This window comes from Thermobia domestica, chromosome 10 (genome assembly GCF_964235325.1).
Source record: "Thermobia domestica chromosome 10, izTheDome1.hap1.1, whole genome shotgun sequence".
Taxonomy (NCBI): Eukaryota; Metazoa; Arthropoda; class Insecta; order Zygentoma; family Lepismatidae; genus Thermobia; species Thermobia domestica.
In genome coordinates, this window is record NC_137463.1 from 247,888,423 (window position 1) to 247,960,511 (window position 72,089).

General features: G+C 35.3%; 1 protein-coding gene across 1 annotated transcript; it reads right to left on the reverse strand.

Moving 5' to 3' along the window:
- Positions 1-7,424: 7,424 nt before the first annotated feature.
- Positions 7,425-41,735, reverse strand: LOC145663150 (uncharacterized). Its single transcript, XM_081729473.1, has 2 exons — positions 41,610-41,735; positions 7,425-14,492 (listed from the first exon to the last, which is right to left on the reverse strand). The coding sequence occupies exon 2, from the start codon at positions 13,903-13,905 to the stop codon at positions 8,899-8,901; it is 5,007 nt and encodes a 1,668-aa protein (XP_081585599.1). The 5' UTR covers positions 13,906-14,492; positions 41,610-41,735; the 3' UTR covers positions 7,425-8,898.
- Between the last annotated feature and the right edge of the window lie 30,354 nt (positions 41,736-72,089).

Here is a 72,089-nt window from a genome sequence, read left to right on the forward strand (position 1 = left end):
TGTCGTCGTTGTTATTGTATCGGATCACATACATTATCGTTAAACATGCAATGTTCAGAATCCTTCTTTACTCATACCAAAATACACAAATGAACAAATTTCAACTGTCGAAATGAACTTTCCGTGTTAAAAATCCTGAATCAAAATTCCCTTTTTCTCAGAAGAGATAAGAACATGTAGTTTTCCATTCTGTTTGCGGTACTCCTTCTTGGTTGTGGTTCAACGGATAATGTAGATGATCTTCTTGCATTTTCGGGCAGGAGGGGGAAGGTTACTTGGCTGAAGCAATTCTTGCCTCAGTTACAAACCGAGGTTGTGATTCAGATCCTATTTTAAACAGCTGGTCCCGTCTTATGTAGCCTCGGTACTGAAAAGAGACGTTAAACTCTACTTAACCATATATATATAAGGGGGATCCTTATTTATCGATTTCTGAGTTTTTGTTTTTGTTTTGTGTGCGTGTGTGTATTTGCGGCACTCCCTAAAATGTCTCCATATCAGACCAAAATAACCCATAAGAAATATTAGCTCAATTGAACAATATTAGGTTGTGTTCCAAACGACCTCAAGTTTTTAACGCTTTTACAGTATACAGTAAGAGGCAAAGGTACTTTCTAAGCTTGAAAATACAATTGCACTTTAATAAACAGATATTATGAAGGCAATAACTAGTAAATGACTAAAAATAAGTTGGAAATAAGATAAGATGCCTGTTTGTGGTGAAAGGCTACCTCGGAATACAAGGTGTGATCATAAAGTATGGTGAATGTAGGTCCACAGTCCCAACTATCGATGTTGAATCCATTTCAATTACTAAGCCCGGAAGCCTGAACCTTTGGTACTGTGAGTCGAATTTGAATGAGTTGTGACGTGTCAGTTGGCTTCCAGAGCCAGAAGAGTGGAGAATGTCTGTTGGCGCGCCAACATTAAGTTTTCTTCTAAGCTGCAGAAAAGTGCCAAAGAAGTTCAGGAAATACCAAAATCAGTGTATGGCGATGAAACGGTGGCATTGAAGACTTTAGAAGTGGTATGATCGATCCAAAATCGGCAAGGAGTCGGTTGAAACGAGCCACGATCGAGGCGTCCTTTGACGTCAAAAACATGAAAACGTGCGAAAAGTGACAAAAATAGTTTGTTCAAATAAACGAAAGACTATTTGAGAGCTTTCCGAAAAAGAACTAAACATCTAGTATGGGTTCGTAAAAAGCATTTTAACCGTCGATTAAATGGGCAAATGTTTTCCTTCTTCAACAAAGAAAACCCGCCATGCCACACCTTGCTTTTGATCCGCGAGATTTTGGCCGAAAAGTATTTCAGTCTGTCCACATTCGCTGTACTCTCCAGATATAGCACCATGCGACTTCTGGTTCTTCCCCCAAATTAAAACCGTGCTTAAAAGAAAAAGTTTTGACACCATTCCTGACATTGAGCGGACCATGACAGAGCAGTTGAATGACTTTCCAAGAGAAGCCTTCCAGAAATGCTTCCAGCCATGGATTCAACGTTGGGATAAATGTATTGCTAGCCAAAGACAGTACTTTGAAGGAGATTAAATCAAATTCCATGTAAGCTTATTACTTTGCTTCTAATAAAATTATTCACCTCGAATGTCTTATGACTACCTTCCTATTAAAAATGTTGAACCTGAAACCAAGATGAACACCATGATGGTGCTACACAGTAACATATGTAATTCTACCTCCATTACTCGTATCCAAGATATGGTGTCACTCCCTCTACTTGTTCCAAACATACAAGGTACCTTTTCCTAATACTGCATACCTAAATGCATTAAAAATTTGAGGTTGCATAGGGTACCATTTAATATTAATTACTAAATTCAGTAAATTTATCTCATGCATTACTTTGGGCTAATACGGATGTGACTAACAAAAAAAAAAAAAAAAAAAAAAACGCAGTCGTAACATAATGACCACTCTAATATACTTTATACCAATAAGCAGAAGAACACTGCCAAAAGTTATCATCCAACAAAAATGAAGGTAAAATTGAAGCGCTTTCGCTACATACTTCATCCAATAACAACAAAAAAGTGAAATTAAGTGCTTCAGTTTAACGTCCTACGATTATGCCTTTAGGTTAAGGAAAACGATGATTGAAGCAAGTGAATGATGATGGAAGAAACGGTGGAATGAGAAAGTGGGAGGAAACGGGAGTACACCCCAAAAAACTCGACACGACGATGTCCACCACAAGCTTACTTGGTCGGGGTCGAACCAGGGACCCCGCGCACCTCAGGTAAGCGCTTTACCATTAAGCCACTATGCTCCCCGAAAGAGAAGGAAGGAAGGAATAATTGAAGAATAAAGCAGTAGCTTGAAGCGTTTAGTTGTTTGCCATCCTATTGGACACGTTACAGATATTTCTTTGATTTTTTTCTTTCTGCTTCTTTCCTCTATCTGATGAAGTGATTCGTGAAAATGTTTGTTTTTTTCCTCATCATCTTCCATTCTTTGTGTTAATGTTTTTTTTACTATTTTTTGATAAGTATTTTCTTCTCAAGTCAACTCACGATTCATTGGTTCCAATGTAATGTGTTGGTTCTATTATGACAACATTACATATAAAACAATACTTTTCTTTTCACACGCTGTTTCACCTTTTACGCAAATTTTGCATAGAAAACAAGCATAACTGAGAAGTTCTATGTAATAAAAGACCATAACTGGAAACTATGTTTTGAAATATTATCTTGTAATAATTTAAAAAATGGATACATTTTTTTTTTTTTTTTTTTTTGTGAATCCTACAATGAGTCATACGTTTATTCGTCTTCTTCAATAAGATAACAATAAACTAAGAACTTATTCCACTGTAACATAGATATGAATGTTTAAAATAAAGCGTACATAGGCCCTTCTTCGGGAGAACAACTTTGTATGATTCTTGCGTACATATATCTCTGTAGTCATATGATATATTTTGTGAAATTGAAGAAAGAAATGTAATACCATGACAGTGAACACAGCACAAAATAAACGAAATAATATGTTTGTAAGAGTAAAGGCGCAAAGTAGTTCAAACTGAATGCTAGTTACACCTACGAATAAGGATCATCCTCTGAAGTCCCGCTGTCTGGTTCTTAGTTTTTGCTTCGAGATTGACAGAACACTTTCTCGTACTGAACAACATCTGGATTAAGAAAACGAAACGAACTCCGTATGTCTCTTTCTTTGGCTGGGTTCCGCTGCAATGGTTGGCATTGAAAACGATGTAGTTTTATGCTTCGTTATAGTTTTGAGTCCATCCTTTCATCGTTTGATAACAGATGCCCAAAGTTTTACCGTAAAGGGGAAGGTTTTTCGACATACTTTCAATACATCCACACATTTGTCACGGGTATGCACATTTTCTTTGCGCAGTTTTAGGAGGCACAAACCAAACCTCCTGTCATATGATTGAAAGAATGACTCCTGACAAGAAATGTATGTTTCACTGTAACACCAAATTTCATGGCAATCCAGAAACAAAATATTGCCATAACAGGGTTCTACTAAAATTCCAAAACGAATTTTCGTGATCTTTTCTTTACCAAATCATGAAATTTCCTAATATTTTCAAGGGCGAATTTGGCCGAATTTTCATCCATGCGATAGAAACGTACTTTGCTTGTGATTTGGTAGCGTCTAAAGCCGACCATAGATATTTTTGGTGGTGAACTTTGACATTTTAAGGAACAAAATTTTCCAATCTGTACTTACATTTGAACAGTTAAAAATAAATTCGTGACCCAAAAGCTAAATTTCGTGACTTTCGTGACCGATAGACACCCTGCATAAGCATGTTTTTGTTTTAGGCTCGGGCAGCGTCAGAAATGACAATAATCTCTTTTATTTACACATCGTCCCTGTTCATTTTATGGGGCCACGGTGACTCAGTGGTAGAGCGCTTATCTTTGGTGCGTCGGGTCCCTGGTTCGACCCCCAGCAAAGTAAATTGTGTGTGTCCGTGGGTTTTCGCAAAGTACTACCGTTTCATCCTACAGTTTTATTCCACTAATTTTTCCATCATCATTCACTTGCCTTAATCACCCGTCTGACCTTAAACTGAAAGGTTTCATTTCATTTTATGTGTAACAAAATCGTGTACAAAAATACGTTACTGGGATCTTTGTTTGATTCAGTCTCTAGGAAACAGTAACAATACTATTGTCACTGTGACAGTGAACAGTAAAGAAATACACACACAGGGGTCATTCAAAAAATTGTGCAGTTTGACGTGTTTTCAGCAATGGCAAATTCTGTGAATAGTCAAACCGAAACATTATATGCAGCTCATAATAATGTCATCTTTGTTTCTTATATTTTACATCTTTACGTTTCTTCGGAATATCATCACCGCACTGTGAACTCTTGCTGCGATATTAGGACACTTCCCAACGCTGTTCTATACAACTACCCTACTAATATAACTGCAGCTAGCATTTGCTTCCGGCTCACGAAGACCTCTGCTCGTTTACTGCAGCAACATCAAGACTTGAGATATCGAAATGAAAATATGCAGGTAAACCAACCTAATATCAAAGAATGTAAAAATGCAGTCTATCTTAAAAAAAAAAAAAGAGTCCTATAGTAGTATAGACTCCTATTACATAGAACTCCTCAATTAAAATATACCGAAATTTGCACCATCCATCAGGCCTCCCAACAGGACATTGAAAAAATATAGGACAAGTTTGCTTTATAAAATATGACAGTTTGGTTCATACAATAAAACATTAAGCTCTGAAGCACAGAAAAAATATGAATGTATTGTAAGAAAACGTCACAACACCCTTCACCCCAATGGACAACTATTTGTTATTGAAAATAGTAAAAACACTAAAAAAAATCAGCTCCAATATTGTTAGAATTCAGAACATATTCGCACTACCTCAGAAAACAAAGAAATAGTTAACTCTTATTTACAGGATTATCATGAGATTTTAACACTTTTTACATGTCGTTATTCGTATATAATTTTGAATACGTAAATTCAATCGATGCACGTAAAAATATTACCTGTTTCTCTACCTTTCTAGTTCTTTTTATTTACAGATGAACTTTATTTTGACATTATTTTCCATTACTTCACATCTTTCTAATGAGAAAAGGAGTTTGATAACTTATTTCTCTGTAATAAAATATTTGAATATAATTAAGCATCAAATTATTTGATCAATGTATTTCCCTCTGAAATAAGTAATGCAATAGCATTTCATTCATCGTAGCTCTGCAAATTATATACACATGTGTAACAACGGTTATACAACATAAATTTCAGGACATTTCCAGTTCATAAATAATTTCCAGGATATTCACCATTTTTCTGTTTTTCATGACTTTTCCAGGGAGTTTCTACGACACTCTTAATTCCAAGTTTTCCAAGTCGCGTGGGAACCCTGCATATTATGCACAGCAGTATTGGAAGGCGATGGGAAATGTTGGTGAATACCAACACACCTCAATGCCTAGCCAATACTGCTGCACAAACTGCAGAAATAAAATGCTAACACAGCTTCCGTTATAAGAAATGGAGAAATGGCAAGGTTCTTCAGCTAAGCTTCACTGGGGAACAATAAGCACATTTCGAAAGAAACAAAGAAAAAAAAAAAAAAAGAGTGAACATGGGAGGATAGGAAAAAGCAAATTAAAAAAATAATAGTGAGGATTAGTAACTACCCCTCAGAAAAACAATGGTAAGATATTTAACATATTGCTAATGAGTAGCAATTTAAATCATTATTGAAACTGTCCTTGGCTTGTACTTTTAATAATTCAATCACTAAAAAATATAGAAAATAAAGGACAAGATTAAAATATAGGACATATATAGGACAAATATACACAAATTTCTAAAATATAGGAAAAATAGGACAGCTGGGAGCCCTACATCATTGAAATTTAAAATTATTCAATTCGCCTTTCCGACTCCACCATAGTCTTACTATGAATTCAGCTTTGAGAGCTATGTAGGTCTTCCGTCCACGGTTTCTCTCTCTTTCTTTCCTCTTTCACTGGCGGGTCCACGGGAAGGGCGGTAGGCTACCTTTTTTAGAGGTAAATATAAAATATTGCTTTACTTTATTGATGTAAAATTCCATATTTTAAGCTTACATTAATGTCCAGGAGGCGATCCACCCCGTCCAAACGACTTTTCTGGATCCGCTATTTCTCTCCTGACTCTGTGTCTGTGTGTGTGTGGGAGAGAGACCTACAGGTTAACGTCAGATCCGGACATGAGTTTTCACACTAACAGAGCTTTCCCTCTCCTAATACGGGAATTTCCCACAAGTTGTCGCTCAAATCTGATTGCCACATAGCACATCTGATAGAGTATCATGAAAAATGAACATGAGCAAAATTTAAGGTGCTATGGACCAGTAGGAGCTACGGGGCTTTAAAATTTGAATTGTCAAAAAATTATATTATAGAATTATGTACTTTTAAAGTAAATATCTTGAAAATCATCAAAGCAATCAAAACAAAAGTTGCTCAATATAATGAGAACAAAATGCCCTATCGAAAGCCACAAACAATGTTGCCATAGATGAAGCAGTGTCGTCAACTCAGCATAAAAGTATTTTGCTTGAAATGGCACCATATAAAAGTGTGCACAGATTTAAAATGCACTATTATCGCTAAACATAACAGTGAAGTGCAGTGGTACAGTGTTGCATACTGTTAAGAGCCACGTGTGCTGAAAATGTTCAATGGAGAAGTCTAATATGTGGCGACAGATGGTAATAAAAGAATGCATTAGAGAAAAAATGAAGGTTTTGCATTATACTTTTGTAGTCCTGGTGAGTAAGCAGACAGCTTGCGAAAACAAAATGATACACGCGAAGAAAGAAACACTTGTTTTCTATTTCTGTAAACTGATTCTCCAGATTATCTTATCAATATTTGGAAGAGTACTTTCTTGGTTAATGTCTTTCGTGTTAAGTGACATTTTCTTTTATTTCCTCCCCTACATACCATATGACATTCCTGACATCCATTTGTACACTGTAATATTACTATATTCACATTGGAAATATAATTAGTTTATTACTACCTCATTTCGTTTTTAATTGGCCCAGATAGCCGTGTGGTCTAGAAGGCTAAACAACCGACATACTAGGGTTCGCGGGTTCAATCCCGCCTCGGACATGTTTTTGTTGTACTTTTCACCTTACATTTCATTGTTATCTTTCTCTTTCCTAGTGGTTCGGACCCCACTTTACACTATTTGTCCCGTTCTATATAGCTACTACTGAGCCAGCGCGGTCCTCGTGAGGAGTTTTTAGCTTATGTGTACTACTTATTGATCATGCATTTACTAAAAGTAGGACCGTTAAATTAGTTGGTTAAAAGTAAGTAAAATCCACAATATTTCAGACACAATTTATTTATAAAATATTCTTACATTCTTTTACTTATTACAATTATAAAGTACAATAGGTTCTACAAAATTACTTTCAAAAAATTTAAAAATAAAATAAATAAAATAAAGCCAAGCTTACGACATATCTTGTTTAAAAAAATCTTTAATGAAACGGAATAAAAAATCCGATTTTCATTAACTAGGAAATTAGCAAAAGGTGCACAAAATTCAAAGCACACGTAACTAAATAAAAATGTATTACTTTTTTTACTTTAAACTGAAAGTAAATCAAATTCCTTCCATATGCTTCACAAAAATTTTCACAAACACACAAGTAAAAACAGAAAATTTACAACCATTCTTTCTAGCCAAATTAAAAAGCTAACAAAACTTGCACAAAAACTTAAAAAGCACACACACACACGTGAATTCGTTACTTTGTTTAAGCTAGAAATAGGAACCAAATTTTAAGAAATACGAGGAAAACAAACAGATAAAATACATACATTTCTTATTTATTATGAGCCTGATTTTACTTAAAATAATACAAAATTTATCATTTTTGTTTTGCTTGTTTATTTACAAGTGAAAGGAGATAATGAAATGCAACTTATCACAATCATAGATAATGTTATTCTACAACAGAAAATATCAACCTGAAAAATTTTCACTGTTGCCATTCATAGAAATTACAGTTTTGCCGGAATAACATTTCCCCACCAAAATCTAAGTTAAGGCAGCGACTACAGGAACGAACTCAACTGTATTTGATTACGTATCATATTGTTTTGGTATCCTGTGAACTACTTTTTAAATAATAATTGTATTTAATTTGCAATAAACAAAATAGTTTTAACATACAGTTATCAAAATTAAATAATAATGTTATTCAAAAAGTAGCTCACAGGATACCAAAACAGCATGACACGTAATCAAATGCAGTTGAGTTCTTTCCTCTAGTCGTTGCCTTAACTTAGATTTTGGGGGAAATGTTATTCTGGCAACACTGAAAATTCTTTAAGTTTATATTTTCTTTGTAGAGTAACATTATCTGCGATTGTGGTAAGTTACGTTTCATTATCTCTTTTCACTTATGAAAAACAAGCAAAGAGAAAAATGGTAAATTTTGCATTATTTTTGGTAAGACAGGCTCTTAAGCTAAAAAATAGCATCCAAACTTCGTTAGCGAGGGAACGAGTAAACCTTGAAAAAAAAAAAAAAAAAACAGTAACACAGCAAATTTCTTACACTACCGAAACTAAAAATAGGAACCAATGCTTATTAACTAAAGAATAAGTGAAAATTACACAACAAATTAAAGTGAAAACAATAATTGTTTTACTTTATTTAAAGTAAAAATACAACTAAGGAATGAGTAAAAGGTACATAGATACTTAAAGTATACAAAAATATCTCTTGTAAAATGTTATTTTAAAAGCTCATAATTTTTAAAAGATAAAGCACCATGTTCAAACGTTAGTGATCACAGATAATACGGACAACGTTGAATGATCTCAACATTAGCTGTAATGTTTATTGATTTCTTACCTTCCACAACATCAGCTCCATACATGCTTTAGCATCTTCAGCACTGTCATGCCCACCAATATCATTTTGTATTATTTTGTTAATGTACTCCGCACAAAGCGACTTTAAAGCTCTTTTATAAGGTAATCCCATCTTATGAGGAAACACTATGCTTGTATCAACCACTGTCTCGTGTATTATTTTAAGTGCTTTAAAGTCACTTTCTAAGCTATGTCCAATTAGGATAGTTTTATCACTGAACTGACTCAATAAAACAGCTTGTACATCAAGAATAGTAGTACTGATTCCTTCCAAATCACCTTCCGTGATTCCACTAAATCGTGTATTGTAATCCAAGATGGGATTTTCTGGCTTAACTAAGGTTTCATAAATTGTCTTCAAATCTGGCCCAACAACTGTCACTCTTACAAGCTCACTTCCTGCCGTAGTGTAACACATTTCACAGTCAAGGGCATATACACCGCATCTAGCACCAAGTGATGAAGATTTTGAAAGTGTTCGAACAAATCCTTGTAAGTTATTCGGGTCAAAATTTTCTGTCACGTGACAAGAAGCTAAACAGCATCCTTCACTAGAGTCCTGTTCAGCGCCACAACAGTTGTAAATTGAACTCACTCCTTTTTTCGTTTTTCTTGAGTATTTCCGGGCCCAGTGGTAGATACAACTTTCGTTTTTAATCTGGTACCCCTTGTCATTGACAACATATTGTTTTCCACATCGGCAACAAATTCTCTCGGTTGGCCTTGGAGAAATTTGTGGTTTAAGATAAACTGTTTCTACAATTGCTCGGCCCTTCTCTTTAGGATGAGGTAAGGGAAACCCATTTTCTTTCAATTGTTCGACCGTTAAAACATAATTAAATAGTTTTTTGTACAGTGCTTCCACAGTAAGCCCTTCACTAATCTTATTTGTCCTTAATGTGCTGAAAGTATTTATGCCGCCTTTGATAGTATCAGAGGTAAAGCTGTTCATCTCAAGTCCACATTCAATTGGCTGCATTTCTCCCTTCCGAAGTCTCTGAATGGTGTTAGCAACAACATTAAGGTAAATAATTTTATTTGACGATTTACTGTAACAGTTACTCTCTTCCTGAAGGGCTTTTGCGTAAGCTTCCTTTTTCGTACTGTAAATTTTAAGATATTCTTCTATTATACTATTTAAGTATTGCTGTCTAATGTTCACTGGTACCTTAACAATTCCAGGCTGTATCGAAATTACTGGACGCTCTATAATCTCTTGACGTGGTATATGAGCAAATCTTTTTGCTCCTTTCGGAAGTGTTTGCTGTACAGTGCGATTCGGTACAGATTTCGCGTTGTTCCTTGCAGCCAATTCTTGCTGAATTCTTAGTTTAGCACTCAATAGCAAAGGAACGTTTTGTACTGGTGCAATTCCAACCTTTGTTGTAGAGGAAGAAGCATGTTCTGCCTGTCGTTTTTTAAGTTCTTCCTGTAACTTACGGTATCTCTCACACAATTCCAAAGCTGCGTTCGGATATTTAGACTTATGTTGTTGAATTATTGTAAGTTTATTATCAAGATTTTGTGCATCTGCATGAGCCACGCGGTGTTTTGTTGGAATAACAGGTACGTAGTTCTCATTCTTCTCATAATCGATTATTCCTCCCTTCTTCTGTTTGGCATCATCATCAGTCTTCGTTTCAGGACTGTATTCTTGAAATATTTTGTAGCATTCCTTAGCCACGTTATCATTACAGTCTGTGTCCTCATCCAATATCTCACTCTCGTAGTTTCCATCTTTATACTTATCCCCAATACTGAAATTAGACAAACAACTTTTACTATCTTCCTTATCTAAAGTTACAGACATATCGCTATTTTGTTCACTATCAGAACAGATAGAATAATCATTACTGTTAACATGTTTTCGCTTCTTGTTTTGTTCATGCTTTTCCTCTGTCTTTTTCCTTTTAGCTGAATATTCATAGTGCTCAGATTTATAATGTCTAGATTTTACCGTGCTTTCTGTTTCGGATACCTTCTTGCATTTAACTGACTTACTACTGGGATGGCTTTCCATCTCCTTTGATTTCGTAAAACGTTTTGAACTTTTTTCTGAACTTTTACTAGTTCGTTTCTTAATTTTTTCGTATGACATTTCTCTTGATTTGCGCTTTTCATTCTCTCTCTCAGTATCTTTGCTAGAATGTCTCTCCTTCCTCTTACTTTTTGAATGATGTTTGCTTTCCTTATGTTTGGAATAATGCTCACTCTTACGTGATTTGTGTCTATCTTCATAAGTTTCTTCCTTACGACGTTTGGAGGAATCATTTTTACTATACCTATTATCATCATCTATGGAATGTTGGGTTTTGGTTTTCCTATGCTTTCTTTCTAAGCTACTACTGTGATCTGTCTTTTCACGCTTCAAGTCACTACATGAATCTTTACTCATATCACATCTCGACAACTTTACATCGCTTTTGTTCTTGGTTTCATGTTTCGAATGTGACTTACGTTCTTCTATGATTCCTTTGCGATCAGATATAATGTTTCCATTTTCATCTTTAGTGTTGCTAACCTGAGATTCACCTTTAATTTCAGACTTATTTTCGGGTATAGACGCTTTCATTTTAGTTTTACTTCTCGAAATTTCACTAAATGTTTTATGTGCCGATTTACAAGGTGATTTTTCATCTCCTTCATGAAAGCTAAGTACTTCTTTGCATTCTCCTTCCCCATTTTCTTTATTAATTTCCGAGTGTATCTTAACGCTTTGCTCTGGTGTATCAGGTACTTCCATTTTGAATTGCTCAAAGTCCATAGGAGCTATCGATACTGTGTGACTCTCTATTTTTGGGTTTCGTGTATTCTGTACACTAGAGTGACTATTATCATTGATAATATATTTGCAAGTTTGAAGCAACTTCGTATTGCGCACATTACCATTATCCATTGTAACATCAGTACCCTTATTGACAGAGCATGAACTAAGATTCATTGATTCAGAACTGGAACACTCATTTCGATCGTTCCCTAACATCTCAGATTTACCAACGCTACTCATTGTATCACTATCAGAGGCTTCGGAATCAGCATCGAAACCCGAACTAGAATAAATGTCTTCGTATTTTCGTTCCGACGATTTTGGGCGACGAGAATGGTACTGGGTGCGTATTTTATGTTTAATACTATCACTTGATTTCCGACAATCATGGCTTTGTTCATATTTTTTACGAAAACTTCCACTACCACGAGTTTCTTCTTCTTGTTCTTGCGAACTAGAACTTACGGACTGTGTTTCTGAACTTGAACAACTTACTCGTTTCTTATGTTTCGATTTACTCGATATGGATCGTCTTTTTGACAATTGCCGCCTTTCGTCTTTTTCTGCTGATTTATTTCGGCTCGAAGACGACTTCTCACTACTCTTCGACGATTTTGTCCTGTAATGCCTATGTCTATCAGTCCTTTTTTCACTTCGATAATAAGTACTCTGCTTCCGTTCCCGATTGCGGGACTCATGGCTACGGGTCTTTAATGAATGTTTTTTACTATCAACACAGTTGCTTTTGGTATCTCGTTTCTCTGTTGTATTAGGCTTGTCATTAATGTTTTCGCAGTTTTTCATATTGGCATCTGTAACACCTAATGTTTTCAACATGTTAACACCTTCAGGTTTGTCAATTGTATTTATATCTGAACATTGTGAATGACAGTTCTGTTTACAACCTACATCATTTTTTGCGTTTTGAACTTCAATCTCCGAAGAGTGTCCATCATCTTCCTTTTTTAACTCACTATAACAATTCGGTTCATTAATTTCATTTTTGGATTGGTGCATGCTGTACGACGACTTTAGTTCTGAAACAGAATTGTTATTGCAGGCTAATTTATCGTTTGAATCACTAGACTCTAAAGTTACTGTAACTATTGAACAAGCTGTTTCAATATTCCGTCTGTCAGTAGATTTCTCAATTGTTTTTCTTTTGTGCACATCACGTGGTTCAGAAGCTTCGTTGGCTACGAAATGATCTTTGGTATCAGAAATCGTGGTAGAATTACTATCACATTCATTATCCTCGGCCAAAATATCCTCCAACAGTTGAATTTCACCTGAAATATCTGGCATTTCCTCTTCAGTATGAGTACTCTCATTATCCAATTGAGATTTGTTTGTTGGAATATATTTTCGAGAATTAGATGTACCTGCTTCACCTGACAAAAATGTTATGCCACTTGTCTTTACTGAGTATGGGTTGTTTTGTGAATGGGACTGATCCGTTGGATTGATTTTGTCTACAGGGAAATCAGTACTATCGAATGAGCTATTATACATGTAGTTGTCAACTCGATTATGCAAACTGGCTTCATATTTATCATTTTCTATCATTGCCTTACTACCAACAGTATGTGTTACAGTATCATTCGGGTCAAACTGTACCCGACTTGGTTCTACTTCTTTTACACGTGTTTCATACGCTGCACAACATTCCCTCGTACTATTGGATTCATTTGTTTTCTGTGATAAGTCTGATGGTCTCCACGTGAATGATGGCTTTTTAACAACCGGTAAACACTTGTCTCTGGAAGCAGTGGGTATGTAAGGGATGGGAATATGTTTCTTTCTGTATTCACCAATTGGAGTAGGATTATACGAGGCACCACTATCTACCTGATACGATGCTGCCGTTTGTGAAACGGGTTTTAATTCTTTGACCACCTCATTCACTAAAGACTCAGGCATTGCATTATCCTCTATTTCACCATCACTCTTTGCACCTTTGTTTGCACTCAAAGGTGGAACCAGGTAATTTTCTTGAAGAACTTCGTGAACTGTTTTAGATACAAGACGTTGCAGAACTTCTGTGATATTACTCCCGTCCATAGCTTCAGAGCTAGGTGTTATCGTGACAATCTGAGGTATGGGAGTTTCTTTAACATGCTGAAAATGACAGTAAGGCCTTTCACATAGACCACTTTCGTAAAACGGACAGGGAACAAATCTGAAACCACCCCAAGATGGTAACATTTCACTATTTTGCACAGTGTCAATTACTTCGGACTGTAGTAGTATATCTTAACGAATGAAAGTTTTATCGGGGAAATCGAAAATCTGACATCAGTATTCAATGTCAGTCCTTGTACTAAAGATCAAATTATTCTTACACCGTGTTCGTCCTTCTGAGACAGGGATAAAAATGATACACATTTTAAAATCCAATTTTCAGTAATTTCTTGAATATCTGCATATGCGGTATTTAAATACTACCTTATATTATAGAACACAGCCTTACATAGCATCTGTGACACAAAGTGGTAATATACTGTTCACACATATGTATCTAAGAAAATCTTTCTACATGACTCATATCATGAGCATTGGCTTCGTTTAAACTAAAGTGATTAATATTTCCACGTTATTGCCACAAAATTGAATTTTTGACATTCGAAGCAGCTATTGGAAAAATAAACAGTTCATATTTTGGTCATAATATAACTGAAGTTTTATATGTTCTAGTTGTTTGCTTCTTTCAAACTTCACACTTCTCTAAATCAGTACGATATTGTAATCGTGTTCACATTCAATGAAGTTCCAGGCGAAAGATTAAAAATTACCTGCAAATAAATAGGATAACATTATAATCAACTTATTTTACAAGTATGAAGAACAATCTACATATATGAACTCTTAAAACATGGTCTAAACTTGCTACAAGGGTTGAACAACGCATTTGCCTAAAGGAAACGATGAAGTACTATTAGCATACTTTAAGATCTCGTTTAGCGATCACTATAGGAATAGTTCATCCTGGGAGCAAAGTTCTGCTTGTCAACTTAGATGCAGGAACTTATCTTAATGTTTATTAATGGATTCAAGTGAGTTCAACTTATGGAGTGGATCATCACATCTAGAGAACCAAGAGAATCTTCTCAGATCGAGAAGTTTCCATTAGGATACACCTGTTATTTCAAACTACCAGTTAAAGTGACAAATCATTTGAGTATTTGAAGCTTCTATAGTTATTACAAATTACGAGGGCTGTCCAGAAAGTACCGATGTTTTGGCCAATCCCAGTAGTGGGCGGGGCTAGAATCACCATCTTCGTATCAGAACGTCGCCACACTTAGTACGCATCCAGCTTTGGTAGTGTGAGAACTATGACGCTCTGAACTGTGTTTTCTGTTACATGTTACAATGTGCGCTGCAATAGAAAATCCCGCCTCTTGTAAGGTACATTCTGTGATTAGGTTTTTGTTGAAAAAAAAAGCCAATTGAAATCCATCGCCAACTGTGTGAAATGTGCGGGTATGGAATAACGAGTAAAGGCTGAGTGAGGCAATGGTCCACACACGGCCAAGCATACCCGAGAGCTCTTGAATAGTTTTGGATGGGAGGTGTTCAATCACCCACCATACAACTCGGATTTGGTGCCGAGTGACTACCACTTTTTCTCAGCGATGAAGACATGGTTCGCTACACAGAGCTTTGATTCTGATGTCGAACTGCATCCCGGTGTAAGCCAGTGGTTGAAATCGCAGGTGGCAGATTTCTACCTCGACAGTATTGAAAAAAAATGTGCCACGGTATAAGTGCTTTAATTTGTATGTGGAAAAATAGCTTAAGAGTGTACCTTTCAAATGTATATAATACAATTTGGTTTGTTTATTCTGTTGCTTTTTTTTTATTTCAAATGTCTGTTACTTTGTGGACAGCTCTCGTATTTACTGAAGTAATGTTTTTCGCTATTTAGTTTCTTCAGCATCTTAAGAGCAAAAATCTTGTAAGCATAACCACATCGCTAAAATGTTTCACAACAATTGAAGCCACAATAAGTGGATTGTAACAGAAACATTAATGTAGATGAAACTATTACACTTGTTATAAATTATTCATCAATGTATGGTTTATGTTTTATTTTCACAATTGTGTACATAAGCTTCATCATATTCCACCATTTTGTTTTCATTATATAATGGAAGCTATAAAATGTGATTAAAATAGCAATATATGTTTATGAGGAACGGGAGTTTTCATTAAAACTTTTGACATTTACAACCATTCTTGAGTTTAAGCTAATATTTATAATCGTGCATCAGTTTAGTTTCTCTTAATTTTCTACAAAGTTCGGCCCACTACTTTTTTACAGAACACTGTGATCAGTTCGCAAATGATGTAGTTCAATAGCATTCTTATTTAATTTATTTCTTTACAAACATGCCCGGTAGCTCAATAATGTTCGGAAGTCGTAAATGTAAATGGATGGTAAATGTTCACCATTAACTTTTACGCTTATTAAAAAATGAAATGAAATCTTACGATCGAGTTTTACGTCCTTCGATTATGCTGGCTAGGCTAAAGGAGACGGAGATGATGAGAAATGAAGGAAATGGTAGAATGAAGAAAGTGGAAGGAAACTTGAGAACACCAAGAAAACCTACGCATACGGTGTTTGTCCACCACAAAGTTTACTTGGCGCAAACTGGGATTGAACCAAGGACCCCATGCGCCAGAGGTGAACGCTCTACCTCACCGCAGCCCCTTTACGCTTATTAAATAAGTTTGACCTAACTTTTACCTTACTGGGTTACTTCGTCACCAGTTGTACTGTTGGAGTGTCATCGTCCTCATACACACTAATACACCGTAACTGGTTCTATATGATTAGAAAATTTAAAATACCAGCCAAAAGTTATCACTGAACTTAAAAAAAAGAAAAGACAAATTGAACCCCTGATTCTCGACTGATTTTAACACGAAGTAGCTTGGACTATTGAGAAGCCTCACAGAAATACGTCGTATTACAACAAAACCGGCAGTTATAGTGCAAGGTATTAAGGAAAATATTTTCTTATCGTGTTGTTCAAATACGTGAACTTCAAAAGAGCTCAAGTTTGAGGTCAGTTTACTCGTGAAGCCATGGACAAATATGTTTTTAAATAATCCCAGTGCAATGTGAAATGTATCCGAGTATGGACACTTTTATTATTATCGTAAGCGGTAGTTCAAAGAGATCAGCTTTAAGGTAATTTTTCTTGTAATCCCATGGGCGGATATCTATAGAAATAGTTTCCTGGATTCGGCGTTCTGAAATTAGAATAAAAAGTTCACTTAGAAATTTGGCCAACCGTGGGTACTTTTTACCAATGCCATTAGACTTAGTTGGTTGGAGAATCTACCCTTTCTATACGCTTTTCCTTGATCGATTTCAACCGCAACCAATGTGGATTCCCAAAACAAAATATAAGCTCTGTTTTATCTAAATTAAAAGTTTTACAAAGTGTATAGGGTGAAATTTTTCGAGTGTAGGCTTACATACATCCCGAATGTAGGCATCCCAACATTGTTAGGATCGTCAAGTTTAGGAGGCTCAGGTGGGCAGGTCATGTAGCTAGAATGAAAGAAAGTAGAAACGCTTTCAAAATCTTGACTGGAAGACCAATCGGAAAACGACCATTAGGAAGACCTAGGCGCAGATGGGAGGACAATATTAAGATGGATCTCGCAGAGATAGGAATACAAAGTAGAAACTGGATGCAATAAGCTAAGGATAGAAGTCAGTGGAGAGCTTTTGTGAACGCGGCATTGAACCTCCAGGTTCCATAGGCCATAGAGTTAGTTAGGCTTACATAGGCTTAGTGGATAAAATTATAACATGGTGTGAATTTTACCTCCTTGTTCTCGAGTAAATTCGACGTATCTTGTCTTCTTAATATTGTTTTATCCTTTTAGCACGCGACAATGACATTTGTATTATACAGGATGTTTCAAAACAACACCGACAACGTTTGGGAGGTGATTCCTGACACCAAGATAAAACAAAAAGTATAGACCAACCTGGGTGCACAAATGCTTCCTTTCGGAGTTATAGGCTCCCGAAAACATTAAAAAAACTTTAAAGGTCCATAGCTCCAAAACTATGGGACTAACCGTAGTCGGGTCAAGACTTCACTTAGGAACTAGTATGTGCAGTATACAAATATCCATGTTTGAGAATCCTGCGATACTTCCGCAACAATTTTTATAGAGGTAGTTGGTGAGTACTTCAAATTATATGCCCGTAGCCAAACTCATTCCATAACAACTGTTGCGTAAGAACCTTAGGATTCTGAAACATGGATTTTTGGATAGGGCACATATTAGTTCCTAAGTGAAGTCTTGACCCGGCTACGGTAGGGCCCATAGTTTTGGAGCTATGGACCTTGAAAGTTCATTTTTTCATGTTTTCGGCAGCCTATAACTCCGAAAGGAAGTGCACCCAGGTTGGTCTATACTTTTTGTCTTATTCTGGTATCAGGAATTACCTCCCGAACGTTGTCGGTGTTGTTTAGAAACACCCTGTACTTGACTAAAAGCACACTTTACAATACCGCCCACTGTTGTGTTCTTTAACCAGAGGTAGCCGTTTGAGGTTGTAAACAATGTGTTAGTATGTGACCCCTGTTCTACAACGAAACAGACAAAAATTAGCGAGGGAGTAAATCTTGAACAACCCTGTCACCAACAATAAGTTTTATTCGAGAAGATTCTTGCGTCAATACCTATTAAAGTAACTGGTTTACTCCTATTTGAAGAAAGGGAACATCGATACATACTTCGAGACAAATTCAGCTCAAAATGTTTACTTTGGAAAACATACAAATCACTTTTATAGAAACTCTCATAAAGCGTAGAAAATACTGTAGCAAAAAGTACTGTACCTAGAATATCCATTTCGTATACGTTTTGAGAAAAAAAAACTATGTTTTTGACTGTTAACGAATATTTTAACGCTTATCAATTAAAAATTAACTCTTCCATAATTTAATTCATTAAATTAAAAATTAACAAAAAAACAATTGATTTAGCTGCTAACTGATTAAGTCGCTGAATTAAGGTAGTAGTGGCTTAGTGGTAGAACGTTCATACGTAAAGTCACTGGTTCGGTCTCATGCCCGCGTCAAATGAGTTTTATGGTGTAAAAATACTATGTGGGAGGGTATTCTCGGAGTTTTCCCGTTTCCTCCTACTTTCTTCATTTCATAATTTTGTTCATTATATCATAATAACCTCGGAGAATCAGAATCATTGTGAGACATTAACTAAAACAACAGACGCATGGGTAAAATGCGTACAACCAGATGAATTCAGATATAATTTTCATTTCATTACGTGGGTCACTCACTATCCGATAGACAATATGCAACAAAAGAAATCAGCACGCACATTAAAAAAAAAAAAAAAAAAAAAAAAAAAAAAAAAAAAAAAATTCTATAATTTTGCCTTGTATATCTCGGTAGAGTGTCCATTTCCTTAAGGTCATGATGCAAATCTCCTAAATTTTCATGACGTAAAAAAAGCAATATCTATTATTACACTTTTACTCTGCATTTGATTTCCAATGAATCCCCTCTCTCTCGTATTGCCTTGATTAATTATTGCTCTTGAGCCATTCCATGTCAAATTAATACACCCAATTTACCTCACTATTTTAGATTTTGTTAAAATTTGGTATGTGCTGAGATTAAGAAAAAATACCAAATTTCAATTATTTTTTTTTTTTTTTTAATCTCAAACACTTTCTGAAATATGGGGATGTAAAATTTGCAAATACTAACCAAAAAAGCATGAACAGACTTTCTTTAAATCGCTCTAGGAACTGCAATAGTTGAGCTAGAGAGTTGGAAAAGGTGTCGTTTTGCAGCATTTCGTATCCTCTTTCCAGTGATACACAATACTACATAGGTTCTAATATATTTTTTTTCAAAATACGAATTAAAATTTTGATTTGAAGATTTTTTCCAAAAAGTACATAATTTAAAATTTTCAAAATATTTCCATAAATGCTTGGTACTGTTGTAAATCAAATGGCAAAGTATAAATATAGGATGATGATGGGTTCATTGTTAAAAAAATATTTCTGACACTTGTTTTCCACTAATAGCCTCATTTGGACCAAACATACCTTCAACAAATAAGAATTTAATACAACAGGTACTAACGCTAATTTTTAAACAACTATCTATAAAATATAAACTAACACTAACTAACCTGAGGAAGTTTTGAGCAGTTTCCCCCAAAAATATCTCGGACCTTTACAGATTATATTTTGAAAAAGCCAATTAAGTTTGGCTTACATCACTTTCAACAAGAGTGTATGTTCTCCCAGTCGGAGTAAACGGATTTACATTTGTGAGAATATCCACAATTGACACCCACAGGAAGTCCGCATGTGTTGGATAGGAGAATGATGTAGCTGATCCACACGGATGAAGAAAAGTTATTTTCACTTCATCAAGTTCTTAATTTTTGTCTAAAATGTACCCAAGCCACCAGTTGTTGTCATACACAGTGGTAACATAGCCTGATATGTCTTGTAGCTTCAGTTTGTCCTGCGATGTAGTTATCTCCCTCTCCCAACCTTGCACATCATCTGAAAAGTGTTTTACTAATAATTTTGATGTAGTTTTGGGAATGAATACAATGTTTCTTTGATTGTTAACGCTGCTTCAAGCCGGCTTTTTAAGAAGCAACATAATCTTGAGTGGAACACGCAAAATCTATGTTTGTTATGTTATTTACTGCCCACTCAAATAGATCTCGTGGGGTTTGGATCTGGTTATGGTATGGCCTTTGCAAACTTGCACGAGCTGCCAATCTCTTCACGGAACCCCCTACTCCGTCGCAAGGCCCCTTCCCATGTGCTGTGGCTGAAAAGTGCCACTAGGCTTTGATATTGAAGTCTTCCTCATGAAAGCAAAGGTTCAGAGAGTTTTTCTTATTTTTGTATTGAGCGGCAGAACCGTCTGAAAAATAGTAAATCTTTTTTTGGAAGTGTTTGAAATTTATTTGTTAGATATGAAATTATCGTCTTTTGAAAGGTGTACATAGCAATAGTATTGTGCTCTAGGCAATCAGAAACAATGATAAAGCTCACATGTTCAATTTTGTCTTCCTCTTTGTAATATACAACAAAGGGAGGTATAGTAACCTGTTGGCTTGTCCAGTGGTACTCTGAGCTTCATCTTGTAGAACTATACTATAATTTTCTAAAAAATCACATGTAACAACAAATTCGGATCCATTAAGTTTTTCTTTTGTGGAGTTTAGAAATGCTCTTTGTTGCTTGGCAATGAAGTCATGCCGAACCAAAGAAAACATCTGACTGCAGGATAAATCTATAAATTCTTCGGACGTTTTGTGTACGATTTCCAGGTTACAGTGATCAACTGACACCCACTGGCGGAGTATACTGGCTCAAGTCACTGAGGAAAGGGAAGAAACATTTAATATTACAAATGAGAAAGCCAGTAAGGTTGATATAGTAATAAAAGATAGCCATAAGTTTAAGCAATAGCATTATCCGAAACGTCAATACACTTGATTTAACAATCAATTTCCAAGTGCTGAAATGATTGACTGCACAAATGAGCTGACATAGCAATGTACATTTTGAATAATCTGTTTGGACTAGAACTATTACATCAATACTTACACATTTTTCATACCTTATTTCAATTTGCAGTTATAGGTCCAATGTTCAATATTTTCCGTTTTACCAATTTATAGGCTATTAGTATAAAATTAAAGTAAACTTGATCAACTTAATTTAATTACAGCTTGTGATGATTGGTAAGATGATATTTTGATATTTCTGATATATTTTTAGTTACCTGTCTGTATGTTTTAGTTAAATTCTTATTTGTTGAAGGTATGTTTGGTCCAAATGAGGCTATTGGTGGAAAACAAGTGTCAGAAATATATTAACAATGAACCAATCATCATCCCATATTTATACTTTGCCATTTGATTTACAACAGTACCAAGTATTTATAAAAATGTTTTGAAAATTTCAAATTATGTATTTCTTGGAAAAAATCAAAATTTTAATTCTTATTTTGAAAAAATATATTAGAACCTATGTTGTGTTGTATATCACTGGAAAGAGCATACGAAATGCTGCAAAACGACACCTTTTCCAGCTCTCTAGCTCAACTATTGCAGTTCCTAGAGCGATTTAAAGAAAGTCTGTTCACGCTTTTCTTGGTTAGTATTTGCAAATTTTACATCCCCATATTTCAGAAACTGAAATTAAGAAAAAAAATTGAAATTTGGAATTTTTCTTAATCTCAGCACATACCAAATTTTAACAAATCTAAAATTGTGAAGTAAAATTTTTATTTAAAGTGTGTTGATTTGACATGGAATGGCTCTCTTGTAAAAATCATAGAACCTTTAGTTGTTAACTGTATTAAATGTCTTATATGTTTTCTTTCCAAAACTTAAATTATGCACTGTGTCACAAACCCTTCCCCTTTTGGGTATCTCTAGTTCGTGGTGATGGATAGTGACAGTCTTAAAACTGGATATGAAGAAAACTTCATCATCTTACATCTAGCTATGAAAAAAAAAAAAAAAAAATATATATATATATATATATATATATATATATATATATATATATATATATATATATATATATATAGCTGGATATGAAGAAAATAACTGGATACGCAAATAATAATAATAATAAAAGTAAGAAATGATCCTTTTATAGCTAAATATGAAGAAAACTTATAGCTGGATATGAAGGAATTTATAACTGGATATAAAGGAACTTTGATAATCTTTTAGCTGGATATGAAGAAAACCTCATAATCTTATAGTTGGGTATGCTAATCATATAGCGAGATATAAGGAAAATTCATTCTTATAGATAGATATGAAGAAAACTGATCGTAAAGTGGCGATTAAAAAGGCAAGGAAAATGAAGCTCTTCATTTGCCAGTGCCTGTTTTATCGTCCAACCCTGTTTATTCGTTAGAAATAATCTCCGTCATTCTCACTACTTCCGAAATAAAGCAGAATTATACATAAATTTACTAGTAGAACATTTGGAATACACATTACAAGATTTTAAAAACTGTAGTAGCCTTTTTGTATTCCTAGTAGTTCATATAATTTCCGGTATCTCGGAGACTTCCGTGAGTATCCATTTTCAAAGATCATAGAAACTTAAACTACATTTTGCTGTAAGATCTTCACATGCTTTTAGCCTCAACGTTAATAGAACTTTTTTTTTTTATCCCTATATATATTAAAAATTTCTATTGATGTTGAACTTATACGCATGTGATCTCACTGCAAAATATGGTTTAATTTTCTATGGTCATTGAAAAGATACTCGCTATTCGAAATTATTCAACTACTTGGAATACAAAAGAGTTAATATAATTTCTATCTTGATTCTTCAAGAACTGAGTGAGTTCAATGGGATATAAGTGTTTGATTTGTCATTTTCAGTTTATATAGGTATTGATACTGAAATGCCCTATATTCTTGTAAGTGGCGACTGTATTTTTTTACTATATTATTGGCCTCCATTCATCTCTCATAGCCAACCCTTTCTTCGCAGGTTCATCGTATTGCATACATTTACACTTTTTTTTATTACATTCATATTTCTTGTTAAATATGAATGAAATTTAAAATTTCACAAACTTTGCATCCGGAAGGCATGTCTCTCGAAGTCAGTTAAAAGCCTGATTCAGGGCGCAAAATTTCCGGTCGCTAGATCGCCATTGGCGACTACAAATTTAGAGCTGGCGACCAATATTCAGTAGGAATGGTTTCTGCGTAAACGCACAGGGCTGCGCAGTTTCTGTTTCGCACGAAAATAATTGTCACTGATATGAATTGTCCAATTCAAAATTGATTATCCTGAATCCAATTGTCTGGTTTTAAAATTTTATGCCCTGATGTAATCTCTTTGCCAAACCAAAGGCCGGGGAAAGGGGGAGACCTCTAATAATTGTACGTAAGTGATACTGGCGACCATCATTTTTGGATTGGTGAGTGCGTGTGACTTTGAAACTTTGCGTCCTGCCTGATTTATTCCAAAAATAATGATGAATGAGCCATGGTCTTAAGGTAATTAGACCAGAGGCAGCACCTTTTAAAATTTTCTTCAGAAACTCGGAATTTCAACAGAATTAGGGAAGTAATGGATCAAATGCTTCCAACTCTACCCTAAATATTTTACTCAAAACATTAATTAATAATCATCTTCACTTATTCCTTTCTGTACCTTTTCTGCCATTACAATATTGAGCGCAGGACACATTTTTCAGTGTCCAATTCCTCAAAAGAGGGACACAAGACAGAAGTTGCAGATCATTAACCGCTTATTAATATTTTGAACCAGCTGAACATCCGGGGTAATTAGGGGCATTACTCGAGCAGACGGTTTTACCAAATTTTGACACATTTCTTACATTTTCAGGTTAGGTTGAAGCTTTGTATTTCTTTTTAGCACAGCATGCACTAAATGAGGTGCTCCATTACCACTTCCAGATTGACTTCAGGAGGGCTTAGTATAAATACAGTGTGGATGTATGGCATAAAAAACTACAGTGCATAAAACACGTACCAATATGCTAAGTCGCCGCTAAAAAGCACGAATCCTATCTAACCGAGTCAGAAAAGAGCGCAGCAGGGAGGCCCGAACAGTAGCGAGGGGAGTGCGTCCGTAGGAACCAGGCGCGTCAGCGACGGGGTTTACGCAAAAACGTGGAAAGTGAAAGAGCACAATAACAAATACAATACTTTTATTACCACTCAAAATTTATTTCAACATGCTGTGCACTGACAGTAATTACTTATATTCACACTTTCATTTCTTCACGAAAAATGTTTCGCATTGTCTTTTACCTATAAATTTTCTATTTGGTAGATCCGTCTGCTCAAGTGAACCCTAATTAGGTTTATGGAAAATCTTTAAAATGTGTAGATGAACCCCTCCTCAGGATTGAAATGGAATAATAAGAACCCAACTCGATGTAAGTGCTAAATATGTTCATTTGCTTTCCTTGTTGCTTAACAGCTTCCATGTGATTTCTTTTTCCTCTGCAGTTTTAAGTTTGTTGTTGGAAACAACATGCCTGGTTTACCTTCCTACGTTTGTTCGTTTCTTCACTGGCACTTTATGGCTTATGTTGAAACTTCATGTAAGGAACAATAGAAAATATTTTTAAAATGAAAATCGTAGAGTAAAAATTATAAGTGATAATGAATCTATTGTTGCGACGTGAAATATTCTGTTTTTGCCATATATTTTAAACTCCTGCTACCTCTCCTAAACCAAAATCCATCTCCAGACAGGGAAAAACAAAGGAGAGATGATAGCCTCTAATTTCCCTGAAATTTGAATATGTGAAATTATAAGAGAATCTGAGAAAAACGCATTTTTCGTTTTATTTTTGTTTTAAAAAATGTATCGGAGATGTAGCACATCAAAGTTGACCATGCGAAAGCCATTGTCGAAGTCATATTAAAAAAAAAAAAAAAAAAAGTGTAAATATTACAAAACCTTTCAATCCAGATGACGAGTCTTTTTGTTCTGAAGTATATTCGTTGCCACATAGTATAAATAAGTAAATCTAGACATGTGTTCAAAACCAACCTTTGTACAGCATTTACAAAGCCAAATATTTGGATTTTTTTCTCAGAAACACTTATCTCGAAAGTTCTAAAAATCATTACAGAAGTCGTATATCAAAGAATATACATATTCTGCAAAGAACACACCACTTTGATTCTGAATTGTGTAATGAAGCTTAAAAAATAATAATAATAATAATAATAATAACAATGCGTTCAATGCTATGTAAAGAAAATTATGAAAACCAAATTTGAATTATCAAAATGGTTTGTTATTATACTTAGTCTGGCTATAACACTGTTGCGAAGTTTCAGAGGCTGCAATACTATCCGTTGTGAGGAGAATGAACGAACCTGGCGGTGGAATGTGTGATGGCTCATTGTGAGTGCTGCTGTAGAAAAGGATATATTTCTACACGTAACCCAATAGGCAAAACGAAATGGGATGATTACGAAAACAGGATAGCGTTACACACAGTTGAAAAACCACCGAGTGTAATCTTCAAATCGCTTAAAAAACAAAATCTTCTAATTTTTTTGTGCATAAAAATTAGTGTATTGTGTACCTATTCGGAGGAAGTGAGTAGCACTCTGAATGGCATGCATTACAGACTTCGATAGATTGTGTTCAGTAGCATAATGTTTCACTAGACTCCAGACCCCATCACATGGCCCTTTTCCATGACCACTTGTACTAAAAATATATTTTGAGGGAGTTGCTAAATTTGAAAGCTCATAGAATTGAAAACAGTTTTTAAAATGACTAGCAGCCCCACCTGAGATTATGGTTGGTTTTAAGTCCAAGGTTTTCTTTGGCTCTCTGAAGTGCTAACAAATAATAAGAATCGTGTTCTGTCTCATCACTTACAATTGCGAAGCGGGTCTCATTGTTGCAATAGGTCATTGCTGTAAAAATTGATATTTCGTCATTCCGCCAATGGTAATACTGTACTTCTGCTGGTAGAATAACAGACGAATTATCCACAAAGTCACAATGATTGGCTAAATGTTATTTTTTTTTTTTTTTTTTTTTAATATTTAGTACGGGAGATACGTTTGCATATGTTTTGCACAGTGGATTACAACTCTTGCTTTGGAAAAATTTACAATCTCAATGGATACAAAATTGTTTCTAAAACTATTAAAACAATTACAAAAAAAGGGTTGTTGACAAATTACCAGTTTCATGATTTTTCCAGTATGTGGATTAAAATTCCAGTATATTTCCGGTCAGTATCAGTACACACCCTATATATAGTTTCACATATTCAAATTTCAGGAAAATAAGCCCGCTGCCTGTCTGAAGAGGGCCCTGTGGGAGAGGTTTGTGCTCTGATTATACGTATTTTATTGAATGTGACATCAAAATATCAGTTCAAGTAAATCGTTTGTCGATAGCTTTTTCATTCATGAGATACACATCACATACCCCATGATGGAGAGACATCATAATCATACTGAATGTAAAAACGGCTTTATTCTTCTTAGGGAGCCGTTAAGAAATAAATTGGTTCTTTTTTTCTTTCTTTTTTTTAAATTTCCTTTTGTGAGTTTCACTGTCTTAGGGCACTCAGAATACACTTAAACTTGTCGGTATATTTTTGATCTGAATTTGAACAATGATGTAATCTGTAACATACGCTTAAAAAACTAACTAATTCTATGGCCTATGGAACCCGGAGGTTCAATGCCGCGTTCACAAAACCTCTCCACTGACTTCTATCCTTAGCCAACTGGATCCAGTGTCTACTTTGTATTCCTATTTCTGCGAGATCCATCTTAATATTGTCCTCCAATCTGCGCCTAGGTCTTCCTAATGATCGTTTTCCGATTGGTCTTCCAGTTAAGACTTTGAAAGCGTTCCTACTTTCTTTCATCCTGGCTACATGACCTACCCACCTGAGCCTCCTAGACTTGATGGCCCTAACAATGTTTGGTAAATCGTATAAATTATGTAGTTCCTCGTTATGAAGTTTCCGCAATTCCCCATTCCCTTTTCTCTTGGGTCCAAATATTCGTCTCAGGATCTTGTTCTCAAATACTTTCAGTCTATGTTCTTCCTTCCGAGTAAGCGACCATGTTTCGCAACCATACAGAACAACAGGCATGATTATCGTTTTATATATTTTAAGCTTCAAATTCCTCGACAGAACTCGTGACGACAAGAGATTTTGAACTGAATAATAACACGAATTCCTTGCTTTTAGTCGACATTTAATTTCTTCATGAATATGGTTTTCGTCTGTTAATATTGATCCTACATATTTGAAAGTATCCACTTTATAAAAAGTGTTATTCAATATTTTAACGCATCCATAATTTACCGTATACTCGACGAACTTCCATGTATTTTTTTTTGTCTTCTCTGCATTTACTTTTAAACCCATATCCTTGCATACGTTTAATAAGATCTCTGCATTTCTTTCTATTGTTCTCCTATCATCTGCTATTAAATTTACATCATTAGCATATGCCATAACCTGGTGAACACCATTCAACTCTAGGCTCTGGTTGCTATCTTTGATCTTCCTTATAGCGTATTCCAGAACAAAGTTTTATAATAATGGCGACAACGCATCTCCTTGTTTCAGGCCATTCTCGACGTGAAAGCTCGTGGATAAAAATTTTCCTACCCGGACTTTACTTTGGGATTCATTTAAACATATCTTAAATATTCTAATTAGCTTTATCGGTATTCCCAATTCTGTAAAATGTTGTATAATGTTTCTCTCCTAACCGAGTCATAAGCCTTTCTAAATCAGTAAATAGTTGGTGTACCGCGGTATTGTATTGCCACTTCTTTTCGAGTATTTGTCGAATGGTAAATATTTGGTCGATAGTTGATCGATTTCGTTTAAATCCGCTAATAGAACGTTTGAAAGAATTTTATAGGATGTTGACAGAAGAGAAATGCCTCGATAATTATTACAATCAGTTTTGTCGCCTTTCTTGTGAATTGGAACAATGATTGGTTCTTGCCACTCTTGTGGCAATTCTTCCTTGTTCCAGATAAGGAGAATGAGTTTGTGTATCTTGTTTCATAATTTTTCGCCGGAATTTCATCTACACCCGGAGATTTGTGTTTCTTTAATTTCCTTTTGGGTACGTGTTAAGCAATTCGTCAAAAAAAAAAAAAAAAAAAAAAAAAAAAAAAAACTTTCCATCTATTTAAGATGGTATCTGTATCAGTGAGAATTGTTCCGTCAGCTTTCTTTAATATATAAGCACGAGATTGATAGTCTTTCTTAAATTCGGCGGCGCGGTGGCTCAGTGGTAGAGCGTTCACCTCCGGTACTTGGAGTCACTGGTTCGATCCCAGATCGCGCCGTGTGGACTTTGTGGTGGACAAACACCGTGCTCGTGGGTTTTCTCGGGGTTCTCCCGTTTCCTCCCACTCTCTTCATTCCACCATTTCACTCATTTCTCATCATCACCGTCTCCTTTAGCCTAACCGGCACAACCGTGGGACGTAAAACTTAAAGATTTCATTTCCTTTCTTAAATTCATTGATCCCCTTATACATGTCCCGAATGTTTTTAGTTTTACTATTATCTTCAAGTTCCAAATTTTAGCTTTCAAAAAATTGCGTTTCTTTGTTTTAAAAGTTTTGGAAGTTTTCCGCCTGATTCTACGAAATTTTGTGTAGGTATTTCATTCGGATTTTGTAGCCAACGTAATTTTGCCTGTTTTCTCTTCTCCGCTAGTTGAATGCATTCCTGGTCGAATTATGGTTTGTTCCTACATATTTCCACGTGTCCTAATTTTTCTTTTGCTAAAAGTTTAATACTATCTGATTTCAATGCAAGTATCCTCAACACTAGTGCACTCCGAATTTTCTAAAACCGAGAATCTATTCGAAACTTCAATCTGGCATTCTTCTCTTACCTGGCTCTCTTCTACTTTTTTAAATTAAATCTCTCCGTTTTCAGACATTGAATATTTCGTTTATTCAACGTGTCTTATTATCACTGCTACCAGGTAGTAATCAGTGTCACAATCAGCTCCTCTAAACGACCGAACATCAATTATGCTAGATTGTCTTTTTATATCTACTAAAATGTGATTGATTTGATTATGTTTTTTCCGTCTGGTGAGGTTCAAGTATATTTATGAACATCGCAATGTGGAAATTTTGTACTCTTCACGATAAGGTTTTTGGATGTTGCAAAGTTTACGAGTCTAACACCGTTGTCATTACTTTCCTTATGCAGATTTTCGTTCCCTATAATTGGTTTGAAAATATCCTCTCGTCCTACCTTCGCATTGAAATCCCCGAATACAATTTTCATATGATATCGCGAGACTTGGTCAAATATCCGTTCTACTTCTTCGTAAAAACTGTCTTTTATATCGTCATCCTTATCTTCCGTTGATGCATGTACATTTAAAACAATAATATCACACCACCGACCCTTAAGAGTAATAAAAGAAAGTCTATCATTAACAAATTCAATCCGCTTAATTGCTGATATTATTCATTTGTGAACGAAAAACCCTATTCCTAATTGGTGATTTTTATTTCCTTCCCCGTAAAAGAACGTAAAATTTCCGGAATTCACAGTTCCATTTTCTTCCCACCTGACTTCCTGAACTTCTACTAGATCCATCCTGTATTTATCTAATTCGTTCGTTACTGATTCTAACGCGCCTGCCCTATAAAGACTTTTAATATTCGATGTTCCAAATCTCATGTTCATTTTCTTTTGCTGAGGTCGTGCCAAGTTACCAGTCCTGGTCCGAGGCTTCTGTGAATGTTTCTGAACAAGTGCCTTTTTTTTCTAGTTTTACAGTAATTAAAATGTTATAATTAAGGTTGACATATAGAAATCTATTGTTTCTGCATATTGTTGCGGTAACTTAGTATTGAATAATTTAGTGCGGCGATCGGTATTAGATTTAACAGACGTATTTCACTGGAGCTCATGTCTTTTCTCAAAAATTACGAAATGTGTTTTATTCTGGAATGGAGGAAGACAACTATATGTGAAAGGAGAATCATGAAACACACTGCATTTGACAGTAACAAAGATCCATTTTGGATTTGGACTGCAGAAGAGGAAATTATCAGCACCAATTAAATAATAACTTTCCATGGATATAGTGCATGTTGGTGGTGTTCATATGAAGAAATACTTCTTGCAATTTATCCAGAATATGACGTGGGTAGCCAACTTCGATCCTTCCGTAGTTTATACAGAATGAGTGGAAGCATTGAGAATCTCTCGGATTCCATGGAATCAGATTCACTTCACTTAAGTCATCTGAACTAACAGCAGTTATTGGTTCTAGAACAGATTATGATTATTGTGGGTTTTTCAAATATTTTAGCATCGGAGCTCGGAAGTACCATCTATGATAATGGAACCCCACATGAAAGCTTACATGAATTTTCCTGAGTTGTTCATCAGCCAACGACGAAGACCATGGTGGAAGAAGGTATTTTGCTGGTGCCCTAACTCTAACTGGCACAGAAGTAGGAGGATGGGTTGATTTGTTCTGATCACCTTTGCTTTTGTCCTGTTAATGTTTACTTTAGACCCATACTTTCCTCAAACTTTGTAATATCGTGTCTATTTTTGACTCAAATTCCACAATAAGAGTCATTTTCAAATCATGTTTATAAGCTAATACTTTTACTCCCTACTGAAATTCCGTCACCCCTCTGTAAACCCTTCTTCACTACTTCTTCTCTATGATAGATACTACATAATGTAGATGGATGGCAGCTGCTCTGGCGAACTTTCTCTCTTCTGTAATTGCTTCTATTTTAATTCTTCTCTGGTTCATGTATGTTTCTCGTGAATCTTCATTCAGTCCAAAAACAACCTTCTTGAATACTGCGGTTACGCTATGTGTTATTTATGATTAACATAGAACGGGAAGTATGAGAGAGGTACTGTAGTTATAGCAATAACTAATTTGTTTTTAGAAATTTAGTTATTAATAGCTTTTATATTAATATTTATGAACATTTTGTTATGGTGAAATGAAAAAAATAGAGTTTTGGGGGAATGATTTTAATGCATGTAATTTTACGTTTATTTGTGTTTGTTGAAACTTCTCAAGTGCCGAATCATGATTAGGCATTGACAAACATAGTTGTTTGTTCAGATGGAGACATATTCATAACTAGGTGACTTAAATGAAATAAGTCTGATTCCATGGAATCCGAGAGATTCTCAGTGCTGCCATGTACACTACGGAAGGGTCGAAGTTGGATATCCACGTTATATTCTGGGTAAATTCCAAGGAGTATTTACCTCTTCATACGGACACCACCAACATGCACTAAATTCATGGAAAGTTATTATGAAATTGGTGCTGATAATCTCCTCGTCTGCAGTCCAAATCCAAAATGGATCGTTGTTACTGTCAAATACAGAGAGTTCGATTATTGCCCTTACACATGTAATTGTCTTCCTCAATTCCAGGATAAAACATTTCGTTTGGAACGGGCCATCTTCTACAGTTACAATACCAACAAAAAGATTTAAAACAATTATAGTGAAGCAGTCAACTGGGCCATAGTGCTGTGACTTTTTTATAAAATCTCCCGCGAGGGAGATGAATAAAATAGAATAGAACCTTAAATATCAACATTTCAATTACTAGAAAGCTACAAAGAAATAATTAACAATATATAAACGTATGCTACAGATTAACATTGTTCAAATCCAGATCAAAAATATGCCAACAGGTTTACATTGGGAGTGCCCTAAGTCAGGAAAACCCACAAAAGGAAATTTACCTAGGTATATACAATAACAATATATATATATATGACAAATTTATTTATTAGCGGCTCCCTAAGAAGAATAAAGTCGTTCTTACAGTCAGTATGATGATGATGTGTCTTCATCATGGTGTATGTGATGAGTATCTGGAGAATGAAAAGCTATCCACAAACGGTCTCCAGAATTGAAATCAACATCTCGATGTATTTGAACTGGCATTTTATTGTGTCACTTTCATTAAAATACTTATAATAACTGACAATCCATCTCCAGACAGAGGGCTCTGATTTTCCTTAAATTTGAATATGAAAAACATATATATTCTGTTTTAGTTTGTAAAAGAAATGTACCGGAAATATAGTACGTTACATTTGACTATGCGGAACCCACTGACGAACACCATATTAAAAAAATAAAAATAAAAATGGAAAACAAAAAACTTTGAACAAATAGATGATGAATCTTTTTTTTGCTTGTTTGTTTTAAAGTGCAGCTATTGCTACATAATATAAACAAGTTAACTAGACCTATGTTCAAAACCAACCGTCGTATAACAATCACAAAACACTCTTTTTTAAAATTTTTTTCTCAAAATTTCTGACAATATTACAAGAGTTGTAGATCTAAAATTACTGCATATGCTGAAAAGAACACACCATTTTGCCTCTGGATTTCGTAATAAAATTTCTAAGCCACTGTGCAAAGAATGTGCAAACATATCTCCCGTACTAAAAATGAAGAAAAAAAAAACTATCCAACATTTAGTCAATCATTATTACTTTCCAGACGATTCGTCTGTTATTCTACCAGAAAAAAACACACGGTTACCATTGCCAGAAGGACGAAACATCAAGTTTTACAGCAATGACCAATTGCAGTAATGAGACCCGTTTCGCAATTGTAAGTGATAACAGAGAACACGATTCTCCTGATTGTTAGCAATTCAGAAGGCCAAAGAAAACCTTGTTGTTAAACTAACCATAATCTCAGATGGAGCTGCCAGTCATTTACTCTATGAACTTTCAAATTTAATACAATAGATTTTTAGTACAACCAGTCATGGAAAAGAACCATGTGATGGGGTTCAGAGTCTAGTGAAACATTATGCTACTAAACACAACCTATAATTCGACAAGTTTCAAACCAAGATGCGCAGATCGCTGCGGAGCACTTCGTATTCCGCCTTCCTCCCCACTACTCTTCCACCAACTGGTCTGGCTTTGAAAGTTCCAGTGGTACTAACTCAGCAAACTTATGTTACAACAAATATCACCTGCTAAAATGTTTAAAGTCCGAATCTTACTTTTTTTTTTTTTAAGTAGGTAAGCAACCTCGTGGTAGAGGTCTGCACGAGCTCGGGCCCGGGCCGTAAATTTTTAAATAAACAATAATATTTCTCTGGACCTTTTCGGGCATAATACAACGATATTTTCTGGAGAACTTTTAACGCACGCCTAAATTTGTAACTTGAGACGCCCACACTTAAAATCACTGTGCAATTGAGACAAAAGCTGTGTAATAGAGAAAAAACTAATAGTAATAGAAATAAATATGCTTAGCTAGTCTGAGTGAAAATACTGCTTCTTACACTGAATTAAAGGAACAAGAGCATTGGGAACAACGTGTCTTGGTTTTTTCTTCAAGACAATGTCAGTTTATATTATATGAGAATTTATATAATGACTTTTTTTTAAAAGATAATTCATAGTTAACTAAATGTAAAGGATAACCTTTATTTCCTTGTTGTCTCTGAATCATGAAAGCTTTTAAACTGCAAAATTAAACATTTAATTGTTGCAAATAAAAAATACAATTTTGCCTTAATTGTTAAGTTTTGTAATTCAGGCTTATTTGGGGCTCATTTGATTATCACATGGGGTCTGACCTAAATGCTAAAACATATTTCTAACTCGGGTCGGACCTCATATTATTAATTCACGAGCCGGGCCCGTGCAGACTACCTCATGGATACACTGTAAGCAGTGACGCTTTCCGACGGGGCGATCCCTTCACGCTTTCTGAAAGGAAAATTTCTCTTTTTGTTATTATTTTTTCATTGGTACGAACTGGCACAGTCAATATACAGCTTTTACACTCAAATGTCGTAGAAAATCCTCAGACCATTCCGCTCCCTGCAGATTGCAACACTGCAAAACATCATCGTCGCTGAGAAGGGAAAAAATGAAATGAAATCTTTGAGTTTTACGTCCCACGGTTATGCCGGTTAGGCTAAAGGAGACGGTGAAGATGAGAAATGAATGAAATGGTGGAATGAAGAAAGTGGGAGGAAACGGGAGAACCCCGAGAAAACCCACGCACACGGTGTTTGTCCACCACAAAGTTCACTTAGCGGGGGCTGGGATCGAACCCGAGACCCCAAGCACCAGAGGTGAACGCTCTACCACTGAGCCACCGCGGCCCCCTCGCTGAGAAGGGAGTGGGGAAATGTAGGATTAGGTGCGCAACAGCTAGGCTGCAGCGTTCTGTTTACAAACTTTTTTACTTATATCGAAGTCTGTAATGCATGCCATTCAGAGTGCCACTGACATTCTCCGAACACGTACACAATACACTACTACAATTAAGCATATATTTTTATGCACAAAAGTAGATGATGATTTTGTTTTTTAAGCGATTTGAAGATTTCATTCGGTGGTCCTCCAACTCTGTGTAACGCTATCCAGTTTTCGTAATCCCATTTCATTCTGTCTATTAGGTTGCGTATAGAAATACATCCTTTTCTACAATAGCACTCACAATGAGCCATCACACATTCCACCGCCAGGTTCGTTCATTCTCTTCACAACGAACAGTATTGCAGCCTCTGAAACTTTGCAACAGTGTTATAGCCAAACTAAGTATAATAACAAACTATTTTGATCATTCTAATTTGGTTTTCATAATTTTCTCTTCATAGCATTGAAAGCATTGTTCGAAAAATTATTCTTTCAAGGCTTCGTTACATAATTCTGAATCAAAGTGGTGTGTTCTTCTTTCCACAATATGCAGTATACTTTGATATACGATTTCTGTAATATTTTCAGAATTATCGAGACTGGAGTTTCTGAAAAAAAAAAAAAAAAAAAAAAAAAAAAAAGGCTTTGTAATTGCCGTACAAAGGTTGCTTTTGAACACAGCTCTAGATTTATTTATTTATGCCATGTAGCAACGAATCTACTTCAAAACAAAAAGAGTCATCGTCATCTGGGTTGAAAGGTTTTGTGATATTTACACTTTTTTTTTTTAATATGAATTCGACAGTGGCTTCCGCTTGGTCAACTTTGATCTGCTATATCTCCGGTACATTTTTTTTTTTAAATTGAAACAAAATACCGGTATGTATTTTCTGAGATACTCTGATACTTTCAAATATCACAAGTTCAGACAAATCAGAGACTATAATATCTAGAGATGAATTCAAATTAGGAGAGGTAGCAGGAGTTTAAAATATATTGCAAAAACAGAATATTTCACGCTGCAACAACAGATTCACTTATTATTATACACAGTGTTTCAAAAGAACACAGACAACCTTTGGGAGGTGATTCCTGACACCAAGGTAAGACAAAAAGTATAACCAACCTGGGTGCATAAATGCTTCCTTTCGGAGTTATAGGCTGCCGAAAACATGATTTTTAAATAATAATAATAATAAATTTTATTGCAGAAACATCTGAGAACATCAGATGTATTACAATCGTCAGAAATAGAAGTTGAAATTTTTAGGGTTACATATATAACATAACATAATATACCATAATATAAACAAAGATTACTGGATAACAGACGCAAATATTTTAACTATCAATTTTGAGTTCAAAAAATTCTTCAACACTATATATACAATTATTAATAAGTAATTTCTGTACTTCTTTTTTAAAAGCCAGAAATGGAAGTTCTCTTAGAAATATAGGAAGAAAATTATAAAATTTAACTGACATATAGTAAAAGGTCTTCTGCGTCTTACTATATTCACATCTAAATAATCCTAAACGGTTTCTGTTTCTAGTTTGATACGTATGAGAGTACCCTAACTCATTGTAAATATGATTGTTTTCCTTGATGTAAAGCAAACATTGGTATATGAAAATTGCAGGTACTATCATAATTCCTAATTTAACGAAGCTTGACCTACAATGTGCACGACTAGGGAGACCGAGCATTAATCTTACACATATCTTTTGTATTTTCAATAGGCTTTTAACGGAGGACTGATAACCCCAAAGTATCGTTCCGTAACTTAAATGACTGTGAATTTGTGCATAATAAACTGTTTTAAGTACCTTTAAACTTACGCACAGTCTTAATCTACGAATTAGATAAACCCCTTTACTAGCTCTAGATTCCACTTTAAGGATATGGTCGTCCCAGTTCAAATGATTATCAATTAAAAAACCCAAAAAAGAAGCGGAATATTTTTTAAGTTCTGCATTCGAATTTTTGTTATTGTAGGTAAGCACCAAGTCTTTTATTTTATCAGAGTTAATACAAAGCAAGTTGGAAGTACACCAGTCTTTAATAATATCTGAGGTGATGCTTAATATAGACTGAACTGAGTCTTTTTGTCGTGAGTTAACACAAATATTCAGATCATCAGCAAATAAATAACTATTAACGAAGGGTGAAGCGACGTTGTATGGGAGGTCATTGATATAAATAATAAAAAGAATCGGACCAAGAATAGATCCCTGAGGTACTCCGTGTCTAACAGGCAACAGGTTAGACTCTTCCCCTTCATAAACAACCCTCTGATATCGTCCATTTAAATATGAATGAAGAAGTGACAGAGCTGCATTATCAAAACCATAGAATTCTAGTTTTTGCAACAAAATATCATGAGACACCGTATCAAATGCTTTCGATAGATCATATAGTTTTACATGAACAAGTTAAAGGTCCATAGCTCCAAAACTATGGGACCTACTGTAGCCTGGTCAAGACTTCACTTAAGAACTAATATGTGTCTTATCCAACAATCCATGTTTAAGAATCCTAAGGTTTTCATGAAACAATTTTTATACAAGGAGTTTGGATACTGGTACGGGTATGTAATTTGAAGCACTCACTCACTCTCTCTATAAAAAGTGGAGTGGAAATACCGCAGGATTCTTTAACATGTATATTTGGATAGGGCAAGTCTTGACCCGACTACGATAGGTCACATAGTTTTGGAGCTATGGACTTTTAAAGTTCATTTTTTTATGTTTTCGGCAGCCTATAACTACGAAAAGAAGTATTTGTGCACCCTGGTTCGTCCATAATTTTTGTCTTGGTGTCAGGAATCACCTCCCATAGGTTGTCGGTGTTATCTTGAAACACCAGTACATAATTTTATTTCATTTTTAAACGACAGAAGATACTTCCTAATGTTCCTTAGCTGGAGTTTCTACATAAACCACAACGTGCCAGTGAAGAAAGGAACAAACTTTGCAAGGAAAATCTAGCATGTTGTTTCCAACGACAGACTTACGGTAGAACTGAAGGAAAAAGAAGTTACATGAAAATGGTTAAACACAAGGAAAAGAGATTAACATATTTAGCACTTACGTTTAGCTGGGTTCGTACTATTCCATTTCAATCCTGAGGGAGGGTTCATCTACACATATTAAATTTTTCCCATAAACTTAATTACTCCGTGCGAAAAACGGACGTTCAGCTAGTTCAAAATATTAATTAGCGGTTAATGACCAGCAACTGGTCTGTCTTGTGTCTCTCTTTTGGGAAACTGAACACTGAAAAATGTTCTCTGCTCAATGTTTTAATGGGAGAAAAGGTACAGAAAGGAATGAGATAACTGAAGATAATTATTAACTAATTATTAGCTAATGTTTTGAGTAAAGTATGTATGGTAGAGTTCAGACATTTTATACTATTACTTACCTAGTTCTTTGAAAATTCCGAATTTCTGAAGGAAATTTTAGAAGTTGCTGCTTCTGTCCTGATTACCTTAGACTCATGGATTGTACTTCATTATCTTTGGAATGAACCAGACTTGTAACTGACTCCAAGCACGTGCCTTCCGGATGGAAATTGGGAAATTTAAGGAAATGAAAAATCAGGCAACGGATCCGGGCGACCCTAGCAGAGCCAAGGATGCATTTATCTCCACGAAAGGTGCCTAAATAAAATTCCTTTGTCTTGAGATTTTTATTTTTATTATTATTGAAGTATGGGTAATAAATATAAAGTTAAAAAATAGTTTCGAATAAAAATTGTACTGCGAAATTGGTGAAAAATAAATCAATAAAATACCGTTTAGAAGTTTTCTATTCGCAGCCTTAATAATGTTGGATTTATGATTCCTACGTCATTGTGTTTAGAATAAATCCAACTCTAGAGTGGCACTACGCATAGCCTTATCGTTCATAACTCAGGGAAATTTTCATTAAATTAATCTTGTTTAGCCAGGCCCCAGGTTCAAGCGCCTGCATCAAATGTATCCAAAAACCACTTATATATCATAGCTTTTATTTTTGCCAAGTTTTGTTCACGTACGGTTAGTAGATATAGATAAGTTTTTGAAATATATTGTTACATTTTGAAATGTGTGTGTGCTCGAACCCGAGTTCTAAGATTACTAATTTGTGTATCGTTGTCCTGAGATTAATGCAAGGTTTTGAAGTATACCACATACATACGTGACGATCACGAATTTGGGAAAATTCTCCGAAATTTGTCTTTTAAAAAAAAAATGTTCATTAACCCAGGGCCGGGTACTTGCACAAAAGTTATTCCGAAAAATGCTACGTGTCGTAAGATATGTATATCTATATATCTTGATCCTATTTCATGAATATAAGTATAGTCCATAAAATCGAATAGCACGGAATAATACATATGATATTGTAAATTTACAATTAAAATGTAGGTTTGAAATGTGTAATAAACTGACGTAGTGCCGTTTGAAAAACTCTGTAGGGTTGGGAACACTGTTAATCCGGTGGCATTGCAGAGTATACCAAACAATGTTTAACTGTCGACATTTGCACGGTACAAAACAGGGTTAGCTGGTTTAAACCAAAAAAACGAAAAATGTTCGTAAAATCTTAATGAACATACATTTATGGGTTATCACGTTTCACTCCCGTATATTATTCGTATTATATTCAGACCTAAATTCCCCATTCATTGCTCAAAAAGATTATACTACAAAAGCAACTTTTTTATATAAGTTTATAAATGTTTGTTTCCTGATTTTTTTGTAGTTGTTATTATTGTTATGTAATTGCAATTAAGAAAAATTCTAAATATTGTTTCGTTTCAATGTTTACTATTGATAAAATACATCGAAAATGCCGTACTTTGTGTGTGTGTGTGGGGGGGGTCATACAGACCCCACGAAAGGCATTTTGTGAAATGAGAAGTATCTTTGGTATCTATCTATTTATGTATAAATGAGTCTGAGCCAAAGTGGACTCGAATATTTCGTATCTTTATTCAATTTCTTACTGATATGCAAATTAAGTCGTTGTATTTCTTTAATTTGGACCAATAAAAGTCGTTGTTAACTAACTTGAACTAAATTAGTTCTTCTGTACTCCGTTGTACTTTGAAATTGTCCATATGTAATTCTATATAATGGTTTCACTTGTGCAACTGTGTATCTTTTTGTCCTTCTGAAATGACTCTTGACAGTTATATTAAGAAGCATGTAAAGATCAGTACAACGGTTTTTTTTTTTTTTTTTTTTTTAAATCAGGATTTCTTCGTGAGTGAGTCGGCAGATGTATCGCATTTGTGGCCAATTAGTCCTGGTTCCGAGTTCAAATGGAGGACAATTTCTCTCGGATGTAACTCGAGAAGCGGTTTTTATTCCGCTTTAAGCTTATGTGTTCCCTTCCAGCATAACCCGGCTGTTGCATAATAACATCAAGACGAAACAAACTTATTTCTGTCCATATATGATATGAATATATAGAGCAAATTATTTAAACCAAAAAAACCTGGTTTAAACCAAAAAAACCGGTTTTTTAAATAAAAACCATGGTTTTTGCCAACCCTGGTACAAAATTTGAACGTTTTGTAGGCTTATTTATAAGCCTAAAGGAGTTAACTGCCACAGATGGCGGCCCGGAAATCCAAAATTTACGGAGAAATGAAGAAAATCAGTCGAAATATGTGAATGAGAGTTATAAACGTTAGAAACGTCATTACTCTATAGTGATTAATAAGGAAGGAAACGTAAGTTAAATGCTGGACTATATATGTTCGCGGATTGATGCGATATGAGGTAAGGAGGCAGTAGAGCATAATCTGACAAGTCTTTCAAACCCATTGCGTTATTAACTAACTTAGAATGTGTATGCTGTTGTAATGGAGGAAAGTACATAAATGTAAAGGGGAAAAACTTGTAATAACTTAGAAGTACAAGGATAGATATTATTCATGAATTTTTATTAGCAGTTGCGAAGCTATATCCTCCATTGCAGTGAGAAGGTAGGAATACAATTTTCTAGTAATATCTGAGTAGTGCGCACTTTGCAACACTGAAAAGTTCTAAGAAAAATACTTTGAACTAATATTCCGCATTAATGCTATATAGATGCGTACGCAGGGAAGGTTCTAGAACACAGGTCCTCCATATAGGTTAGTAGCTAGGTTGTTTCCTTTCTGTACCAAAGTTTAATATTCAATTCACACAGTATTGTCGAGCGAGTGAGGGCGGGTTAGAGCCCCGCAGGGCACGGTTTTCTGTCTTTATTACAGCGAAATGGAAAGTGGGACCTGTGTTCTAAAACCTTGCCGCGTACGCATGTAGGAAAGAGCGAAGGAAGTATGCAAATAAGAAATATTTGTGATAAACAGTGAGTAATGAAGGCTTGAAAGGAAACACAGGTTATTGTAGGTAAGGTATATTAAAATAAGAAAAGAACTAATAGAACATTGAAAACAGGTTGCTGTGAGTATATTCAGGGGCCGCCATCTGCGGCAGTTTAGCCGTTTAAAGTTCGAAGGACGTATCAAAGTAAATTGTTTACCCTAGATATATATATTGAGATTTTAATATTCCTCTCATTACCTACACACTCTGTGAAGCAGCATACTTGAATATATATGCTGCAATAACTCTGTATTATATTTAAGATAAAATATAATATTGCTCAAGATTTGAACTTGCGTCTCCGACTTATCGTGCTGACGCGTTAACTACTACACTACGAGGTCCCATTCCGGAGCACTAACACATACTATTACTCTACAATTTACAGCTTGTCAGAGAAGGGAATTGGATAGCGTAGTAAAATTTACTTTATGGTTGTAGTTAAGAAATTACCACGAGAAGTCGTAAATCCCGAGTTTGATCCCGTCCATTCCTGTATTTCCGTATCAGAAGATCAATTGGTGTGATATAAAATTGGTTATTTCCTCCTCTAACATTAGGAATGGCTCAAAAATAGTTCTAACCTACAATGTTGCATAAGAGCATGCTATCGGACCTTCATTCCTACACAAAATGACATGTGCTTATACTAATTACAGGTGGGAAACAAATCTTCATTTCAATTTCTATTACATCATTTTATATAGCTACAAGTATCAACTAAAAATTATATTATAACTTGTGTTTCAAGACCAAGTCACCTTTTCTAATTTCTTCCATATTATATGATCAAATTTCAGTTGTTTTGACATCATATGCAGATATGAAAGCTTATTATTTTCTGACAGAAGCAGCTAGCAGACATTTCAAATAACATTTAGTTTGAGCCTAATGGCACTGTTGCCAAAACCTGACAACGTAATTCCACTATGCCACGCAGAAAATAATCCTTTTCTTGTCATAATTTCTAATTTTATTATCGAAAGTGTAATTTCTGGTATTAATTAAAATATATTTCAACGAATGTTAAACACTGTTTTCATTAAAGCTTCCATTAATTGAAGAACGATATATAAGGATGATCATTTTCTTTACCATTATTTTGCAACTAGGCACAAAACGCGGGCCTCATTATGTAACACTTCAAAGAATTTCCAGACAGAACGAAACGCAAATTAAGTAACTAATAATTAAAACTGCTATGCAAACTCGCAAAATAACAAGGAATATTTGCGTTGCGTTGACACAAATCACCATGCATCATGCAAAATTTGCGTTTTGTTTTCCAATAGTTTGTATCATTCTTCATACACTGATTTTGCAATAAAACGTAAGGTTCTCATTTGTGCTATAGTTTGCATTAAAGGTATAGGAGTTATAAAAAGTTTTAATTTTTTTTATTTTATTTTTATATATTAATTTTTTTGCATTGACCACCGTAATTGGTCCAGGGGTTGGTAAAAATGTCGCAGCAGGTACCTCGAATTTGTAATCATAAGCTTAAAATATCAGTGGCATATACTGGTTCGATGGCTTTGACTAACACTATCCTTTATAACACCTGTGCATTATTATTATTATTATTATTATTATTATTATTATTATTATTATTATTATTATTATTATTATTATTATTATTATTATTATTATTATTATTATTATTATTATGAGCTCACCCTCTTTGGAGTAATTAGTAATTGCTAGGAAGCCTAGTTCTCCTGTAGTTACACCTATGCCCTCCTTATTGATCTACTATCCATTTCATAAAGATAGGCCCCTGACTTGGCGGTGCTGCCGTGACGTCCAGTCATAACTTATATTACATTGTCGTACCTCGTTGGAATTGTTGGAATGTTGTCTTTTCAATACTTAAGACATACAAATTTTCTTTGTACTGTGTAGTGAGAAAAAAATAGAAATTAATGAAAAAGTGCGTATTTTTTCGTACTTTTTTGGATCAATGTTTATAGGACTATATCTCGGAAAGGAGATAACAAAATAATTTCCTGTGCACCATATGTAGATGCATATGTTACCTGTAAGTTGTGAAAATCTAATTACTGAACACGTAGTAGTTTTCTTGTTATTCAGTAAAAAGTGAGACATCATTATCTCTGAATTGCTGCGGTGTATTAACAATCTTAAAACACTTTTAGAAAGATCTTAAAGTAGCTTTTTCAACCAAACTGTTTTGACTTGTTTTAAAAGATAAACAATCACAAATATGACATTATGATTTTCTCAGCTTTGCGCTCTTCGCTATCGCAGTTTATACGGAGTGCTACGTTGCCACATTTTCCTGGCGCGTATACACTCTCAGACGGACGGGTATTTAAACTTGTCACGCACACTGTCCGGCACTTTTTAGATATATTTTTAAAATTTTATGTCTCCACAGATTTTAAACCAATTTCTTAGAAATTAACAGGATATACAGAAAATGTGCCAAATGTTCAAAATTAGAAAAGCGAACTCTTATTTTGTTGTGATTTGCATGTGATGGTCTTCGAAAATCTGTTGCTTTTTGTCAGTTTTTCACTTACTGCACGCAGTACAAAATACACTTGCACAGAAACAAATACAAGCATAAACTTTATTATATGATACAACCTTAGTTGATATGTAATATTGAGTTTACACTTCACAGAAGATCTGTTCCACCACTTGACAGACATACTAATAGCTTTTGCGTAGTTGATTTGTAAAAATCGCGTAAAGCTGGCTTCCGTGCAAGGCTTATGTGAATAATTAGTGTAACAAGTTCCTGGTTTTTAATTAAAGTAACACGCTTTCATTTAGAAAACAAAGATTTTTGTTTTAGTATTTTTTCTTTTTCTCAATCTGCTGTTTTGCGTATTCATTCATAACTTTTACTACTATTCCTTGAGAGCTCATGTAGTTTGGATTTCACGTTAATCAGTAGGTCGACGTCTCATATAGCCTCACTGCTGAACAGGACGTTCAACTCAAAATCAATTCAACTTTTTATTTTACTATAAAACTTCATCGGTAAAAACAGCTGAAACACTTTATATGCGGAATACTCTGTAGATAACCCAGCATTTTGATCAATTCCCGGGATACCACTAAACAGGGGTTTTGCATTTACTTGAATTTTATCGCTCCAAGCTACATCAGAATCTGTCTTTGAATAGGAACGACACGTTTTTTTCTCTCTTTCCCGGCGCAGCCGCAGGTTCACTTGAAACAGAGTTACTATCTTGTTCACTCCCGAATACGCCACTGAACACAGAATAATCAATGTCATTACTATCAGTAAGTACGCCAGAAATTTTTACTTGGGGGGGTGTTCGAAATAAAAGGGGGTGTGTGCTCTCAGAATAGTGATTTAATTTTTAAACAAACTCAAACAACAAAACAGTATATTTTGTTACGCAACTATTGCAATACTACTACTATTATTACTACTACTACTAGTACTACTACTGCTACTACAAATAATGATAATAATAATAATAATAATAATAATAATAATAATAATAATAATAATAATAATAATAATAATAATAATAATAATAATAATAATAATAATAATAATATCAGCTCTTCGCAGTGGTAGGTTCAATAAAGTAAGTTCACACATTTGAGCATTTATTATTATTATGAAACTAAGTAATACAGTGAAACCTCTCAAAACTGACATGGGTGGAACACGATTATTTGTCCGTAAATGAGAGATGTCCCTGAAAGGAAGGGTTCTCTCTCATAACACCACACCACACATATTTATGGAATGGAAGAATAAGAAAGTTTGTCCTCTTATGAAGATGTCCACTATTGAGAGATGCCCGTTAAGAGAAGTTTCACTGTATTAGAAATTAACCTCTACTATTTTACCCCGTAATCACACGTAAATTGATTACCTACGAATTATTGTAATTATTTTGCAAAATTCTGCTATTATTTCAATTTATTCACCCCCAGCAAGTTTTAGTGGGTGATATTTTTCCAAAACATTAATTGGAAAAACATTTCCTCCTCCCATGCTGAAATCGCATTCGTTTAGTAATTTATACTGTACATAGTTCCAGTTTCATTATTTTAATATTCTAACCCTGTTGTTAACGTTAATTGTTGTAATATTATTTGATCTCTTAATCTCCGTTCCTACCCCTTCCTGGCTACGTTATTGGCTCTTAATATCTTTCATAAGAAAATTATTCATTGATTTAGTTGTTTTAAAGAAATCCAGTTTTTCGATTTACAAACATTTTGTATCTTTCTGTTTTGTCTTCTTTAATATACCCTAATTTTAATAATCCCTGGGCTCATAGTGGTCTGGTCTCTTGTAAATAGTTGAAAAGTGACCAAAAGCACACGAAAAAGTGACCAAAATCTTATAGTTACGGTAAGCAGACTTAGCAGATGTAAAAACTTCTGAGTAAGTGGAACCAGTTCTGGCCTATTTCCGAATTTCTTTATCCCAGACATTATATTTAACTTCGCATTAAGAGTTCTCAAACACGTGAAATATTCAAATTCATCACCTACTCTTAAGGACATCATACAAGAAGCATAACACAAGACGAACATGATGAACAACACACACATACACAACGTTCAACGGAGCGTTAACTATTACGAGAGAAAACTAAGACTATTATGATAGAAGAAAGAATAGACACAGAAAGGTTCTCAACCCCACCTTGAGAGCTTAAGCATCCACCAACCATCAACTGTGCTTTAGAAAGAATAAAAGCTGAAGTGAGAATAAAGCTGATTGTTTCACATGTGGCAGCAAGTACTGAAGCTTTCAGAAGAGTAATGAGTAACAAGTTTCTGCCTTTTTTCCATTTGTTTTTATATTTTTCTTTAAAAACTGCTAATGCAAAACATAAATCCCACGAAAAAGTCACTTTATCTCTCAAAAAAGTAACTTTTAGTGACAAATTTGAAAAACAAGTAACTTTTAGTGACCAACTTGAAAAAAAAGTAAATTTTTGTTAAAAAAAAGTGACTCGCTATGAGCCCTATTCCACTCTATGAATTTACGTGAATAAAAATATACTTTATAAAAATTCTCTTACAAAGTCATTAAAAATTCTCTTACAAATATCTAAATTGTGCATTTTGTATTGAGGTCTGAAGGGGACATGAAAAATTAAGGGAGGGCCAGGCCCTCCCTAGCCCCCCTCTGGTTGCGAGCCTGTTGCAGAGTAGCATTTACAACTGAATCTGGTATAGGCTTATTACTATATTGTCACATTTTTCTTTATTGAGGAGGAGGTAGGTGAATGACCGCTCAAGACGCTGCCAATTTCAGTTATCTGCATCTGTCTATCAATCTCTTTTCTTGGAAACTACCGCGGAGCCCAGGAGGGTAGGTATGAGCGGGTCTGTTTTGTCAATTGTTTCGATCGAAACACCACCCGAAACAATGTCATGTGGTTCTCGAAGCAATACATGAGAACAAGGTCGCTTCGTATTTTGAAGTGAAATAAATAAATAAAAATATTGCCTTCTTTCCTAAACGCTAAACCTTTTTTAACTTGATGTAATAAATAACCTATATGATACTGATTGATACAATTGGATTTGGGGGAGTATTCCTTTTCCATCCAGGGGTGTGTGTAAAGAAATTTGGAGGGGTGTTAGGGGGGTGTTGGGGGGGTGTAGATTACTCCCTGATTACTATTCATTACTAACTCATAACCGTCTGAGTCGGAGTCATTCATCAGTTCTGCAATTTCATTATCGCTAAAAATTTTGCCTCTTCTTTTTGTAATACCGCCGCTCGTAAAGGAATATCCATATATATATATATATATATATATATATATATATATATATATATATATATATATATATATATATATATATATATATATATATATATATATATATATATATTTAATCAAAAACCACGACATATACTAAGGAAAATATAAATGCCCATTCGTCCGTCTCATTGCAATGAACCCATATGGTGTGAGTGCATGTCTAAGTTTTTGAAGCCTACGAACCGAAGGGAAGTGTTGAAGGCGTAATCAGTGCAACGTGATTAGACGCAAATACAGCCCTCGTCACCTACACATTGCATAGTTTTCTTTCGTTGAAAGAAAACAAAGGACCCATTCTGTGTTATTGTATACATTCGGCAGGGGAATTGATCGCAGAACTTGGGTGAACACGTGATTGCCAAGGATACATTTCTTTTTAACCTTTAACATGTTCGTAAGCTGGAAAGTGTGTATACGGATAGATCTTGAGGTAAAAATGGAGCCATTGTTAATAAGTGTACAGGAAGATAACAGGAGCAGCGATGAGTCAACAAACCCATTACGAAAGTGAATGAAGTAAATAGATTAAGAGATGAGTTTTTGGATGTTTTACTTCAACGTTTTATTTCGATTAAATTGAGATGTGTAATGCATTATTATTATTTTTATGATGTTGTGAAAGGTTATAATAAATACTTTTTCCTATTACATTCTTATGAAGTAAGCTTCGCGCTACAAGCTTCCTGAACGCGACAACACTGCACGACAGCGTTGCCGCACTTCCACTTACTGTATGCTGTTTCTTCATATAAGCGCGGGGAATTTAAAGATTGGGCTGCAACATGGCTCACCGCTTAACGCAGAGAACATGTTGAAGTAAAAGAATTTTTTAAAAAAATAAATACTCTACAACTAAACCCTTTTTTGTTAATAGTTCCAAATATTTGGAACACTAGACTTCCAAATTTTCGAGCAGTGTTTTGTACGTTTCTCTAACTACCATGGTAAAGGAGATCAGAGCGTCGTACATTTGTTTTAATTACACAAAAAGTATCAAGTGATGAAAATTGAAATTCTCACAACTTACAGTTAATGGATGCATCTACATATTGTACACAGGAAATTATTTCACGTGATATCTTTTCTGAGATATAGTACTATAAACATTGATCTACCAAAAAAGTACGAAAAAATACGCACTTTTTCATTAATTTTTATTTTTTTCTCACTACATAGTACAAAGAAAATTTTTATGTCTTTCATTCCAGGAATTCCAACGAGGTACGACAATGCAATATAAGTTTTGACTGAACGTCACGGCAGCACCACGAAGTCAGGGGCCTATCTTTATGAAATGGATAGTAGTCGCTAAGGCATGCGCCTTTTTTGGATGTGGTTCCGTGTCCAAATTTCGCTGGGAGAATTTTGAACGCATCGTTGTATTTACAAGTCTAGATCTAAAATTTCATCCGGTTGGTACTACTTTGGGAAGTATTTTGTTGTTGTTTTACTTATTTTTTAAAACTTTTCTGACCTTTTGGAAGATACTGAGAAAGAAGCTGCTAAGGCTGACAGTGTTTTAGAGAAAATGCGAGTTATTATTATTATTATTATTATTATTATTATTATTATTATTATTATTATTATTATTATTATTATTATTATTTCATTGGAGTTTAGTTTTCACGTTATTATACAGTCTTTAAAATAAGAAAAACCTTACAACACACTTTTCTTTTATCAAGTAGATAAATATGATTTTCTCTTCACTAGCAAGACATATTAGGCGGTATTCAGAGAGAATTCGTTAATCGAAGGTTAGTTACAGTCTAGTTAGTAGTATACTAACTCTTTACTAAGTAAGTTGCACTTTTTGGTATTCAGAGTCTACTTTGACCACAATTAAAACGGTGATTTGGGTATGATTAACATATATAACCCCAATGCATCGGGTAAGAAAAATAAATGTGGCAACTACCACGGGCGTGCCCGCCGGGGGGTGAGGGGGACGCGTCCCCCTCAGAAATTTTCCAAGAGGGGATTGTCCTCCTCAGAAAATTGTATAGCGGGAGTCTTCTCTAAATTCCTCGGCAAAAAAGATGAAATACTGAAATGGGAACGTTGATTGTCAATTAATGATTCCTGGAATGGGTAAAAAATTACAATTCTTTGAAGAAAATTCTTCAAAAAGTATCATAGTATATAACTGAAGTACAGAACGTAGCGAGACTGTGTTAGATATATCGAAAATTACCATAAAGCGTGCACACTTTCAATTGCAATATAAGAAGATTTGATGAAAATAATAGATTTAATTGAAAATACGCAGTTCTTAGTGTGTCTTTATTTTGTACTGCTATCGATTTGTAAGAGACTTACAACTTGCTTCCAAAGCGAAAATGTTTCGAATCCCTGCCTAAAGAGACCTTTTTCTTTGTGTGCGGATGTGTAGTTCTCTTTGCGTGTTCTTTCTAACGTACTGTTCAACTTCAACTGGGCTGTGCGCGCGTGCGGCACTGTTTTTGAGAGGACTTATTTTGCAGCGTATTTTCTCCAACAATAACGTTGTTTAGATAGCTATGTCCATGTGTGATTGTAAATATAACATTGATCCGAAATTTTTTGTCTCTTGCTTGTGTTAAGTGTCGTTTTATTGTTTGAAATGTTTAAATTTGTCATAAGAAAAAGAAAAGAAGACAGTACGTGGGGCAAAAGTAGTGCCATTATTGTAGAAAAGAAGAGAAAAATTAATTCAAATGATAGTTCAGCTGATGGATTACAACCTGAAACTGACAATGGAAATTCGAATTTCCGTACCAGGTCACCGTCACCATTAGTGTCTTATAGGGGAAACTCCTCAATCCCCATGTTTAGCAAGTAGTTTAGATTTTCTTCATCCTTTGAACTTTTCAAAACCCAATCAGCCTTTAGTGTTACCTACAAATTTTCCACAACAGTCTCTGAAAGGTCGAATATTGAAATTTATACCAACCTGATTCCAGATTTCCCTGGCTGCACGTTGATCCAAACAAAACTATCAGCATTTTCTGTTTTTACTGTATGGACTTCTTGAAAAACAATAAGAACAAGTTCATACTAGAAACATTGAAGACGCTTTCACTATTGTAGGATTTTACAACTGGAACAAAGTTAAAGAGAAATTCCGTATACACGAAACTTCAGAATTCGCTACACGCAGATTAAAAATCCAATGAAAAACCAACTAAACAGATGATCGACTGAACGCCAGGATAAATTTGGAAAAAATAATTTCAAGTATACGCTATCTTGCAAGACAGGAACTCTCATTTAGGGAGCATGACTCCTGGTCCGGAAATTTCTTTCAGTTGAGAAGCCTTCACTCTGAAGATTTTGCACAATTGAAGAGCTGGATAGAGTTAAACATGAAGAGATGTAATTTCATGGATGGTAAAATCCGGAACAAAATTCTGGAAATCATGCTCTAAGAAACTGTTTTTCACATATGTAACAAGATCAAGTCTCAAAACCCTTCTCTGTTCCCTATCATGTGTGATGGTCCCATGATGTGAGTGGAGAAGAACAATTAAATATTTGTGCCAGGTGGGTTGATGAAGATTTCGTCATGAAAGTTTTCTTGGGTTCTATAGTAGTATGTCAGAAACCACTGGTGAGTTTATAGCTTATGTTTTTCTGGATGCGATTGTGAGACTGCAGCTTCCCATTACTCAACTCAGAGGACAAGGTTATGAGAGATTAGGAGTTGTTCAGACATTGGTGTTCAAACTACTCGTATCATTTGTAAACAGCAACCTCTCGTCTTGTACGCACATTGTAGAGCTCACTGTACTAATATTGTGATTTAGGATGCTTGTTGCGCGTCAGAAGTACTGAGAAACTCTTTGCAGTGGGTGCATGAACTAGGACTATTGTTTTCGCAGTCACTTCAAGTAAGATCAGAATTTTCTTCTCTGATCAAGGCTAATGCTGGTGGTTCCGACTCAAACATTGTAAAACATTAAACCCTTGTGTCCCACTAGGTGGATTGTGGACTCACATCAGTCAAATAACGGGAGTTGTTGAACATTATAAAGAATTTCTATACATGTTGGAAGAGATGAAGACTGAAGGAAATGACAACACTTCTTCAGGATCAGCAGCTGGACTTTTGCGCTTTTTGAAGAAGGATCTATGTATCTTGAGTTCATAATGGTTGAAGATATTATCAGCGGGTTGGAACTAGTTAACAGGACACTTCAAGGCCCACTTTCAGTGCCAAAATGGGAAACAATGCATAATGTTTCCCATAAATGAAGACATGAGCTTGAACAATATGGTGAGTTACTGACCTTAAATTCACTGTGATGTCTCGAAAGATACAAGTCAATATCATTACCCTGGAAACCCCATTAATTTTAATAAATTTTGTCAACATCTATAAGTAGGATTTTTCGTGCCGCTGGAATAGAACCCGCTTCCCATCATTGATAGGATTTATCCCAAATTGCAGAACTTTGTCATGTGACATATTGAAAATTTCTGGAGGGGTGTAGTGCCATCAGCCTTTCTTTAATTTTGGCTCACAAAGTTGAGTGAAAGGTACTGTCCCCCCCAGAAAATATTTGGTGGGCACGCCTATGCAACTACGGAAAAAGAGATCAGCGCATGTGTAGTGTGTAAAAATGAAAACACATGAAATATGAAATACGAAATGTTGAGTCGCATGCTAAACCATGGGTAAAAGATTAGCCTCTGCTCTTGATTAATTAGTCACATGTGATTAACTTCGTCAGGTACTACGTCCTAATCAGAGACTCGGAATACAATTTTGATAACCATCCGTTAGTCAACCCCGTAGTATGGTTTTAATCAGACGTCAAAACGACTCTGCATAAGGCCCATTATCTTATTAGTATTACGGAAAAACGATCGTACATTTCTACCTTCATTTGTTGCATGAATTAACCCTACATTTTGTTTTGGATGGCTATTAACCCTACTCACCAGAGTTAATGGAAGTTGTCGAAATAATAAAGAACGCTGAAATAGGATATTAGCCAACAAAGGAGGAGCCTTCGCAACGAAATGCAAATAAGCAAATAGTTATAACAGCTATGCCAACTATCGCAAAATACTGTAAAAAAAATTCGTTGTGTTGACGCAAACCGCTACGGAAAGAGATTCAAGATGTCAAAGACAATTCCCACACACACATCCAAAATGCACCCAAGTTCAAGAAACCGATTTTTGTAGAGGAAACTAGTGTTACCTTTCAGCCCATTCGTATACTGTGGGCGGAGGTGGAGCGAAGGGGAATGCGCTTACATGATTCTTGCTGTTGTAGCTATATACAGTGTAGAGAGTGGTTTCCTGCTGCGTTTTCATATCGAAGATCTCTTAAGTTTGCGAGACAGACTGCGTGCATACAGACACCGCGTCCCTTATGCAGACTCATTCTGACGCGTGATTAGTACCATACTAAAGAGTTCGACTAACATGTGTTTTCTGCAGTAATCTGGCTTTTAGTATGACGCTAATCATATGTCAAAACGACTCTGCATAAGGGCCGCATTTCTAAATGCATACAGTTCTCAGGAACTTGTATCATTGAAAGAAGATATTGAAGTGTAAAATTATCAATATAATTTTGTTTATATTATAATAACTTTATTTTGAAATATTCTAGGGCTACCGCCGGTAGGCCCGGTAGCCCAGAAAATACGCCACTGTAAAGTCATGCCTGTTGTTCTATATAGTTGCGAAACATGGTCGCTTACTCTGAGGGAAGAACATAGACTGAAAGTATTTGAGAATAAGATCCTGAGGCGAATATTCGGACCCAAGAGAACAGGGGCGCCGGAACCGGGGGGGCAAGGGGGGCAGTTGCCCCTCCTGAAATTTCCAAAGGGGGCAAGATACTCGTTTTGCCCCCTCACTCTCAGACTGTAAAAACATCACACAACACTGATTATATGAACTAAGTTTTGCGTTTTATAGTAATGTGAAAAAAATATCTATTCCAGATTCACCTTTCTCTTTGAAATAAGGGACCGGGCGCTTTTTCTGCCCCCATGTTAGACAGAAGATTACGAAAAAGAATTGAAAATTCTCTTTATTTCCATTGGTGTACATTCTCAAAACACTGTAAATTCTTTAAAAATTGTTGTTTAAGTAATCGTAAGTCTGCAATATGAAACGAGTCGTCGAGCGAGATTTTAAAGTTTAAAAAATATAACAGTTTAAATGAGTAACAGGACATTTAGGGCCTAAATACATTTTCCATAAAGTTAAATTAATGTTCTTACAAACAATATGCAGAGTGCAGTAAGTTTTATAGTGAGGAGGAAAAATGTATAAGGTAGGATTAATAATTCAGAACATATGAAAAATGCGAAATCTATTGTTGTTCCGTTCGTTTAATCCTTTCACTACCATTTTTTTGGAGTGAGAGACATTAATATATGGCTATTATAAGTTGTTTTCAAACTTATAAATATATATATATATAAACATTTTCCACCGTTTCGTTTTTTGACGTGGGAAGACTGGAACATTATGTACCCCTCTGATATTTTTACGTGGGACCTATATGTCCCAATGGTATTGACATGAATGATCATCTTGTATTTTTAATTATGAAACGTATATTGTCAGAAAAACAATTGGGTCGCATTTATGATTACAAATATTTTACATTTCGTCATCCTTTTCCAAATTACAGTACATGAAACCACTGCTTTATCACTAGCACATTGTTCCTCACTTTCATTTGTTCCATTATCACTTTCATTGTTCACGTTCACTTCCACTACTGTCTATTTGATAATGTTAATAAGAATTCTGTGAACCATTAGCAGGCTTCTCTTTACCAGTGGAACATCGATTCATAGCAATAAAATGTGGTAAATTACCAGGGGTCTTCTGAGAATGTATCGTGGGACACATATCCCAGTGGTAGTGAAAGGGTTAAGATATGAATGCAGAAACAGAACACCTGTTTCAGCTCTCCTTTCAGACCAAGTTTGTAGACAAGAATAAGGAAGACAGTCAATATTTATAATAACTAGTAGTGTTAGATATTTAGCTTGCAGTGGTCAAGCAATCAGTGGACATTTGCATAGTACGGATAATTTGATGTCACTCCTGGATGAAAGAAAAATGGATGTGCCTGTTCTAAACCAATGGATTAATCGACAGGATAACTGGCTTAGTGCTGATTGAAAGAATGAAATTTTAAAGATTATGGGACATGCAATATAGAGAGACTTGGTAGTAGAAGTTAAAGAGTCTCCATTTTATGCAATCATAGCCGACTCCACGACTGATTGTTCAAAGGAAGAACCGTTGTCTTTGTGTGCGCTGTATTGACTCTGATTCAATAAACCCAACAAAATATTTATGGAAATGATCACCCCACACAGCACAAAATCGGAAACAGAATTCAGGATCAAAGATATTCTAACGAAACCTAACCTGAATGCAGAAAATATACGCGAACAGTGTCATGATGGTGCAGCTAATACATTCATTGCAATAATCATGCATTAGATCTTCCATTGCAGGAGGTAGCACGAAAATGCGAACCTTTGTGTGGCGTGCGGGCCATAGTGAAAGACGTTTGAAACATCAACCTGGATTCTGCAAAACGATGGACAACATACGCACGCCGACATTGTTCTTGAACCCTGTAAAACTATCAACGAAACCTAAACATTTGCTGCCTATTTGTCCTACACGCTGGAGTGTTAGGCGAAAATCTCTAATCAGATTTCAATCTACTACAAACGAATTCAAATCACGTTGGGAAAAAATCATCACTAATACAAGTGGTCCAAATGATGACCAAAAACTAATTCTTAAAGGGTATTTGAAAATAATGAACAAATTCGGAATGATATATTTTTTTTTTTTGATAGTATACATGCTTTTGTACCTTGCGGACAACTGGCGAAAGTGCTTCAAAATTCTGAAGCTTCTGCTTCTGGAGCTAAAAGAGCAGCAGCGACTCTATCTAGAGGACACTCTGAGAAACCTACGAACGGACAGTGCATTTGAAAACATCTATAAGGAAGCAAAGGAAAATGCAGACAGACTACACTTAAAATTGCCCACTTCATCAAGATCAAAGAGAACACCAATTAGGTTGGAGGAGACTGATAATCCTTCTATAGCAGCTACCCTTCTATAGAACCTGTATCAGATGTTCCAAAAATTTACTTCGAAATCATTGACTATTTGTTGAATGAAGTGCAGTGTCGTTTCAATCAGGCAGGTCTCAAACAAGTCATAAACTATAGAATATACTTTCTGAAGGAGCTATGTGTGCTGGTGGGCCTTGCTCAAGAGAATATTTGAAGCAGGAATTCACTCATCGGATTTTAACCTGGATAGATTATGAGCTCAGCTCAGGCTGCTTCCACCTACTTTGATGACGACTGAGTCGCTGACGACCACCAGAATATTAAAAACTATTTAGTGCTGAAATCCCAACTGTTCGCAGCCTTTTCGACCAAGTTGTTCGTCTAGGGACTTTCGTTTTCACTATGCCAGTTTCTTGAGTATTTGCGAAAGTTCATTCAGCTATTTGCGTCATCTAAAGACATATTTGAGGACATCCATGACGCAGGAAAGATTGGCTGTTGTTGCGTATGTGTAGCCACCAGACTTAGATTTAAACACCATTGCAAGAGAATTCATATCAAAGACAAGCGAAGAAAAAGATACTATTGGTCAATTTTGAAAAGAAATAAATGTAGAATTACGTAAGTGGAAATATTATGCGTATTATATCCAATTATTTAAATTACAAAATAGCACTTAAAATTCAATATAAACTTGAATTATTTCTTATTAATTGTGTCGTACTTTATTAGTGTGAAGTGAAGTGAATATAATGAGATTAGGAAGAGAGGTGAATGTAATAACAAACTGGATATACTGAATTAAGTGTAGTAAAAAATACAAATAACTCTGGATAATTAGTGTAATTGAATTTTCTATATAAATTTTATGAAGTCTTTAGCGGAAATTCCATTTTTCCATTTCTGGTACGAAGTCAAGTACGTAGAAAAAATATTTTTTCTTATTTTTTTACTTAATTATGTGGCTTGTTTTATAATGTACAAATTACTTTCTACTACAAAGTGCTACAAAGTTTGTAGTTCTAAATAGCAATTTCTAGTATTACAGTGTACTGCAACATCAGAACTGGATTTTTAAAAATATAATTTATTCATTTCCAAGTGATTTAAGTAGCTTTAAGATTCTTTAATAGTGTCCGTGTGACTATGTTCAATACAGTTAAAAATATGTACCAATATAAAATGGTAAAATTTGTACTTACAGTCATCATGAGCAGTACAAATTTTACAATTTTATATGTTTTTAATTCTGATTTCAGTGGTTGAAAATTTCTGCACCAGACCAAAATCCAGCACAAAACTTTCACGGAATTAATTAATCTAAAGATGTAAACTAAGATGCCTCTATAATAGATAGAAATGTCACTCTCACGAACTGTTTACAGCTTCATTATATTATTATTATTATTATTATTATTATTATTATTATTATTATTATTATTATTATTATTATTATTATTATTATTATTATTATTATTATTATTATTAACCAATCAAATCAAATTATTGTTACATTACAAACATATATTCGTATTATCTTACCTATGTTACATTCCCGTGTCTGTTTTCAAGACAACAGTTTGCCCCCCCAGCTGAAAAATACTTCCGACGCCACTGCAAGAGAAACTGGAATGGGGGATGGCGGATACTTCATAACGAGGAACTATATAATTTAAACGGTTTACCAAATATTGTTAGGGTAATCAAGTCTAGGAGGTTTAGGTAGGCTAGCTAGGATGGAAGAAACGCTCTCAAAGTCTTGACTGGAAGACCAATCGGAAAACGAGAAAAAGTTAGTTAGTTCTATACAGAATTGAGCCTCATTCTGTAGCGGTTTACCTGCGTATCTTGGCCACTCAAAATACCGTTTTGTTATTTTACTTAACTCTTTCGTATTCTCTTATGAGAGACAGATGTTCTGTATTTGTGACTGGAGAAAGAAGGGAGAATAAGAAAAAGCACATACAGGAATTCAGGAAATGGTTGTACGTATTTGTTTATCCTGCATGTTTTCCTAAAACAATTTGCTATACTGGCTCCTTCCGTCAGTAGGGAGCTTTAATAATTCCGGAAAATTCTCAAGGTTAAAGCTAACCAACCATCTCAATTACAAACTATTTGCACCTGACGCCTTGTCGAAAAGTACTAGAGGTTTTGAGAGCTCATTAACAAGAGGTAGACGGTACTATACAAGAACTACAAAATTAGAATATGCATATGTGCCAAAACATAAAAGAAATACTGTACATTATTTAAAAGTAGCTGTTGTGCCATTGTTTACAAAAGTTTTACAACTAATTATTACTAGAAATCCTATCCTAAAAATACAACAATCACACTTATTTTCTCTAAGTTGGTCACTTTTCAATGGAACCGATGGTGGCCAATATAGACAGGTTTCATTGTAAAACCGTGTCGAGACAATCGTTTGGTAGTAATACGGAACTTTGTTAGAGTTAGAATTACATGTCATACACAACACAGCGACCTTCTCCCTAATTCACATCGCTAACGAAATCGTATCCTTATGGCAGCCTGTGAAGCCCGTCTCACATGAACCTGAACTAAGGCCTCATTGACAGTGTTGCTTAACTCAAGCTTCCATGCAATTTCTTTTATCCTGAGGTGATGTAGGGGTCTCAGACTATTCTTAAAAGTAGGTAGGTTTTACCAGCAGAAGCTCTCGTGGCCGCTGTATTAAACAGACGAAGAACATTTGAAGGGCAATCAGCTGTCATAATCGTAAATATTATTGCTTTTTTATTTCGCAATATGACTTTATCCGAAGAGAATGAAATGGCCATAGCAGCAATATCTGCTCTGTTGTTGGCACAAAGTCCCCTCCTCCCAAAAAAAGAGAGAAAAGAATGCAAAGGAAAGCACCGTATGTTCAATGGTGGATAATTAACTACCTGCAGAACATCCTCTTTCCTACAAAAAAATCTACAGAATGGTCTATACAGAATTCCATACGCTACTGCAATTAGTAACTCCAAAATTTTGGAAGCAAGATACGATCATGAGGGAGTCTGTATCAGCTGAAAAGAGGTTTGTAGATCCTTGCATCAACAATTTGTAGAACTGAAAATTAAATGCCTTAGCCAACTATGTAAATGAGGACAGTTATCAAGCACGGAAAGCTAAACTAAAGAAGGAAGAGCAATTTTCTAGTTTAGGTACTGAGGGTATCCGATCAGCTCTCTACACCAAAAAGTTACACACATAGGCCTACCGCATAAAGTAAACTTATAACGCGCAGGGTACTCATCTGGGGCCCCGGTGCAAAAGGATATGTTTTTGAATATAGTAAAAGCAGCAAACACAATATTACAGACACACATACATGCATACAAACACAGAAATACTTTCCTCCAAAGTAATCTTAAATAATGAAATAACGTAAGATAGAAAGGGTATATTTACACACTGTAACATTTCACGATTTACGATAACTTCACAGAACTTTCAGAAAGCACAGTACCATATCAATCATTCAAAGTAAGTGAAACGTCTTTTCAATATTAGTCAAAATGAGAAAGGTATTAATTACATACATTTTTCAAGAGAAAACAAAAAATATAAGAAATGATGTTATTCATAATGTACCATAGTTATACGCATAGTGATAGAGGCATACCGTTTCTGTTTTTTTAGTGATCAAGACATACCTCCACGGAAGAGTAAATGCTAAATACCCTTAATAAACCCAAGGGTGCCGATCCTCGGGGGCCAGGGGGCCCGGGCATCCCAAAGCTCATGTTGGCCCCCTATTGTATTTATACAATATTTGGCATAATTTGAGTGCAATTTGTCTTAAAATCCTCAAATATATACCTTCTGCATCTGAATGGCCCCACCCAAATTTACAGAGAAATCGGCGCCCTTGCTTGTGTTGATTTAAATGAAGTTTCTTCTGAGCATTTCTAGTGAGGTCATTATCACGTGATGCATTAGGGAGATGCAAGTAACAAACGCTTATCCAAAAATTTGACAGCTAACTTTGAGAATGTACTTTCTTTTTTTCTTCCTCCATTTTCAAATATGCATGAAATATTGCGTTAATACATATTGCGTGTTTTCCTCATGTAAATATTTGTTGAGTAATAATAATAATAATAATAATAATAATAATAATAATAATAATAATAATAATAATAATAATAATAATAATAATAATAATAATGTAGACTACTATCCGTCTACTTTCACTTATATAAATATTTGTCCTTGTTAAATTAAATAAAAACTATTCTGTGTACATCCACATAAATTTAGCTCTAAACAGTGTTAGAAATACAGCTAAGAAAGTTCTTTAAAATAAATAGATTTTGTAGTTCTTTTTGTTGTTTAACTCAATAAGGAAAATATAATTCTGGTTATAATTTTGAACATTTTATGATACATTAAATGTTATTTGTGTTATTAGTTTATCGGGCCTACCCTACTTGTGAGATTACGCTTTGCCACTGTTTAAAAGGCACTTATTCTTGCAGTTTTTAATAATATAAATCGTGCTTTACGTTATACAATAAAATCATACTTTTTGTATGACTATTAATACGATTACTGTTTCTCTTGTCCAGGTAGCCATGTTTTTGAAATGACAGCGAGAAATAAAGTTGGATGTCGTCAGGCGCTACTCTTTTTTGATTGGTAGTTGTATGCACGGGCGTCTCTGGCGGGGGAACGCGCCCCCAATATTTTGAAGCACAAAATATTCAATATTTTATTTTAATTTAATTTGTTTACTAACGACAAAATATTTAAATAATAATTATTATATTTATTTGGAATATAATATTCAGCCTGTGAAACGATTGTAATCGAGTTCTTGATATACCTTAGGGGACCCGTGAAGGTAAACAGAAAGGTAACAAATGTAATCGTAGTTAATAAACAGGTTGGGCTAGATAGTTCCATTTCAATCACTTTCTTTGATGTCCCCCCAAATTTTACATGCCAGAGACGCCAGTTGTTGTATGGAAGTCCAGAAGAAAATAAAAACCGCTTCTATTTCTTCCAAGTCAGTATCCAAATAAGGATAGCAGAAAATTTCAACCTGGAGTAAGGACAAGTGACTCCTCACACGATTGTTAAGTAAGGTCGTGAGTTAGAGATAGGCCTCGGTCTAGATCCACCACTGCTACAGAGACTTACTCTTTATGCTTTATTCTTTGAAACACTAGTTTAGTTGTAAGAAAAGTGCTAAACTGGAAGCAATACAAGTGAGACATGTACAGCCACTTACAAAAGTATCTCTCCCCTAAGTGCTTTAATGCCATTTCTTGGGGTCCAGGTCATTTGCAGCTGTAAGAACGCCAAGACAGATACAACTCAATTTACACGTAAATTTCCTCGGCACTGACAGCAGTTGGTAGCACTGAGTCAAGTCTTTATGCAAGTAAAGTTGTGAGTAGATGACGCACGAAAACTGAGCTCACTATCAAACTATCCTCCAACATTTACCATCAGCACCGCCTTCCACCTCTTCCCACGACCAAGCAATCCATTTACGCCATAAAATTGCTATCAGCACCCGCCAATCACGCCTACACCCTTCTGTTTCCCCTTCTCCTATTCGCCGTTCCGCTCCCTCGTGGTGGACCTCTGAATGTCAAAAATGGATAAATCAACGTTTCCATGCTCAGCAAACCTATCTCCGAACCCGTTCCACAGCTAATTTTCTTCTTTACCAACGTGCACAAGTTCTTGCCAAATGTCATATCCGCCTCTCTCGTCGTTTAGTCTGGGATCGTTTCTGTTCTACTCTTATTTCCGGTACTAAACCTTCTAAACTTTGGTCCTTTTATCGCTCCCTTACTCGTCCGATTCGTTCCCTTACATTTGGGATACATAGTTCTTCCTCATGGGTTTCCCAATTTCATGCTCAATTAGCCCCGGCTATGACTATGTTACTTCCCATTTGGTTTTCTCCTTTCTTTCAAGATCCTACTGTTACGCCTCTGGATTCGCCATTTTCTCTACGTGTATTAACCATAGCCCTTTTAAAACCTAAATCCACCGCTCCCGGTAAAGACGGCATCTCGTTTAGTCACCTTCAACATCTGCCTCCTCCTCTTCTATCCGAGCTTTTACATCTATACAACACCGTCTGGACCACTCTGAACATATTCCTCCCCTTTGGAAGGAATATGTAGCTCTTCCTATCTTAAAACCAAATAAAACCCCTGGGGTAGCTAATCATTACCGTCTTATAGCTCTTTCTTCCTGTTTTTTAAAAGTCTTTGAGCACCTTCTTAAAAATCGAATACAATGGTTTGTGGAACATCATAATCTTCTGTCTCAATATCAGTTTGGATTTCGTGTGGGGCGATGTACTTATGACTGTCTAACTACTTTGGTTTCTGACGTCTGGTTGGCCTTCACTCAACGTAAATCTCTGTTTGCAGTGTTTTAAGATCTTGAACGAGCCTATAATACTGTTTCTTTCTATTATCTTTTAGACGAACTCTGGCAACTAGGTCTTCCTCCTAAATTTATTCGTGTCATACATAATTTACTCATTAATCGTACTGTTAACATCCGCATTGGTTACCAGTATACTTCCTCCAGACTTACTTCCCAAGGCCTCCCTCAAGGTTCTGTTTTAGCCCCCCTTTTATTCAATTTATATATCGCTCGTCAAATCCATCATCTTGGTAATACTTGTTTTGTGCTTTGCAGATGATATTGTCGTGTATGGTTCAGCCTCTTCTCCTTCCCTAGCCTCAAATCTTCTTGCTACGGCTCTCACATCCTTTGCCCTTTGGTGTGATAAATATAATTTTTCAGTTAACTGGACTAAAACACATCTTGTGGAGTTTACCCGGAAACGTTCTACTTCCCCTCTCCAATTAGTCATCCTTGGAGTTTCAATACCTCAGGTCTCATCTGTTAAATATTTGGGTATGTACTTGGATTCCTCTTTGCGTTGGACTCCTCACTTTCGATACCTACAAACTAAAACTGACCGTTATATTGATCTTCTCCGAATAATCAGTAACCCCCGTTGGAATGTTGACATTCGTCACCTCCTTACCCTATTCCGTCAAGTTTACCTCCCTATGATTACCTATGGCATTTTCCTCCTTTCCCCGAAACCTGTCAAACGTATTAAAACCATCCAATCCCTTCAATATCGTACCCTTTGTCGTTCCCTCTTACTCCCTCCCACTACTGCTGCCACAGCTCTATTTTCTGAAGCACGTGTTCCTCCCCTAACAATATATGTTAAATTCCTCAGTGATAGCTACCTTCTATCTTTCTCGCTTCCCCAGTACCTCCACTGTTTTTCTACCCAAACTCCAATTATTATCATACCTACATACATCGTCTCATCATCGTCCCTATCATTCCTCCCTTCCCTTTATTTATTACAGTTATACCACTCTTTCCCCTCTCCTTCCCCTACTTTCTCGATCTCGGACTCCTTTGCCTTATTTGTATGATTATTTTCTTTCACCCTTAGATCTCAATATCGAACTTCCCCCTTACCCTCCCTCTTCAATCGGTCTCCAATAGCCAAGCATTTATGTTTCGCTTTACCATTCCTGGCTTTCTCACTTCCCCTCTAACACCCGCTATTTATATACAGATGGCTCTAAATCACGTGACTGTGTCGGTTCGGGTTTCTACGGTTCTTTTCTCAATCAACATTTCAGTTATAAATTGCCCCCTTCTACTACTATCTTTCAAGCCGAAGCTTACTCTGTAGCTGCTGCCCTCCGCCACTCTCTTCAACATCCTTATGCTATAGTATGTCTCGTTACTGATTCCAAATCCCTTCTTTTCACATTACAATCATACCCTTGGACTTCTACAACTGACCGTATTATTTTAGAGATCAAATCGTTGGTAGCTTTACGTACCACTCATGGCTATTCTACTTTCTTTTTATCAATGAAAAATCACGTGGGTGTCGTGGGCAATGAATCAGCGGACCGCGCTGCACGTGTAAGCAGTTTGTTTGGTCACCCGATTCTCTCAAACTCACACCCTCCTCTTACCGCTCCCATTCCCTCTCTCGTCATCTACAGCGTTGGAAACATTATAACTCCCAAAGTCCTGCAGCTAATTGGTACTGGCATCACCCTTCTCCTCTAAACTCCCCACCATGGTTTCTTTCCACCTCCCTCTCCACCTTTCAAATTCATATCTTACTTCAACTCCGTCTTCATGCCGCACCTACTCCCGTTCGCCTCTATCGCCTCTGTCAACGTCCCTCTCCCCGCTGCGACTGTGAAGTGGACCTTGGTACAGGTAATCATTTGGTTTTTTCATGTCCTCTCTACTCTCTCTATTGTTCCCAGTTCTACTCTCTCTTGTATGCAACTTCTGGTTCGGGACCTTTCGACTTGGATTCCATTCTATTCACGGCGCCGATTTCTCTTCTCAATTTTTTTCTCTTCTATCTCTCTAAAAATCGTATGTTTCCCTGTAGTTCATATTGCTCTCTCTTGTCAGCCGCCTTTTTCTTAAATTTCAAAGAGTTTATTCTCTACCTTATTTGACCTATCTTACTTTCTTGTTACCTCTGTAAATTGCCGATAGATCTTATTCAAGACGGTGGCAACATTTCTGCGTCATATTTGACGCAACAGCAGTGAAGTGAAGCAGATGACGCACGAAACATTTCTCAATTCTGAGATCAATCTCTCTGGTTCAGAGCGTGTTGTCCAATGAACATCATATGTTAATCTAAATATTGCTGTGTATGTAATGTATTATTTCATTATATACTTATATTCAAAGAAATAAAAACATTGATCACACATGAATCAGAAAATGCCTGAAAGTACAGTGGTATATACAAGAAATGGATTCTACTATTATAGAAATAGATAGATATCTTGTAAAAATCCCACACAAGCTTATTACAGACAGAAATAAGGGGGTTGCTGGCAAGAGGATGTGATAAAATGGGGGTCGTGATAGGAACTAGGCTGAATACCAATGTACTACGGAATGTATTCTCTAGGCAGCACTGAAAATTTGATCATCCTACTTATCTCCTTCTATGGGTAAAAATTGTCAAAACTATAAACGTATATGTTGTAACACGTGGTATGTGGGACATAAAACTAAAAAAATTCAAAAAAATATTAACCTCCCTTTGATAAGGACATATTATCCTATAGATATGAGTATACGAGTACAGAACATGGGTGGAACACTTACATTATTGGAAGCAGTACATAGGGTCACCCTTTAAATTTAGGAATTGTGACAAAACAACAATCGGTAAATGTTTTCTAGAATACTTTATTCATGTTTTCTGTATGAGGTGCGAATTTTGTACTTTGTACTACAGAGTTTATAACATTCAAACAAAAATTTTGTTTTCAATGAATAAATGAATTTTCAAATTCAAATGTTTACCCAAAAGTTTTTCAAACGAAAATTTCAAACTAAAAATTCCCAAATCAAAAATTTTAAACTGTAAATTTTCAAACAGAAATTCTCAAATTATTTTTTTTATTAAAAGTTTTAGGCAAAAGTTTATGAAACAAAAAGAATTTCAAACTAAAAATTTTGAAAACAAAAATTTTGAAACTAAAAATTCTCGTCAATTTTCTTCAAATTAAAAATTTAATCAATTTTTCTAAAAATATTCAAACGACAATTCTCAAACTAAAACAATTGAAACAACTTTTAAAAATCAAATAGTCATCGAAACTTTTTTGTCATATGACGTGATCAGGACATGTGATGTCCTTCATCTAATGTGAGCCAGGTGAGCCATTACGTGGTTTCTACTGATACATGTGTGAATGTAAATTCGAGGAGATTTTTTACACAGGTGTAAAATCTGACAAGTTACTCTCCGATCTCCTTGGTCAAAAGAAACACCTAAATAAAACAAATAGTGTTCTGAGTTCAAAATTGAGGCAACAAAAATAAATGAGTCAATTTCAGTGCTGATATAAATAGGAACCGTATGACAGAATCAGGAAGGAATCCCGTAATCAATTAATTCGTTACCAAGAACCTGTCACGGAATACGAATTCTAAACCAGAACATTTGTATCTGTGATATCTATATTACACTTTGACTAGATTTCTCCAGGACAGAGTGGTAAGTATTGCTTTGTTTTTATTGTTTTGATGTTTGTTTATCGCATCAAGATCTTTTCACAAAATAGAGTATGTCATAATAGTTTTCGCATTACCATCCACTCTCTAACTATTGATTCCTGAAGAATCGTAAGCACCTCAAGCAGACGAGTACATCTTGCTGTTAATATCAAGAGCAGCACTGCAAATGTGACAATATAAAAGATGCCTCTCCTATCCCCAATCAATTGTCTCTTCAGAAATGGGACAATTAAGATTTTCTCCTCCCTGCGACAGGTACAAAACAGCCATGTCAATCTTAGTTGCGTTTGGGATTTGGAGCTTTGTGAAGCTTCGAAGTTTGGAGATGTGTCTGGAAAGTTAGAGAGCCTCAAGTTGTAACCTTTTAACTTACAAAATTTTCCAGGCATTTCAATAAAATTAATTCTACCTTTGTCTTTTTTCTCAAATGATAGTGTCTGCCGACCATCATCATAGCTTCCTCTTGATAGCTTGAGTTGATTTTCTCTGCCAGAACTGCCTCACTTCCCGATTTAGGACAGTTGATATTTAACATTAAATATGTTACTTCATTTTACTCAAAATTCGCTGGACTTCAGGTTTATTCAAGAATTGAATCATTTTCTCACATTTAGTCAATTCTCATATCATTTGAAATTGTCTACTACTTTCATAAAACTAATCAGACTTTGTCAAATTTTTATACAAAATTACAAAATTCTTGTCTTCTTGAGGTAATTATAAGAATTTAACGCATTTTTTAATAAATGATATATATTTTAATGTCGCTTCGTCACATCCCTTTCCGCCAGGACCCGCACAATCGTGCAGGTAGTTTCTATGTATTATACAAGCGAGAATTTGTCATTTTTTACGCTCATTACGGCTTAAAAACACGCATAATTGTGTGACCAACCTTGGTCCCACTGCTCATCCCGCAAAGAGATCTCCGAGTTAGCAACACTGTAAACAGTGGATAGTCTGTGCATGGTGAAAAGAGAAACAAAGGTGCTGTTTGCAGAAACTCTATGTGCGAAGATGAAATAATTGGTTATCTGTACCAATCCGTCTTAGCCGGTGCTTATACAAGCGTGATATAGTATTCTTTCAGTGACAAAGGTTATTAACATATATATTTTTACCATATTACTATACATTAGCAGTTTTAATTCTTGATGTATTCACAAAAACATATAGTGCCGTGAGTTGGTTCTCAGTGTAGCGCTGTATTTATCTGCTATCATCGGGTGTAATAAGTGATAATCCAAGACGCAAATGTGAATATATTGGGCCTAACGGTTTATATTATACAAGTGATCTTATATGTTACTTGGAATTGCAATAGTATAAGCGGATGGCTTACAGTTAGTGTTGTAAATAGAAAAAAAACAGTTCGTATTTTTTCAGAAATGTACGCTTTTTTTAGAAAAAAAACATTGGCTCTCGTTTTTTTTCTAAATTTCGTTTTTTTTCAAATAGTCATTTGTAATGTATCTTACACCATTTAAGTCTGACGTATTTTTATGTAGGTATAATTACCATAAAATGCAACATAAATTAAACACTAGATACTGATACGGTATACATATTTTACAATTTATATGAGTAGCGTACCTACTAATAATCCGGGTTTCTGTAGTGTTTCACCAATATCAACCAAGAAATAAAAGTATAAATGAAAATATGTTTTTTCGTGAAAGTAGGCCTATGCAAATAACTTGTCTGACGGTAAAAACTAATACTAATTTGTCGACTAGATATATAGTATGCATTGCCGGCTCTACCATATGTGCAACGCGTGCATTTGCACGGTGCTGCAATATCTGTCATAAATATTTCATTTAAAATAAATATTTCTTGTTGGAAACAGACTTCATGATCATGGTAGTTAAATTTACTAAGCTGACCTTCTATTTGAATACTACATTCATAAATTATGTTTAGGTCGCATAAGTTTAAGTCAAATGGTCAGTGCTAAAGCAAATGGTAAAATAAATCCCAGAACAAATTGCTTGATTGTTGTCAAATACAAGAACACAATTCTCGAACGCCTGTCCCCTTTGGTTAGTTATCAGAGTTCTGATATGAAAGCTTCTCTTTTCTTTGTCGCAAATAAGATTGTTATCATTGAAGGTGGAAACAGCTTTTAAAAAATAACAGATGTAGATGGCAAATCGAAAAATAAAGATAAAATAGCTAGTTGTACTTGAATTGCAAATTGATATGTTGAGATTGAAACTCGATATTGAATTCTATAAAAAGGATTATCATCTTTCCTTTCAAAGTGTGTTTGCTTTGCCTTTCATTAACATAATAGATTATTATTTAAAGAAAAAAAATAGACACAACGAGATTGTAGTAAGTATTTAAGCTTTTCTGAGTGCGAGTGAAGTTTCCCTCCCCTTCGTTGTTCAAGCTGGAGTAGCATACTTAAAATCGTGACTTTTAAGATTTGTTCTTTCTGGAGAAAGAGGGGAGAAATTACGTCATTGCACGGGCGACAAATTACCTAGGGCCAACCCTGATGATATGTACACTCACGTTCAAAATAATTGTCGCATATTTATAACTGTCTTCTTGTAAGAATATAATTTGATAATGATTTTGCAGGGTACTTTTAATACTGATACTATGTGTATAAACGGGAAATGTATAGTTGTGGTAAATTTTATATGAAAAGAATTATAAATACGAAAATAATAATGAGTAAAACAAAATGTTCCTAAATGGACAAGAAAGTTTTTTTTCGTTTTATTGTTCTTATTTACTGCTCTTTTGACATGAAATTGCCACATACATATCTTTGCCGATTATACACATACTAACATTATAAGAAATACCAGACGGATTCGTTATCAGATTATATTCCTACAACAACATATTTATAGACATGCGACAATCATTTTGGACATGAGTGTACATACAAAACATGAATATAGGATGACATAATTTGAAGTAATGCAGGGTGTTTCAAAATGAATATTAGGGTTTTGAAACTTTGTAGTATCTATTACAATTAACCTACAATTATAAGTATTAACAAATGAAAGAGCAACTCAAACAATTTTGTACGCACGCATGCACATGCATTGTTTTCTCTGTCTGCCGTTAGAAAGAGCAAGTAGCAAAGGTGGAGACTAGAGACCAGAAAGCTTTTTGTGTTTTAATTTTGCAAAGACTGAGTCTGTAGTTAGAGTGCAACCGTCTGTGTGAATTGAATGTTTCGTGCCATGTGGCGGAAAGTTGACGGGCCTTTCTCACCTATCGACTCGATGTGTGCCGTATGACGAATGAAGCTCATATCGAACACTTGTAGCAAAAACTGTTTAGGTGTTCTTTTATTTGATGTATTGTTTATAATTGTACATAAAATGTAATAAGTGCTACGAAGACTTAAAGCCCCGATATTCATTTTGAAACACCCAACATTTCTCAGCAACAGTATTGGAACTAAGAGTAAAAAGGAGAGAAAATTTTCCTTATAAAATGATTGTTTACAACAACGATATTATTATTAGTGAATACTATAACTACTATAACACGAGTTACTAGTCAAAAAAATTTAATCAAATCTACAATAACTCTTTCAGATCCAGGTGGCCAAAGTGCCACATACGGGTGTGTCCCATTTTTACCCGCTCCTGTATGGACACTAATTAAAATATCAAGATTTTTTTTTTGCCAAATATGGTTGGACCATAGTTTATCATATTAGTTTCTTTTTCTTCTGTGTCGAATTTCCTTCTCAAATTTCACCCCAGTCAAAAATTCGAGAATTTTTGAATTTCGAATTTTCTTTATTACTTCTTATCTGTAGCTTTATTCGTTGCAGAGAGACATTAAGACTTATCAGGTAGATACGTCGGATGGATACCTAATTGTTCACATCAATTGAACAGACCTGTGCGCATTGTTGCCAACTACGAAAATTAAAATTTCCTTAAATTTGGGCAAACAATTCGAAATGTTTGTTATAAATCCGTATCTATAAGTCCCAGTGCAAGTCAACTAATGCAGTCGAACATTTGTTCTTACTGAACAAACACGGGTACATATCGTTACAGTGGGGTAATTAGGGTGCGCACGAAAAATTTGGATTTAGGTTCTAACTCTTGATTTTACCCTACTTTTCTGTTTATCGAAATATATTTTTGGTAATTAGAAGCTTTGTTTCTTAAATATCGCCATGATACTTGTAGGATATATTAGTAATGTACCAGTGTTTATTTTAAGGTAGTTTTCGTCTGTCTGGTAACAGTGTTGCCAGCTACAGAAAATTTTAATTCCAGATTTTAGTGGAAAATTTTGGGAAAATTACGTGTTTCGTCTATTATTTCCCTCTTGTTAGCTACATCGGAACAAACGTACCAGTACCTAAAAGTCTTGTCTTTCCTCTTCACAACGCACTATAGAAAGTTTCAATAGGGTAGTTAGGGGAAGTACAGTTGAGGTTTGCAGTAGATCTTGTTCTCTAAGTGGAAAGATAACTGTGATTTTTTTAGGTAGAATGAAATATTTTTAATGACCTGCTTACTTTATTCGATATCGTCACAATACTTGTAAGATATATTAGAGGGATACCAAAGCTTATTTTAAGATAGTTTGTGTGTGTCTGATAGCACTGTTGCCAGCTACAGAAAATTTTAATTTTCGATTTTATGGGGAAATTTAAGAAAAATCCCCTTTTGTCTCTATTATTTCCCTCTTAATGGCTACATTCGAACAAACGTACCACTGTCTGAAAGCATCGTCCTTAGCTTCACGGCGCACCATGAAAAGGTTCGGTAGAATAATTAGGGGGAGTATAGTTGAGGCTTATAATAAACCATGTTCTGTAAATGGTAAGAAAATTGTGAATTTCTGCGGTAGAATGGGATTTTTTAAAAAAAATTCATGCTTACTTTGTTAGATATCGCCATGATACTTGTAGGATATATTCTTGGGGTACCAAGGTTTACTTTCAGATAGTTTACGTCTGTTTGATGGCATTGTTTCCAGCCAAAACAATTAATTCCCGATTTTAGGTGAAAAATTTGGCAATTTCCCTTTTCCTCTCTATCATTTTCCTCTAGCTCGCTACGTTGGAACCAGTGTACCACTACCTGAAAGCCTTCTCTTTAGCCTACAGAACGCACCATAAAAAATTTCAATAGGATAATTAGAGAAGCTGTAGCCCCGGTATATCTGTTGATTTTTGCTTCTGAGGCGTAAAAAGTGTCAAAATTTCATGTGTATGGAAAAGAGAATTTTTTCTTTCTCTGTTTGAATGGAAGCCAGCGATTTCAGGTTTTCACTGTTCCTTGTGAACACAACAAATAATTTTTTTAGGTGACTTGGACCCATATTAAAACAGTGGTGCTAGATACAAAAATCTTGAAATTCGGTTAGGGATTTTTTTGTAAATTTTTACCTCTACATTTCACTCAGGAATTTCCCACCCACTGGCAACACTGCAATGTAACTTACACCAAATAATAGCCACATTCCTTTTCAAAAAAAACAAGGTCTTAACCATATCAATCGGGTAAATGGATTTTGAGCAATAAGTCACTAACTGAAAATGTAGGAAAACGCCAAAACTGACCTGGATCCGAAAGGAATAATCACACGATTTTGCTCGTATAGGTACAAAGAAACAAACGATTTGTAAGTTACGAGGGCTTCGACTCAAGTTCTATTGATTATTTCAAGAATCTTCAACATAAATCAATAAATAATAGTTGCCAGAAAAAAACAGACATTTGAAAAAAACATGAAAAAGAACGATGTTTTTTATTGAAAAAAACTTCACAGAAAAAAAACCGTTTTTTTACAACACTACTTACAGTATGTGTGATTGGCGAAAGGTTCCATTGTCATAGGCCAAGATACAAGTCATCCTGTACTCTAATTGTTCTTACGTTATATTGGATAGTGTAAATATATTTAAATACGTTCCAGTGTATATCCTATGTTCTTTTATTAGCACTTATAATCTGTGTGCATGATTACGCTTATATGCGCGTTATCGCTACCAGAGCTTGTTTACCAGGTTTGTGTTGTGTATGATTACTAATCCTCATACACCATGTATACTGTTAAACAATCCACCTCTACTAGGTGAAATAATTACCGTTACATACAAGATTATGAGACTCAGAAAATAAGCTGTAAAAAGTGCGTACAGCTACAAGGTGCAGACAAGAGCAAACAAACAAAAAAAAACATTGCAATACAGTTCCTTGCAGATATATTTTAAGTGAGCCATCAAGATGAGTGACAGTGAGTCAGCGTCATACACAGTAGAACCGATGGACAGACAAGACATGATGTTAGAACTATTGAAAAGTGTGAAGGAACTCAAAGAAACCATGACGACGCAGCAAAACAAAGCAGATGCCCGAATGGAAAAGCTTACAGAAAGTATAGGAAACATGTCCATACATGTCACGGAAATGTATGGGAAAATACAAACAGTAAAGAACAATATTAACCAGGTCACAGAGAAAGTGAAACAACTTAAAGAAGAAGTGCGGGCAGACATTTTGCACATCAACAAGGAAGTGCAAGATGTAAGGCAGGAAACAGAAGCAGCAACGAATGGTATGCGGCAGGAGCTAGATAAGCTACGGAAGAGCTGTGAAAGCCAAATTGGACATATAGAGGCAAAGTAAGATACCATCGAGCACAAGTTCTATATGATGGAGAAGGACTGGAAAGAAGTTATGAGCCTTGTGGACGCGCAGACAAGGGGACAGGCTACAGAGGTGAAAACACGCGACGGTAAGATGCAGGCAAGCAGGAATGGATCTAGTAATTTGAATCAAAGATGCGAAGAATCGCACGCATCAGAATCTGAGTTAGCCTATGACTTGGTGTCGCAGTCATCCAGCATGGAAGAGGACTGGTCAGAAGACAGCGAGCTTCTTAAGCTTAGAGCAAGAGGTGAACTAACCACTAAGGAGAATGGAGGTAAAAGGAGAGGAAGACGCCAGCCCTGCAGGAAATATAAATGTACCGTTTCAGAAAGTAGGTGATGAGTATAACAAAAGTCCTCAAGAACACACCGAACCAAAGAGGTTAGTTTCTCCAGGATACGGACGGAGTGAAGAAGACTATCCCACATCGGGGAAGGAAACCATGCTGTAGGATACGCGGGTTAGGAAATTCTTCAAGGTGCAAGACAGGTCGTGATGCAGTAAGTCTTAACCCCAAGGACATATAATTATTTACAAAGTATTCAGGTGAGTCTAGTAGCATTAGTGCTTCAACATTTTTACATCTGAAAGACGAAGCTAGCGCATTTGGTGTTACCACTGACTATTTA

Coding starts and splice junctions, on each gene's coding strand:
- LOC145663150 (XM_081729473.1), bottom strand. CDS start 13,905: ATGTTACCATCTTGGGGTGGTTTCAGATTTGTTCCCTGTCCGTTTTAC.